Raw genomic sequence first — 72,089 nt, 5'->3', positions numbered from 1 at the left:
GTTATAACTGCACCTGAAATACAAAGTTAACATCATCATAAACATCTTATGGTCATCAAAGCAATGGGCAGGGCTGCGACCCAATTTAGCCCTGTCTGCGCACAAATTTTAGCCAACTTGTTTTTCAAATTTAGGTTCATCCTCTCTACCTTTCCTTGAGATTGAGGATGAAAGACCGTCCCGAACTTATGTTGCACTCCCAACATCCTCTCTACCTCTTGCAAATCTTTATTCTTGAAGTGAGTACCATTGTCTGATCTAATTCTCTTGGGAAACCCATGCCTTGGAATGTAATGATTGATTAAGCACTTAATCACGCTTTTCGCGTCTTCACATTTGGTCGCCCATGCTTCGGGCCATCCAGTCAAAACATCCACACACACCAACAAATACCTCACCCCACCTGGGCCTGTATCAATCATGTCAGTATAATCAATCACGACCTCTTCTCCTGGCCTTTCTGGCATGAGAAACTTACCAGCTTCAGGTTTTACTGCTGGCTTTGGGTTGTGTGCCCCACAAATTAGGCACGTTCTGGCCTTTTCCAGTATCATCCTTCTCAAATCAGGATGCCACCATCGGCACAAATTTCTCTCCATCTGTTTCACTCCCACGTGACCAAGCCCGTGAGCCTCATTCACCTTTTGTTCCGCCATTTTGGCCGTTAAAGCGGGACGCCCATCTGGCCCCCTCCACAAACCGCCATCTTGCCAGGCTCCTTTGTTTTCCCACACCCCCTTTTCCTCTGGGGATGTCTCCTCCTGAGCCTGTCTAACTTCTTCCATGCTGTTAGTGCTAACCTCCTCTTCTGGGGTTACCTGCACCAGTTGTCTCTGTCCTTTGTAGCCCGCTGCTTCCTTTGCGGCTTCGTCAGCTTTCTGATTTCCTCTTGCCACCATACTGTCTGCTTGTGAGTGGCCTTTGCATTTTATAATACTTACCTCGTCTGGGTCCTCCAGGGCCTTTTTGTGACAGATGGGTGCATTAGTGGCCGTTCTGAACCCGGCTCTCTTCCACTGAGCCAGTTCCACATGAGCTGCTCCAAACGCATATGCTGAGTCAGTGTAGATGTTCACTCTCATGTTTTTAGCCAACCTCAGGGCTCGAGTTAGGGCTATCACTTCAGCTCTCTGGGCCGACTGTTGTCCCTCGATTTTTCCTGCTTCTTTCACCTGAAACTCAGTTCCTACTCTACAGACTACAGCATAGCCGGCTTTCAATCCTTCTTCATCTCTGTGGCAGCATCCATCTGTGAACCAATCCTCAGCTCCAAGTATGGGCTCTGCCTTTAGGTCTTCCCTGATTTTTCCTTCAACCTGGGCTTTCTTAATACAGTCATGTGGTTCTCCTGACCCCATTAGGTCTGCCATATTTATTCCTTCATGTGTGAATATCAGATTTGGCGCCTCTAAAATTTTGCTGAACCTTTGTTGCGTCAGTGGAGTCATTGTGAATGCCTGTGAGTTCACATAGGCCACTACACTGTGTGTAGTAAGCACTTTCAGTGGGTGTTCCCTCACTATATGTGCTGTTTTCTGAATTATCTTTGCTACTCCTGCTGCGTGTTGTGTGCATGTGGGATGCCTTGCTTCTGTTGAATTTAATCTTATGCTAACATACATAAGTACATCCCTACCTCCCCCTTTTTTCTGAAACAACACACCATTCACAACTCCCTTTGTTTCTGAAACATCAAGATAAAATGCCTCATCATAGTTAGGTGTGGCCAGATCTGTGGCTCTTGACAAATCCTGTTTTAGTGAAATAAACGCTGTCTCTGTGTCCGGCGTCCAAGGCAATTCAGCCTTCAGATTTCGAACACCAACTTTCTTGATCAGGTCCCTTAAAGGGGCCGTTTTACCCGCATAGTTCGGAATGAACTGCCTGCTGTAACCTGTCAAGCCAAGAAAGGAAAGCAACTCCTTCACAGTTCTTGGTTTTGGATGTGTCAGAATTTGGTCTCTGTGTGTGTTCATTAACCCCACTGATCTGTGTGCGATCACCCGGCCCAGGAATGTTACCTCTGGCCGGACCAACTGCAGTTTTTCTTTGCTCACTTTGAAGCCACACTCCGCCAATCTGTTCAACACCACGAGCAATGCTACCGTACAGGCCGCTGCTGACGGGGCTGCAATAAGAAGATCATCAACATACTCTATTAATGTACAGCCCCCTGGCAGTTGACATGGGGACAATGTCTCTTTCAACACCTGATTAAAAATTCCTGGTGAGAGTGCAAAGCCTTGTGGTAGGCGTGTGTACCTAAATTTGCGGCCTCTGTATGTGAATGAGAAAATGTCTCTGAGTGACTCGTGCAGTGGGAGACAAAAGAATGCATTCGCTAGGTCAATACATGTGAACCACTTTTGGTCTTCAGTTTTGTGCTTCTATTATGGTCTGTTAAATGGTATGTCAGACTTCAGCTGGAACAGGACAGGCGAACAGTTAGCTAGACCTACATCTGTGGGCCCTGCGGACCACAAAGTACCAGGCAATTTTGAGAGCTCAGCTACTGCATCAGGATGATCCATTCTTTCCCTGCCATGTATTCTGGAGATTTCTTTATGTTCTAAGATCACTGCATCGTTGGACAAACAAGTTATGCGATATATTTTACATTTTGGTGCATACCAAACGTTTGGAATTTGGGTGCTTTGCCAGCATGCGTTGTCCAGCGCCCGCTTGACCATTGGTCCCAGATCTCTTGGCCCATGACCCTCGTGGACCGCCAATGTAATGTGAGGGGCTGAATCCTCTCCCACATTGTACCAAGGCAGTTGTTCATCAGTAAATTTCACAGCCGCGGCCACACCTTCTGGTCCAACATAAATGTTATGTGTTTGCACATTCCACGTCTGTCCCTCAAGATCAGACTGGAACTGTTCCCGATAGATATCATTATCTTCCCTATCATAAAAGAGTGTAACGTGGAAAGGATCTCGCGGGGGGGAATAGACGGCCAGGCTCATTATCCAGGGTTTCCACAGCTGATAATGTCTCAGAATGCCTTCTTCCACTAGCCTCCCCCAGTAGATTTCGGCAGTGGGTTGTTCAGAGTTCTGGACTAAATATTGAGTCTTTGAAGGTGATCCCAGTTTCACAAGCAGGTCCCTGCCCATGAGATTTTCCAGGCACCTGTCAGGACACCACATATTGGTGCTTCAAAGTCTGTTTTCCCAGCTGTGTCAATGCTGGATCATCATCATTGACAGCATAGGTTCTGCCGTCCCCACGCTGTTCAGTTTCTCCGGGCTCCATCAGTATTGCTCCCCCTCCCAGCCCCAGTCGGCTACTGGGTACTGGGGGGCTGGTGCTGCATTCGGGTTTGGAGCTTGATGTGCTCCCCTGTAAGCAACTCTTTGTCTTGGGCCTCCTCGTGCCTGGGGTTGATAGCCTCGCCTCTGATAATTTCGCTGCGATTCAGGGCATTCTCGGGACCAGTGTCCTTCTGCTCCACAGCTGTAACAGCCAGTCCAAGACACATTATTAGGATTCCCTGGATTCCGAGCCCTTTGTCCTCCCCTCACGGATCCACCACGCCCTCTCTGCGGTCCACCGGTCCCCCAATTCCCTACGGGTTGACGCTGCCTTGGTGCATTGGCGGGCCAACGATCATCAGGGTAGAGACCCGGATCCTGATCTGACCAGTCAGGCACAGGATCGGGCTGAGGCCTTGCCACCATTATAGTCTTATTTAGTTCTTTCGGTTCTTTTTCTTCGCATTATATTTTTCGCGAGCCTCACCCAGCTGCAGCCTAAGCAGCTGCGCCTGTACTTCATCTAACTCTTTCTTTTGTTTGTTCGTCAAATCCTGTTCCTGCTGAAGTCTGTGGGTCACATGTCTCTCCCACTGCACCGAGTCTGCAACGGCAAAATCTGGGTTCTTTTCCAAGTCAACTGCAACCTGGTTGGGCAGCCCTGCCAGCACTGCCGAACGAAACCACGCTCTACTTTCACCCTCCTTCCCCGGATGTATTCCTGTTCCTAACAACCATTGTTCCTTTGCTTTAGCTAAACACTCTCTGGGTGTGTTTTTGGGATCCCAAATAATTTTTGGAATGGCTCCAAAGTTAGGAGTTGGGTCCTTCTCCCGAACTGCATCTGCTAAGTCACTCTGCACCTCATGATATTTCAGGTCATTTGCATATCTGGTTGTTTGAGCTATCTGCTCTACATCTGCTAACCCACCACCCAGCATACAACGTCCGGCCAAAGCGCGAAAGTCGCCCAGCGCTAATTCTTCTCCTTCCCAATGTTCTCCCTTGGTTATTGGTGGAAATTGTTTAACCAATGCTTCCAAATCTCTCACCTTATAGGCGCGATAAACTGGTTCGTTCTTTGGACCTGCTATTAGAGGCAGACTTAAACCAGGGTCAGGAGCTCCTTGTTCAAAACTCACTCTTCTACTCTTCCTCAACTTTCCTTTCCCCTTTGAGCTCTTAAATATGGGCTGTCTCTGTGCTTGGTCTCTCTTCACACTTCTTTTCCTCAAAATTAGGCTTGTACTTGGTTGGGGTTCAGCTCCTCCATCTTCGTCCTCCTCATCGTCTTCTTCTTCTGATGACGTCGCACGGTCTTCATTCTCCTCTTCTGGCCCTCCCTGCATTACTCTCTGCTTTATAACCTCCAATGCTGTTAATGCCTCTATTAACGCACGTGGGGGCTCATGCATTTGTCCATACACTTCTCCTTCAGTTTTTAACACCAAGCTCAGAGGCATATTCTCACCCAGCCCTTTCTGTTGGGATGTAATAAGTTTGCTTACCTCAACCTCCATCGCTTGGCACTCTTTCTCTGCTGATTTTAATGCTCCAGGTGAAGCCAAACGAATAGCTTTCTTAAGCTGTTCAAGCTGATCCTTCAGAGGTTTGCATCCCCTTTTCCCACTAGGTGTCGCACCCGAGCTGTCAGCCATTCTCTGAAACACAGACTTACCTCTTCCAATGGCGTTGGTCGACTCCACCTTCTTGGTCTAGGTCACCCAGACACGCTTAACTTTCGGTTTCAGTCTTCGTCTCGCTGTTCTCGCAACCACTAGCTCCTCTTCCCCTGCTCGGTGATACACAAAGTTTAACCCAGCACTTTAGACGCTGTCCTCGCGTTCTCAAGCGTTGACACTCAATCAAAATTATTCGCCCTCAAAGTGTTAATATATGACACCAGCAACCCTTATGCGCAACGCGCTCACCTCCGTATACTTACCTCTCCAATAGTTCCTCGGATTAGTGTTTTTTCATTTATTTTAAACCCATTAACGGCGCTGCGCGTCCCTTATATACTTTACAACAACACACCCTCAAGCATCCCGTACTAATAAATCTAAAACCACGAAATCACCTTTATGTCATTATGTCAAAGCTTTCTCCATGTTGCACAGCCTGCCACAGGTTTAACAAAAAATCGCTGCCCGAGAAGGCTCCCACATATCAAACGCACACGCACACATACAATTTCAACCACGCACTCTCAAGCACATTTGTCTCCTTTAAATCTACTAATCGCTTGGAGACATCTCCACAGATAATTACATTATTTCCCAAGCAAGCATATCAGAATCAAAACCGTCTAGTACCGACTCTACCATAACCTGAGCAAAGTGGGCGGCCTCTGTGGGCACCCAATTTGGATCATTTTCATGCTCAGTCATCTCCTTTAAGCCTTGAAATAGAAATAGACAACGTTGTATATAGGCATTTAGCTCATGCAGCTCAATCTCGGACCACACTGTCATCTCATAAGGTGAAACACCTTCCTCAGTCACTATGTGACTTTTACAGGTCACCTCTAGTCGACCCTCTTCCTCTGCAATTTGTATGTTACAGGTTGCAAAATAAATCACAGGCATGTTTGCTTATTCTATTTAAACAACGATTTTACAGTATTAAATGGGACTGTTTAGTGCATGGGACACAATATAATCATTTATTGTTAAAGCGACAAATGTCAAACAGGTTCTAACAGGTCCACTTTATTGCGTGCTCATTGAGTTACTCCTATCAAAGCTATTTAACAAGTTCAATTTGCACATACTCATTAATCTGTCACGCTTATTAGTGGCTCATGGTTGCTTAAAGCCTATGTCTGACTTGACCACAGAGTTAGAGAATCATTCAATCCTCTCAGGACGACCACTCCACTTACTCTGCATCCAGTCAGCTCATGAATTAACAACCCTTGCAGACTGTAACCCTTTTATTTTTTGTTTATGCCTTCAAATCCACCTTAAATCTTCTTTACCTAAACGTTGGTTTTAAACACAAACAATTCTTATATTCTATTTTGAAACGCTGTCACCATTCATATATTTACAATGTTATTATTTACTAAGCCAGCATTTTAATTGCAGACATTTATCCACATTTGCAAACAATAGTTATAGAGCTGAATGACACACAAAACCGAAAGCATAGTCCTCTCATGCGCTCTGCATCAGCTGCCTCATTTGCATGCACACACACTCTTCATCTAAGAATAGCAGCAGGCAGTCAGTGCATTGCTGACTCGACCCACAGAGATCTTTTTTATTACAGAGACGTCTTATATTTACAACTGCACAGATTTTAAACCTTTTAACACCTATCGAATTTCGACAAATTTAACATAACCGTTTTTTGCGATCAATTAACCAGTATCAAGACTTTAACTGTTTCTGGCCTCATTTCTAAAATCCCTAACTCAATTTAAAAGCGTCAACCAACCCAAACTTTTTGAAGTTTTAGGTTAAAGTTACACGCCCGAAGTCCACTTCTGCTGGCCAAAAAAGCGCAGATACCGTTTCAAACGGTAAGGAGACTCTAACTCCTAGCTTAATTCCGGGATGCCCTGTACCCCACAGCTAAACCACACTGAACTAACCCTCTTCGCCGAGAGGTCAATGTCGCGCGTCCACGACAAGGAGGGAGCGTAACCTCCGGGCTCTGCGCTTCCTAGCAGACTCGAACTGCCGTTCTAGAATAATTTATAATACTTTGAAACAACAATCAACACCCGAAACAAGTGTATAACTGAAGCAGGTGCAACCTAGTGGTCAAATGGAGACTCCAACTCACAAAATGACCGCTCAGGTCCACTCTTATGACCAAATTTGGACTCTAACCAACACAATAACCAATTCCCTACCAAACTACTTGAGACTCTAACTCAATTTCTTTGGGACTTCAACCCAGTATTTAAACTTTTCTTATCAGACTCTTAACTACTTTCATTTCTTCTTAGCAGAACTCTAACTGCTTCAACTCATGAGATTTTCATCAAAATCAAAACAGACATGCACCAGTAACTTCAGTGAGTAGACTTAAATTTTATCATGTCCAATTTGGCACACTTTGGAAATAATTCAACAGGTAGTGCCTTACCTTTTGGATAAGCCGGCTTATGCCCACTCACTTAGACCACTGGAATTCATGTCTGCCCGTCAGACCACCCAAGACCCCGGATTTCTCCGTCCAAACCTCCAACTCTCCCTCCTCAATAACCGGACGAAGCCCCCAAATGTTAAGATTCAATATTGAGGAAGGGTACAAGAGGTGATCGAAGAATAACCACACCGATCCGGCCGGGTGAAGTCAAACGATGATTTTAATGAATACACGCGTGGGAAGACAACTCTGTACGCAGACAGGAAGTAGTCTTCGACTTAATCAAAGCATGAACAGATATTTTATAGCATCAGGGTTTGTTTACTGACGCCCTTCATGCGTCACAGATACATTTTATACATAGATCAGATCAACATCATCATGACTTTTCACCTAGAAAATCATCTTCTATTTTCATGGCTAGCCCTTCCTGTCTACCTTTCAGTTCTTGTCTTGTTCCTCTTTCTTGCCGAGACACCAAGAAACGGTTCCTCTTTTACCAAGACAATTTTGCAGTTACAGCCAAACATAACTAACCTCTCCTCTAAATAAATCTAATTTAAAGTGTGTGTGTGTGTGTGTGTGTTGACCTCACATGCTCTTTGTGTCACCTCTTCACCTACTGTCTGTGTCTCGTCCTCAAATGCTCTTTCTCAATTCACCTGTTGCACTTCTGACCTTTTACCAGACCAGAAGCTCACTGAGACTATGTGTATGTCTTCTACTAAATAAATGTTTTAATCAAGAACCTCTACTAAAACCTTAATATAAAATGATCTGATATATAAGTGTTTTGTAAGCATGTATTGCAATTCCTTCTATGGCTCCAAGTCACTTGCACAATAGATTGTCCGAACATCGCGCCGAACAAAGCTTCCGACCCCCAATTAATTGACCGAGCTCCAACTCTTTAATAAGCACAGATATGCATTGTGTATAAAATAGTCATAGCTGCTTAAGGCCTTCTTAAAGCTATCTGTTACATTGTTAAAGCCTCGTCTTAGCCTGCGGCTCAAAATAACTTCCTGCTTCTTTCTGCATACAACTTCCTGTCAGCCTGCAACTCAGTCTTTCTGAAAGAGACACTGTTTAAACCTTGGAATGCAATATCCATGCTGCAGATTATATTATTAATGCAATGACAATTATTTAACAATAGCAGTAAAATAATTTCCCTCCTCGACAATATATATATATATGTATATATATGTATGTATATATATATATATGTATATATATGTATGTATATATATGTATGTATATATATGTATATATATATGTATATATATATGTATATATATGTATGTATATATGTATATGTATATATATGTATGTGTATATATATATGTATATATATGTATGTATATATATATGTATGTATATATATATGTATGTATATATATATGTATGTATATATATATATGTATGTATATATATATATGTATATACATATATGTATATATATATATACATATATATATATGTATATATACATATATATGTATATGTATGTATATGTATATGTATATATATATGTATATGTATATATATGTATATATATACATACAATGGCATACTATACTATTCATTTATTCTTATTCAAATGCAAATATCTTCTGATCAAAATATTTTGGCTCCTTCTCCAGGCAGTCAAATTTCATTTTAGCATGAGATCACCATATTTGAGTATAGTATATAGCTCTTCTTTATACAGCCTTACATCCAGTATATAAAACCAGGAGAATGACCCAAACAAAAAACAAACTCAAAGTCTCAAATGTGAATCAACCAGAAAACTTTTACAAGACCAAGTTTGTAGCTAAAGTAGCAGAGTGAGGTTTTTTTTCATAATTAGTGCATACTAGTTCCAAAAACGAGTACTCTATAATAAAACACAGGCAAAAAAACAACAAAAAAAGCCAATCAAGAGTCCAGTAAACAGTCATAAAGGCACACAGCTCATTCAAATACAAGAATCTAAGAAATGTGATCTGATTTAACCTCATTTAAGTTTGAACACTATCCACTTTAAGGCTGTCTTTTTAGAAAGTGCTCCAATGCCTCCATCACAGCCGAGGTCTTTTTTTTAAATAAATATTTTCCCTCAAATGCCTGAGAATGTAACATGGATCTTTTTGTGTACAACAGGAACAGTGAATGTGCTGTAGACGTCCCCAGAAAGATGTCATTGAAGGGGCCAAGCTTTTTTGCACTGTATGGGTAGAGCTCCAAAACTTTGCTCTTAACACCTTGTATGAATTCATTCAGTCTCAGCACAGCACAGCACAGCACAGCTACCATGACAAGATTATAATTCTAACTTTGACCAACTTATTTGAAAATCACCTTCATGTATGTCACTTTTATTATTGGTGACTGATGTTTTCTTCCACAATAACATTTTTTACTTGGGTTATAGGATTAGCTTTCTGAGTAAACAGAAAACAGAGCTGAACAATGTTGACATCATGTGCTCTCCAGCATTATACAGTAACTCACTTTGCTGTTACCTTTCTTACCCGATGTCTACTCTTTCCAACTGTACCTGATCTGCAGCTGAGTTTGATTCTTTCAAATTAGCCAACCTATAGCTCAATACAGTATGCAACAATCACACTTACCAAACTTACTGCACTGAGATTTTGTATGCATTCACTGGGTTATGATCATGTTTTATTACAAAACATGTTGTCCATCCTCAACAATGAAAGCACTGAAAAAATGATTACATATTATCATAGGTCTGTGAATGAAAGATCAAAATAACAGTGATGGTGATTGCTATCTGCAACAAAACCAAATTATACATGTATATATCTACAATCTGTCACAAAAACACCAAGCACAGTTTTTTCAGTGACTTTGTTGGGGCTTGAAGCTCCGTCATTCACAGCAGCTCTGTATTGCCTCTTATGTAGCTAGCAGCGGATATTTTATAAGCCAAGATTTAAATGATGACTGAATATTTATTGCTGCAAGCTGTTTCCTTAATTATTATCAAATTGCATCATTTTTTTAATGTAAATAATAAAAGTAAGTATTATAGCAGTGGTGTGAACCTGGACTGTGGAAACAAGGTAGAAAGTTCAGACACAACGTCGCCTGCTTCCATGATACACAGAGAAGAACATCTAGCAAGGTTAAAGTTCCAGCAATATTTGCAGTATGGAAAAACAACTTTACACATATAATCGGCCAATTAAAATTTCAGATGAAAAAATAAATATTTTAAAAGTGAATCATTGAAATGACCTTCTGAAAGTAAACAAAGTGTTTATTTGCATTGCATTCGCTAATTTAAAGTTAATATTTAAATGTTTTAGTATTTGGGCTCTCAAGGTGCTCAGTGACCTGCAGTTTTAAAATTCTGAGTTCAGTAACATCTACTGGAAACTCTGAGGTGCTTCTTTAGAAATCTCTGTTTGGGCAAATGGCATTCTCTGTTCATTGTATGAACTTGTGGAATTCTTTGCCTTCGGAAATCAAGCTGGAGCCGGATTGAGATTGTTTTAAATTTAAACTGAAACAGCTTTTAAAGATTAACCAGTCATGGAGCCATGAATAATTTGCCGTTTTGTTATAATCTTATATCATACTGTAGTCTGTACCCTGTGGTATGTGTTATTCATTTTCTTGTGTTTTAAAGGCCCAACTAGAGACGGGGATTGCAAACTAGCTTAGGCTATAAATGCTGTTGTGTGTTGCCTGGCTCCTTCTTTTAATGTAAGTAACCAGTGGCATGTGGTGACTTTTATAGAAAGGCGAGCAGAGAGCCCCAGTCCACCCTTTATTCCACTGTACAACACGACAGACGGGACCAGATTAAATCATACAGTTTTCTGTTGCCCGTCTTTTACCCTATTCAGTTTCCTGCTGCACTTTACCTTTCTGCCAACTCTCTGCTCTCATGTGTAGGTTTAAGTATTGTAAATTATTATTACTTGTATAGTTGAACAAATATCTACTATATTACCAAAAAGTATTTAATATTAGCTGACAATGAGCAGTGGTGGAGGAATTTTAGAACTTTTACTTTAGAAAAAGAAGGAATAAAACACTAGGAGAACACGTCATTATACATTAAATTGTATTACAGGGAAATTGTATATAAATTATTAAAAGCACCAATAATTATTCTGCAGAAAAAATGTTTCTTGTCATTTATCTATATACCAATATTTATGAAGATGGCTGAGCTCATTTTCAAATCTCATCTACAATATTGTATCATATTTTCTTTTCTTTTTTTTTTTGCCTGTCCAGTTTGGTTCTTTTGCCATCAGAATTGTTGTCTAAAGGCAACAAAAGATGCCCAACGGATTTACTTTACCAAATGGACCATCCCAGCCTTGCCGTATTGGTCTATTTGATTCACCTTTGCTTTTATTGTTTATTTTATTTTCATTTGCTGAACACGGGACAGACTTGACTGGGAAAAAGAAAAAGAGCAGGGAAGCGGGACGGTGATATAGGGCAAAAACCAACAAAACAAACAGACATAAAATACATATATCAATCACCTGGATCACCTGTTGAGAAAGAAAAAAGAGAAAACAAGCAAAGAAAAAGAGAGCAATATAATAAACAACATCATCGCGATGATCTATATGAATATAACGGTAAATACTAAATATTAAATATTATTGTGCAGCACGTGAGAGCAAAAGCGTACAGTGTGCTTTGAGGTAGCAGCCAAAAGGGTGTAGTTTGTTTGTGTGAGCACCCGTGTGTACACCTGTGAGCGTGCTTGTATTTAAAAGGTTCCTTCATGTAATGATCTGCTAGAGGGTGTGGGGAGCCACAGCCCCGTCCTCCTGGGCATAAGGCAGGTATGGAGGAGATTAAGGCTCCAGACATCCAGAGGCCCCAAGAGCAAAGGAGACCAAGGAAGACCAACGGAGGGGCAACCGTGCCACTATCCTGGAAAGAGCTGAGGAGAGCCCCAGATGAGGGGTCGCCCAGCAACCGCGGAGCAGAAGCCGGTGGGGGGGGGGGGTGTTGCAGTGACGTGCCCGTGAGCTCCGCCAGCAGCCAGCTGTGCCAGAGTGACCGAGCCCCAGGCCAAGAGGCCGAGGGCACCCCACCCCCGAAGTGGCCCGAGCAAGCCCCAGGCTCCAGGCCCCGACAAGCAGCCACCAGGAGTGAGCTGGTGGCTGTATCATATTTTCTAAAAGTTTATGTTTGTAGTGGCTGTCCTCTGGGAAAAAAAAACTGTTAATGACCTCAGAAAAAAAAGCTTGCATCTCTGTTAAAACGTATTAATATATATATAAAAAAGCAGAGCTGTAATAAAAGGCTTGACCAAAACAGAGCTTGTATAAAAAGTCAGTGTTTAGAAAGACCAGAAAGACCACCTTTATTCTTCAACACGGCCAGAACTCTTTTAGGCATGATTTCTTGCCATTTCTATAAGGAGTCTTCAGGAATAGTTCTCCTTGAAGGATATTTATAGCTTTTCTCTGGATCTTGGCTGCCTTTATTCGTCAAGATGATCCCACACTGTTTCAATAATGATGAGGTCCAGGCTATAGGGAGGCCAATCCATGACTGATAGGGTTCCACTGTGTGTTTTTCCAAGGTATGCTATGTGTTTGGTGTCATTGTAATGCTGAAACATCAAAGCCGTTGCCAATCAGATGCTTTCCAGATGGTTTTGCATGATTTTCTGTCCGGTTCTTGTTTGGCAAACCCCAGCCTGTTTGCACTGGTTCCCTTCCTTAAGAATACCTTCTTGACATCCACCCATACACTGAGATGATTTCTGGTGAGGCTCCAGGAAACAGTAGTGGCTCAACTGATGAGCCAGGTGCATCTCTTGAAGGGACATCCAAAGCACTGCTTTGAATGGTTGGCTGCCTTTTGTTCTGCTTTCTGTCAAGATGATGTTGAGGTCCAGGCTCTAGGGAGACCAGCCAAGGATAGTGTTCCATTGTATGCTTTCTATCCAGGTATGCTTCTGTTTTTGGGATCATGTGGACTGATCCAATGTGACAACTGCAAAAAATGGAACAGTGGAAAAAAGCCATGCTGAAAAATAACTTTTTGCAGATGGGACTGGACTGAAAATGACTTAAAAAAAAACAAAAAAAACAGGAGACTTCCAAAGAAAAACTGGGAAACATCTTCAGAACACCTGGAAAACTATTACGCAAGTTCAAAATTACAAGCAAGTTCAAATATTAAGAAATGAAGTGTGGTTCAAGACTTTTGCACAGTATTGTACATCATCTTACCTTCTTTTGTACAACTAAACGCTTGCTGTTGTGAGAAGTGTCAATAATGTTGTGTCAATAATAATCAACATATGTAGGTTTTGTTCGGTAGAGTCAATGAAAAATACAATTAAGTTTAAACAGCTTTAATATAGTCCAGATCCCTCACGGTGTGATATCAGACTGTCAAATGTCTTGTAAAGGGTGCAAATATTACACCACAAATCCTCCACCAATTAGTCTCTGATGAGCAACAAAACAAGTTTCCAAAGTTTTGCATGGCATTACTTATTAATTTTACTTTCAAAGGACAATTCCCAAGACTCATCACAATGAGTGTGGAAGCTCATTAATGGACTGGAATAGAAAAGTCTCATATGAACATACTTGCCAGAAACATAGTCTGTAAATCCTAATATATTAAAGTTTGCATAATCTTTTAACACATTTACTGTCAGATTTGATTTCAGCATACATGCTGGGGTGTTAATAGCTTGGCTCCATGTAAGAGTTGGAAGTTATTTCAGCCTGTGTCACTCTCCTTAGTGTTTTGAGTGTGATTTGATATTGATTATGGCCGTGTTCATTCATACTGTATACATGCTTTACAGTAGTTTTACGGTGTCCTGTTCCTACTCTGTTGCTTTCAGTGGTTTATCACTGAAATAAATGTGGAATTATATATTCATGAATTCATTCATTTTCATGCAGATTGAAGTCTAATTTCACATTTTAAACATCTCATAGCATTAGCTACGAGATAAACAATACATTTAAGTACTGTTTAGTTTCCAAAGGAATTGTATTAAAAAAAAAAAACAAATAGGAAAAAAAGCGGGGGGAAAATGACACACACACAAAAAGCAGACTACTAAAAATAGTCCAAATACTGAAAGTCTGAAACAGATGAATTTGTATTTGTAATACAAAGATTAGCAGAAAAGATGGAAACAGAGTGTAAATAATTTAGTATTTCATCTATGGTTCATGTAAATGGGAGAAATCATAGTAAGGAAGGGATAAGGCTGGAAATCAATAGGGCCGTGATCTTTCAGCCCCCAGGCGACTCCACTTTACAGTCATGATTCTCCAGTGAATATCACTGCATGGCCTCAGAAATGCACATTATCTAATTGCAGGCAAATAAAGTTTGTCACTGAATCTGTAAAATCCAACTAAAACATGCAAGTAGAAACCAGGCAAAGAGAAACGTGTGTAAGTGTAAATATATATATGTAAATAATCAAGATCCAGAAATACTGTCACTTCTGCTGGGCCAGAAATTATATGAGATGCACTTGAGAGAAAAAGGAAATCATCTTGTGCTCAGATCAATCAGGAACCCCAGAGTCCAGGCTACAGAGAGGAGAGATCATCCAGCTTATCAGCACACAGTTCAAAAGTCAGCAGCTGTGACTTGTAGAGTGAACATGGCATTGGTAACATTTATGAAGGACCCTATTAATGATAAATGGAATATACAGGTTATGGAGCAACATATGGTGGCATCCAGTCAATGTGTTTCTCAGGGAAGGCTTTGTTTATTTCAGTGAGACAATGTCAAACTAAACCGTACAGAGTGGTTCCTGTAAGTTTTTGTTCATTTGTTGGGCTTTTTTTTTTTTACACACCATCCCAGTGTTAATAAAAACAGTGTTATATTACTGATAATCCACTCCAAAGCTCCTAAATGAATGAGTGTAATTCTGGCATCCAAAAAAACTTTTAATGCCAGTATATGTTGGACTCCTTATGTGTTTCCTTTGGCTCAGGAATGAATATTTTTGTTATGAAGTTTGACAATTATTTTTAAAATTCTGTAATATTTTAGTTCAAAGTGAAGTTGTTGCTATTTTTGCCATGGTGGCACTATTGCTCTCAGTGTGGCAATATGAGTCTGTTAGTTTGTTCAGCTAAGACTTGAGTAGCCTTCCTTCACTGAATATTACACAAACTAAAATAGTATTGTGATACTCAAAATCTCATCTAGATTTTCAGCTTCATACTTTATAATTATGTTCTTATTGCCAAATTACACATGAATGATTTGAGCTCTCTTCAGCCAAAGCCTAGGACATACAGGTGCCATGCTTTTTTGTTTTAATGTCTCTCAAAATCCTTTCAGATAACTTTTCAATCAACTTGTTGTCTGCCAATTTAGAGTCCTCAAAGACCCACCAGTGGGCATCGTGGCACTGTATGATGGGCCTGGCACTGGTTTCAAAAGATGAGCTGAATCTATGACCTGTGCAGGAGAGCAGAGGACAGAGACAGTTGACGGAGTGAAATCCTTCACGTTGCTGTAATGGGTATAATTACACAAAGAAAAGGGCTGTTAGGTTAAATTACCCGTGATATTCACCATGGATAATGGCAGAAATTCAGAAGGTTAAATGACACCAGGAGCTGAATGACTTTTGACATTAAGGTACTATTGAAAAGGAAATTATAAAAGAGCCTTTATGGGCAAATCCAATACCCTACACGTTGGACGGTAGCAATTGGTTTGAAAAGACTTTAAAAAGGCTTTTTTTTGTGAACACCTGTGTCTTTAGAAGCCATTGTGAGATAATGATTTAGTCTAAAAAGCATTGGCTGGATAGATTGTTTCCAACAGTGGAAGCTATTTGAAGCTCTCTTTGAGTTGCAGTGATGTCTGGAAATTGTCCTGCTGAGTACCGCACCTACTCACACAAGTAACCACTGCAGGAAAGGAAACACTGAATAGACTCAAGCAATTAGCTGTTTCGCTCTTATTGTCTCTTACCTCCAGTTTTCCAGCTACCATCCAAATAGGATTGTATGTGAAATTTTCTTCACTTGGAACTATATTCTCTTTGGCCCAAAACGTGTCCATTGCAGACAGCAAACTGCCCAATTAGTGGATGAGAAGGTAAAGGGGGCTGGGATGGACTGCTAGACAACTACCTCAAGTCACCCCACGGCAGCCACCCACACAACTAAACAAGAGCGTGTATTGTTTATCAAATGACTACAGAGGAAAAAGTGGAGCCAGACACTGTAGATGTCATGCATTTTTTCCACATTGCCCAAGCTGTTGTGTGTCTTCAAACTTTCACTTTGTTTATAATGTACAAACTTTGCTAGACATCTGACTGCCAGTCACCCATATGCTGATGGGCTGAACACGGATGTTAAACACTTGAACACATGTTAAACACCTGATATTTATTGGATACTCTTAGCATACTGTGAACTATAATTTATGTGAGAATGAGGGGCAGAAAAAAAAGGAAACAGAAAAATATGCTGGCATACACACATCTATATGAATTACACATTTGCTTACATGTTAGATAAGCTGCTTCTGACATTCTCTTTGGTCAGGAATGACTTTATATTAGGAATGCAACATCTATTACACCTATTAATGCAATGCCCCATTCTTGAAGACGAGTCTCGACACATTGACATCAGCTCCAGTCCACCCCTTGTGAAATCTTCCCAAGCTCTTGAATCAACAAATTCTCTTAAGGCTGTGGACAGTGCTGGTGAGTAATGGAATATATTTACCGGCATTACGCATTTAAAATGCAAAATATGAGTTGTTGTGGTAGCTACCTGTCACTTCAGTATCTTCGATGTACTATTGCTGTGTGCTTTATTACTATTACTGAAGGCTACTCGCCACCAAGCTAACATCTTATCTTTTGTTAACATCTGATGTTAACATAAGTCTTTGCTCCCCTACAATAAATATATTGTCCATTCAGAGAGATTTGGGCAAGAAGGTGGTAGGGAAGCAGACTCAGCAGACATTTTGGGATTCCAGAGGTGAGCAATTTATTTACAGTGGACTCTATACGTGAAACTTAACAAAACTTCCGCCAAAGTAACTTAAATAAAAAAAACTCAAAAGTACATAGATTTGATAACACAGCTCACCTCTCCTTTCTCATCTGAGTCTGGCAGAGACTCACTATATATAGGGCCATCAGTTTCCCTTCAATTAGCCCAGCCAGTACCACTCACTTGAGCTGAGTGATCTAAAACTCTACATAGTTGACTAAAAATATCCTCTCACTTCTGATTAGCACATTTACACAACTAAACGGCTCTATTTACGAATAAAACAAACAAAAGGGAGCATTTCTATGGTTAAAGAAATCCCTCCTCTCGGTTCAACCTGCTGATGTGACATCAGTGTGACATCAGCAGGTTGCACTTTAAAATGAGGAAATGCTAGGCGGGCCTTTCCTCACACCTGACCTATATGAAGACTGAAAAGAAAGAACAAAGTATGAACAAATTATTTAATCTGTAACATAATAAAATATAAAGAAACATGTAAATGAGTATTTGCCTTAATTTGCAGAATGTTTGTTTTGCCGGAAACAGAATGCTTACACAAACAAACCCGGGATAGTTATTGCAGCAATGTTACTTTGAAAAATAGCAAATCATAGCAAAGAAATACAGAGACAGAATAATGTGCATGATGTGCAAAAAAAAAAAGGTCAACACATCTGGGACAAGTGGAGAGCATTACAACTGCTCATCCACTTTGTCACAAACATCCAATTGGTAGAGAAAAACAAGCAAGAATTTACAGGATGTGATTGCTGCATTCATGTAGTTTTAAAAAACTTTACAATATATTAAGTAATCCAAAGTATTCAGATCACATTGAGTACATTTAACGGAAGAGATTAGAAACTACATTTTGGGGCATGTATTCTGTAATCTGTAGTGGAATACGTTTTAAAAGTAACCTTCCCAACACTGCCTGTGGTCTTTCTCTTTTGCTTGTGCACCATTTCCTGCCACACTTTTTCTTTCTAGTAAACTTTCCATCATATTCCTTTTCGACTCAGCACCATGAAAACAGACAGCTTTTTCAGCAGAGCCGTTCTGCAGACTACCCTCCTCGTTGAAGGTGTCCATGATCGTCTCCTGGACAGCTGTCAAGTCTGGAGTCTCGCCCATGTTTGAATAGTAATTTACTGAAATGGAATTTCTAGTAATTTGTGATATTGCATTTCTCATGAGCCATAATCATGAAAGTTCAAACAAGCAAAAAAAATTTAATATTTCACTTCATATGTAATGAATATAAAATGTATGAAAGTTTTCTTTGTTGAATTAAATTCTGAATAGAAATAAACCATAAAAGAAAAACTTGATAACAGCAGAATAAAATAAATAACATTCAATATTAAAAAATACTTCAGGTAACATGGCCCTGCACAACAAGCATATAATTTTTTCACAAATGAGATGATTTTGTAATATTCAACCCAACCAACAAAACTGTCTTAGTTACCTTTTTTTGTTTGTTTAATGAGTAGTAAGTGTGCACATGTCACAGGACTGCTTATAGGAATGAATCTATGCCATGTAAGTGACATAGCATCAGAGATGGGCAGTAACACGTTACTTGTAACGCGTTACTGTAATCTGATTACTTTTTTCAAGTAACGAGTAAAGTAAGGGATTACTATTGCAAAAACGGTAATTCGATTACCGTTACTTTCCCTTTACTGCGTTACTAAAACCGTGATTTTTTGCGAGAATGTCTCACGACAGTGACGTAAGCGAGTGCGCTGTTAGTGACAACAGCTGTGTGCAGATCAACAATGGATCACATATCGATTGTGGGAGAGAGTATGAGCGTGCAGCGTTTAAAGCGTGGAAGTACTGACCTTACTTTGAGTTTGATTCCATAAAAAGTGACAAAAACATTAGCGTCCATTGTGCGTGGGAAGAAAACTTCTTTTTACAGCGAAAAAAAACCCCTAAACTTCCAAGCAAGCACCGAGTGCGCAACGACGTAATGGGAAACTCACAGAGAAACTCGAGGATTCTTCAACTGACCGCGGCACACCTGCACCAGGGTAAACCTCCGCCTACCGCAGTCCTGCTTTACAGGTGAAAATAGAGCAACAGGACCGCTGAGTCTTTGACTTTATTTATTTTCTGCTGTGTTTTACTTGCATCTATTTGAAAGAGTGAGTGTAAACACAAAAAATATTTTATTTTATGTGCTGGAATGTGTAGAAAATAGGTTTAAATGTTAAACTAATTTATTCAAGTCAGAGAATGTTGCATATAATTTAATGTTTGCTTGACGCATAAAGTTAAAAGATTAAAACTGATAAAACAAGTTAAAAAAAGAGACTTTTCCATTTCATTACATTTTGTATGATGGATTATGTAGAAAAAGTAGAATTGGGCTGAAAGATCTATCGCTTTATTACTACCTCTTCAGGTTGTAAATCGTGTTTTTAAAAAGTAACTAAGTAACTAAGTAATTAATTACTTTTGAAAATAAGTAATCAGTAAAGTAACGGGATTACTTTTTTGGGGAAGTAATCAGTAATTAGTTACTGATTGCTTTTTTCAAGTAACTTGACCAACACTGCATAGCATTTTCTTCAGCTTAAAGAGCACTTTAGCCTATTTAAACTCATTATTTTGGTTTTCCAGCGTACGAACACTGTTATAAACAGCCTATTTTCCTGCTGCAACAGAGAGCAGTTTCCAGCAAAAAAAGGTAATAAAGCCACTGAGCCCTCCCTACTTAATGCAACAACAGATAAACAGCTCACAGCTGAACACAGTCACCAAGTTAAGAAGCCAAAGAGCCATGTTATATTATTTTTGTCCATTCTTGGTGGAGGACAAAACACGCCTATAAGTAAATATTGACTGACTACAACTTGGATGCCCTGATACTGCCTGATCAGAAGGTGACTGCTTCCAAAAAATATAACTATAACAGCTTCACGGGATAAACAAAAATATGACGTGCTCTGTTCCCCCCACATCGCCAATAAAAACAAAAATGTAAGCTTTAAGAAGAAATAGTTCATCACTGGTTTTGAGGAGAAAGAAGATGCAAGCTCCAGTCTTGGTCACTGCATCCTGACCGCTGATCAGCTGAATAAGACAACAAGATTGATGATATTGTGCAACATGGCAGGTCAGTCTTTCATGCCCTGGTCATTTAAATCACTGACACGTTTAACATAGCCAACGTCTAGTGATTAATTATGCTCTCAAACTCCATTATAATAGAAAAAAAATCATATCATGAAGTTTAAGTTATTCATGTTATTGAGCAGTGATAAACAAAATAAACAAAATGTATCAAACCGCCAGTATCTGTTTTTATATAAGGCTTGATCTTATCACTAAAGGAATGCGGGAGACTGACACTTTGATAAATACAGTTTCTCAGTCGGAAAATTTACTTCACAAAATGTCAAACTTTTTGTTCGAGTCAACTCTTAACACATCCATCATAGAGCAGGAGGCGGGGCACTCCCTGGACAGGTCGGCGTTCTATTGCTGAAGAGAGACAGATCACATTCACTCTCACATTCACACATAAGGCCAATTTAGACTCACCAGTAATCTAACATGGATTTGGACTGCATGTTCTTCATGAGTGCTTCTTGGACATCCACTCAGGAACAGGAGCGCTTGTTTAATAAATCAGATTAAAAGAGTGTGTCTTCCTCTCTTGCACCGTACCATGGTGTGAGTCTTGCTAAAGAGGGTCTGGGATTACAAACAGACTGGTCGGACTCCAAAGTAGAAGAGTCCAGTGAGCTCAGAGATCCTGTGGGAGACCCCGACCCTTCATATGCATAAGTTTGAAGGTAGTCGAAAGGAGGAGCATAAGGATCTTGATCAGCTTCTGCCAGCCTGTCCAGAATAAACTGCCTGAAGACCTCGTCCTCCGGGCCAATGAGGTGCGACTCTCGGAGGGACATTCGTATGCTGGCCCTGACGTCTTCCCTTCGCATCCTCCTCTCCCTTCTCCTGGGGCGGGGACGCATTGGGACAGTAGGTTGGCAGAAGTCCAGCTCCATTCCTCCAACTCCTGATTCTCCATAATAAAACACCTTCTGCGACACAGTCTCAGGCAGCTCCAGCTCCTTCACCTCCACCTCACGTCCCTCCTGCTGTTTTCTCCTGTGTCTCCTCACCATCACCATTACGACTGACAGCACTGCAGACACAACACAGCAGGAGATCATTACAGTTAAACACCAGGGCATGAGCTTTGTTGTGAAAAAAAAAAAAAATCTACAGTGCCCGATGGAGCATGCGTGCTGCGCACAAGCACACCGAAAAGTAATAGCTGCCAGATTTGTTTTTGTAGATGCAAGAAATCGAAATGATGGCAAATTAGGCAATACATTCTTTTTAGTTTTTTTTTTGTTTGTTTGGTTGTTTATTTTACTTCAGCTCACATACAAAGAAAGTGTTCCTTTATTTGCTCCATGTGGCACAGAATACTAAAACTCTTGTTATTTTGTTTCTGCCGGGTTTTCATCAGCTATTGTTCTCATCCAACAGAATGTTAGCATAGCAGGTTTTGTCATTAATCTTTCATGTGATGGGCACAGGGAGGACACAAAGCAGCCGAGGTCATAATAAAGCTCTTCACTATGCAAACCCATCAGTGTCCCAGGATGGCATTGCTACTGATGTATTGCAACCAATACGCACATTACCTGACATCATTGCTCTGCAAGCTTTCAGCATTTTAAAAGTGTGTGTTAAAGGCACGCTGGTGAGTCTTAAAAGGCAGATTCAAATGAAAGTGCAAATTTGTTAATGAAAAATCTTGCTATTTAACACACATTCGCATACTTGCCAAAGTGGTGTGAGCTGGAACTGCTTTAGCTCAACAGACCTGCTGGAAAACAGTGACTTATTTTAACGACAGTTTCAGTGAAGCTGACGTTATAAAACTCCAACATCTCGGGAGTTTGATTTACTGGTTTCCTTTTCCATAAGTAATATTGAATGAAAGAGCAATTACCAGTGAAATCCTCTCTGAATGTACTTTACAAATTTTACTAATTAACTCTTCCAGTGTATTTTTTTATTAAAGCAGTTTTTTTTTTTATTGGATATTCTTGTTTGATTCGACATCTTTTATTCCAGTCAGACTTTGTGGTGACGTCGTATCAAAACTGACGTCTTGCTTAAAAGTGGAAATTATAATTGGAAATACTTTAAAATGCTTCTACACTTTCTCCAAAACCCAGACAAAAAGGAGCTACAGTTAGGCAACAGTGTTGTAAAAAGTACCTTACTTTTTTCCTTTTTTCTTTGCATATTTGAAATACTTATGTCTCCATTAATTAAACAAATTTTAACATTAGACAAAAATAACCCACATAAATACAAAATTGTTAATGAACATGAGACATTTTTTTTTATTAGTAGTATCCAAACCTACTTGACCCTGTGTCAAAAAAGATTCGTGATAACTGGGAATGAGTCTTTCACATTGCTGCACAGGAATTTTGGTCCACATTGGTACATTTTAGGAAATTAACACCATGTTTAATGCCATGCCAAAAAAATCTCAAATCAGTTTTAATTCTGGTCTTTAACTAGACCACTCCAAAACCTTCATTTTGTGTTTTTGTGTTTTTTAAGCCACTCAGAGATAGATGTGGAGGTATGTATTGGATCATTGTGCTGCTGCATAACCCGAGGGTGCTGGAGCTTCAGGGCAGAAACTGATGGCATTATCCTGGAAGATTTTCTGGTACAGAGCAGAATTCATTGTTCCACCAATTATAGCAAGTTGTCCAAGTCGTGGAAATGTCCCAAAATTTCAACTTTTGTCTCGTCAGTCCACAGAATATTTTTCCAAAAGTCTTGGGGATCATCAAGATGGTTTTTTTTGGCAAATATAAGAGGAGACTTTGTGTTCTTTTTGGTCAGTATTGGCTTTTACCTTAGAACTCTCACATGATACCATTATTATTCAGCTTTTTTGTTGTTGTTGAATCATGAACACTTACCTAACTGAGACAAGTGAGGCCTTCAATTCTTTAGATGTTTTTCTGGATTCTTTTCTGACCTCCTGGATGTTCATGCACTCTTGGTGTAATTTTGGTAGGCCAGCCACTCGTGGGAAGGTTAAACGCTGTGCCAAGATTTCTCTATTATTTGGATAATGGCTCTCATTATAGTTAAGAGTTCCATAGTCTTTGAAATGTCATTGTAAACCTTTCCAGACTGGTAGATGTCAATGAATTTGTTTCTCAGTGGTTTAATTTGATCATGGCATGATGTGTTGCTTTTTTGCAACATTTAGGCTACTTTACTTTTTCAACAGGTTCTGTTTAAGGGATTTCTTGATTCAACAGATCTGACAGCAATCAGCTGTGGTTGCGGCTACTGACATTGTGCTCTGCTTTCCAAAAATATGGTTAATCCTAGTTACTTCATGATTTAACAAGGAGGCAATTACTTTTTCAGGTTTGGATAGGATTTTCTAAACAAATTAAATTATCACTTTAAAACTGGATTTGGAGTTTGCTCGGGTTATCTTTTTCTAGTACTACAAAATTTGTTTGATCATTTGAAATATCCACTATTCAAAACTTAAACAGGATATGCAATGTGACAACATTATGCTTGCTTACCTGTGAGTGTGACCAGGCAGAACAGAATCCCTAACAAGGTTTGTAGGCTCACCCCCATGGAGAGAGCAAGGGCTTCCACCCCTCCTGTGGGACAATGACCTGCAGGCTGACAGCTGCACACACTAATGGTCAGAGTGCTAGTACCGGAGAGGGCTGGAGAGCCACTGTCTGCCACCACCACAGGCAAAAGGTACTGGGTTCGATCCTTACGGGTGAAAGTACTCCGGCGTGCCACGATTCCAGCTGTGTTGTCTAAAAGGTATGCCAAATGTTAGAGATGCCCTTTTCAGCATTCTTTAAAAAAACATGAGAAATCCCAATGTGAATGCTGATGTGTCTAGACAATACAAGGAGAAAAACCTGTGAAGTGACAAACTTAATGCAATTTAAAATAAAAACCAGGCTCTCTAAAAAGCCCTGCGCCTTGTCAAATCAATTTCTGGTCAATGTATAAAAGTAAATTTGGAAAATGAATTTAACTTCTGAGTGTGCCTGTAAGACTTCATGAAGGCACTGAACAAAAAACTTCTTTGGAGTCAAATAAGCCTTGTGGCATATGGAAATGTGTTTTAATAAACTTGTTTCTTGATTCATTATTCATTTCCTGGTTGCTGACTGGACTGCTGTGCTTGAGTGGCTAACCACCCATACGCTGCACCTGCATATATTTCATTCTAACTTACTCAACACATTCAAACATGCTCTGTACTTTAACAATGATGTCTCTTCAATTTTCTGCCCATTTTCATTATAAACCCTAAAAAAGGGTTGAGTGCACTCTAAGCCAAACACCTCAATTTGCTCACTCAAAAGGCAGTCAGCCACACAAAAAGTAGAACCTACAGAAGGATTTTCCTCCCAGAATATTCCAGGATGCATTTATTTATTTTTTCTTTAATCAAAAAAATATCGCTGTTATTTTGTCCTTAGCCTAAAATCATTGCAGGTTATGACTTAGCTGTTGTTCATTGCTTTTCTGGCAGGAACCATATGGGATACCGTGGCTTCTTCTGGTTTTGAGTTCATTTTTGCTCCACAGCCTAAAGCATCTGATGGAAAATGTCAGTGATTTGCAGGATGACATTTTTTGGAGCAAGAAGTATAATTATACAGATTTAGTTTATGCTGAGGGTCTCACTGCAATAGCCCTGAGTCAGTCAGCAGCTGGTTCGTTGCACTTGGAGGGAAAACAAGTCACACTGTGACCGATTACATTGTTAGACTGACATCACATTAATCTCTGTATTATTATTTTTCTAGTTTCTAGACTTTCTTTTAATCATTCACTGCACATGTTTTGAGGTGAATTTGGGGAAAATATGCCTGTTTTCTGAAAAAGAGCTAAGTGGGACTATAAGCAACACTCTCACTCACATATATGCCTATACAGAAAATATAAAGCTTTAGCCTCCACAGAGAAGCTTAGAAAATTGTGAGAAACAGGTGCAGCAGTGACTCTGATTCTTTCTCAAGCTTCTAAAACTCACAATTAGTCGTCGTCTTTCCAAAATGAATAATGGCATTACCTCATAGTAACATTCTGGCATGGATTGAATGAATTCAATAATACAGAGTAATAACTGCGCTTTAGAAGCTAACTGGCCAACTTTGTGAGTATGAAACAACACAGACGCTCTAAATGATTCCCTTGTTGTGAGTCGTTATGCCACTCTAAGAGCCTGTTTGATGTAACTCAATAGTTACTGAATGAGCATGGTATCTAGTAATTCTAAAGCAGACACATTTGTATGCATTTGTATATTATTGATTTGACTATAACCTTGATTATCTCTGATTGTGAAGTTTGGATTAATGCGCTTCTCGGGGACCATAGAAAAGTAGAAATGATGTCCTTCGACAGGGTCGTCTGGATCAACAGCGCTGAGCAGCTGAATGAGCTGAGAGAACAAAAAACAGAAAAAACAAAGCTGCAAGAAGTGATGAAAGTAAGTAAGGAGGAATTGTATCCATCTTTTCATATATACATACAGATGTAGAGTGCTTAACAAATTTATCAGACCACCTATCATGGAAAAAAGAAAACATGGGCATTTTATAAATCTGTCAAAAATTTCATTGTTATTAATACGTGAAAAAAAAAGTTACCAAAAAAACCTGACTTCATATATTTATACCCAAATTTGAGCTACTGCACTGAAATTAATGAAGCATAACACTCAACCATTGTAACAAATTTCTGCTCAGGAATGCAATTAAATAACTGTAATTTGGCAACTTTATCAAAAATATTGTGGTTTGCTATTTTTATCTGCTTTATTTTGGAAAACAGTAAATGTGAAAATACGGGCATAACAAAAATAATGAATTTTTTAATATTTATTAAATAATTAGCATTAAAATTATCAATTTGATTAAAGAGCTTGCCCGTACTGGTGGAAACAAAAAAAATCATTTTGGTAATTGCCAGTCCTGGTAATTTTCGGCAGCTGTGGCATAAATGAACCTCATTAGATAATCTGTATCATCGTGCCATTTTAGGAAAGCCTGTTTTATTGTTGCTGAATGGAAACATCCTCTTTATACGGTGGCCCTGAGAGGCCAAACGGACTGCAACTTAAGAAAACACCAGCAATAAGAAAAACGCTGCAAAAGCACACAAAGCACAACAGAATTAGGAAACACGACAACAGAAATAGGAAAAAATAGATTTCCAAAAGCACAAGCAAGTGTTTCTGGGGAGACAATAACCCAACGGACCAGTTGCAGGAACCAAAATATGCTAAGAATTGCGCTGGGAGACACTTAAAAGAAGTGGAGGATCTATCGCTTTTGTGAGGAAAGAAAAGATGAGAGGTAAGTGTGTTAGCCTAACTATTAGCCTAAAAATCCATCATCAGTATTATATGAATCATGATAAAACTGGTGTTTTCTTAAGTTGCAGTCCATTTGGCCTCTCAGGGCCACCGTATCTTTATTGTGATTTGGAATGTATAGCTTCAGAACTACATTACAGCATTATAGGGAAAAGATGTAGGAATGCAATTAATATAACAATTCTTTACCCAAGTTGAATTAATTCTAGTTCTCAACTTACATGGTGTGGTGACCTAATAAATTTGTTGAGCACACACACACACACACACACACACACACACACACACACACATACAGTGGGGCAAAAAAGTATTTAGTCAGCCACCGATTGTGCAAGTTCCCCCACTTAAAATGATGACAGAGGTCAGTAATTTGCACCAGAGGTACACTTCAACTGTGAGAGACAGAATGTGAAAAAAAAATCCATGAGTCCACATGGTAGGATTTGTAAAGAATTTATTCGTAAATCAGGGTGGAAAATAAGTATTTGGTCACCTCAAACAAGGAAAATCTCTGGCTCTCACAGACCTGTAACGTCTTCTGTAAGAAACTTTTCTGTCCCCCACTCGTTACCTGTATGAATGGCACCTGTTTGAACTCATCATCTGTATAAAAGACACCTGTCCACAGCCTCAAACAGTCAGACTCCAAACTCCGCCATGGCCAAGACCAAAGAGCTTTCGAAGGACACCAGGAAAAGTATTGTAGACCTGCACCAGACTGGGAAGAGTGAATCTACAATAGGCAAGCAGCTTGGTGTGAAAAAATCAACTGTGGGAGCAATCATCAGAAAATGGAAGACATACAAGACCACTGATAATCTCCCTCGATCTGGGGCTCCACGCAAGATCTCATCCCGTGGGGTCAAAATGATCATGAGAACGGTGAGCAAAGATCCCAGAACCACACGGGGGGACCTGGTGAATGACCTGCAGAGAGCTGGGACCAAAGTAACAAAGGTCACCATCAGTAACACACTACAACGGCAGGGAATCAAATCCCGCAGTGCCAGACGTGTTCCGCTGCTGAAGCCAGTGCATGTCCAGGCCCGTCTGAAGTTTGCCAGAGAGCACATGGATGATACAGCAGAGGATTGGGAGAATGTCATGTGGTCAGATGAAACCAAAGTAGAACTTTTTGGTATAAACTCAACTCGTCGTGTTTGGAGGAAGAAGAATACTGAGTTGCATCCCAAGAACACCATACCTACTGTGAAGCATGGGGGTGGAAACATCATGCTATGGGGCTGTTTTTCTGCCAAGGGGACAGGACGACTGATCCGTGTTAAGGACAGAATGAATGGGGCCATGTATCGTGAGATTTTGAGCCAAAACCTCCTTCCATCAGTGAGAACTTTGAAGATGAAACGAGGCTGGGTCTTCCAACATGACAATGATCCAAAACACACCGCCCGGGCAACAAAGGAGTGGCTCCGTAAGAAGCATTTGAAAGTCCTGGAGTGGCCTAGCCAGTCTCCAGACCTCAACCCCATAGAAAATCTGTGGCGGGAGTTGAAAGTCCGTGTTGCTCGGCGACAGCCCCAAAACATCACTGCTCTCGAGAAGATCTGCATGGAGGAATGGGCCAAAATACCAGCTACTGTGTGTGCAAACCTGGTAAAGACCTATAGTAAACGTTTGACCTCTGTTATTGCCAACAAAGGTTATGTTACAAAGTATTGAGTTGTATTTTTGTTATTGACCAAATACTTATTTTCCACCCTGATTTACGAATAAATTCTTTACAAATCCTACCATGTGGATTCATGGATTTTTTTTTTCACATTCTGTCTCTCACAGTTGAAGTGTACCTCTGGTGCAAATTACTGACCTCTGTCATCATTTTAGGTGGGGGAAGTTGCACAATCGGTGGCTGACTAAATACTTTTTTGCCCCACTGTATATATATATATATATATATATATAAGTTGAGAATCACAGTTCTGTTCTTTGTATTTTGCTTCCAAGGAGCCAGACTTATTTGTCAATTATTGAAGTTGGCTTTAGCAATAGTTCACAAGGCCTTCTTTCAGTAATTGTCTTTGGACATTGGCTGCTTTTTCACTCATTTACAATTCAATTTTAATTTATACAGCGCCAAATCACAACAACAGTTGCATCAAGGTACTTTATATTTTAAGGTAGACCCTAATTTCAATCCAGTTTTAACAGTCTTAACATTTACCTATGAATCATTCAAAAACCACAATATTGAAGGGATGAACCAATGTAGCTCTCATTTCTTTAATGAATCTAGGAAAAATGCCAAAGATAACACAGGTTGACATACATAGTATGTTTTGCACCAAAAATGTTGAGTTATCTGGATAATCGGACGGCATAAAAGTGGCAAGTCAAGAAAAACTATCTACAGAAAACCTTTCCCAATACTACTTAAAAAAAATAACAAGAAAGCTTGCCTCAGAAAGTTCAGTCTGTGTTGTGTCAATACAGCTATTTCCCATTTTCAAGTCTGGCTCTTTGGAACCAAAATGTAAAGAAGATCAATAGATAGATAGAAATACTATAGGACACAATATGACAACTTTTACAGTTCACATTCATGTATATTCAGCTTTCCACTCTGCAGTGTAGTAAATCGTGAACATCAGTGCATCATAATATACATACTTCTCCTGCCTGCGTCCCCTCACAGATATATGGCTGGTAATCTCTTGCAAGCCTTGGCACATTGTCGTTTATGTCCAGTACTTTGATGAACACCACCACAGAGGAGGATAAATGGTTCTGCGCTGCAGTAGTGAAGATAGACATTTGCTGGAGTCCACTGGGTCCATGTATCATAAATGCTTTGTAAAAGCTCTGTCAAAATAACACTTAAGACTGAGAAATGTTTCTGTCTTCTAGCTTTAGGAATGTGGGGGAAAAAACGGGCACCAGCATCACACTGCTTTCACCAAAACAAAATAAACGATTCAACAGTAAACAGTTATACCTATTATGGAAATTTAAGGCTCCAGTCTACACTAGCTGTTCCCAACATTTTTTTCTGAGGTGCACCCACTGGTCTGTGAGATGGAAACTGAACGACTAGTAGGTAGAAACGAAAATATATCAAATTTGACTTTTTCCTGCAAGCTTTTTTTTTTTTTTACAACTTGTAATATCTCTACTCTTCAAAAGTTGTAGACTTTTGAGAGTGGAGATGTAATTGTTTTTCTTTCTTTTTTTCTTTTCTGCAAAAGAATGACAAAAATATGACATTATCTTTTACCACGAAGACAGCATGAAGATAGAATTTTAACACAAGACCAGCTGGATAAAATCAGTTACAAACAGGTTGCGGCGCCTAAAAATAATTTTGATTGCTTTGGTTGCCAGCATATTGCCGTTGTTGTGCATAACTTGCATGTCATTTACTTTGCTGTAGTGAAGCTTGAAAAAGTGTGAAGCAAAATGAAAATGCAGAACATTTACTTTTAAAGTTAATGTTGTGGCATCACCACTGCAATCAACACATTTCAAAATGTACTTTTTCAGGCTAACAGTCTTCACTTCCAATTTGCATCACTCATTTCTTGGTTTCACGACCACTTGGTGAGTAGTTTAACTACAGGTCACCGTGGCAATCCGCTATCTACCAAAGCCCTCAAAAGGAGGTTTTCAGCACACCACTGTATACCTCTTTGCGACCAGTTTCACGACAGCAACCTGTTGTCAACCAGTTGCAGAATACATACTTTTCTTCAGGCAGTAGTGGTCAGCAGATGGTGACGGACTCGTCTCTAAGCCTGTATGAATAGGACTTTACCAAATGATTTTACAGCGACCTCCAGCAACCACTCACAACTGGTCAGGGAATACACATTTGTCCTTACCCAACTGGTTTGCTGCCAGATGACAGTCTCTAGGCCTGTGTGACTGAGGCTAAATGACACACTCCATGAAGAAGTGGAATAACACACTCCATGAATATATCTCTCAGTCCTGACACTCTGGTGTCTAAGGAGTGACGGAGAGTCGATGAGTGAGTGGGTGAAGGAGAAGCTAAGATACTGTTGGGTTGTGATTTAACAAGAAACCTCTGTCCATCACATGACCTGCTGGCGATTAGTACATGGTAGCAGAAAACGAATGACTGAGTAAATGAATAAGGACACATTTTTAAAGTCAATGGAATTAAAAGTCAAGCTATTTATTTGTTGCTTTTAATTCCATATTTTAAACAACAATCCACTGTCCAGTGTTTGAAAACCCTGTTTGTGAATCTCTGCTATAGTAGATTTCTCATCAGCAAATTGCTGGAACATATTTTGCACACGTTTGGGAATAATTGTGCCATAAGTCAACCATTAACATTACCATACGCTCTTATAAAAAACATGAAACTCTCCTTACTTGTTTCCTTAGCTTCAACTGTCACATTGTGCCAGGCTGCAGTCTCTCTGTCCAAAGACTTAGCGACAGTTATCGTTCCATTGTTTGGGTCTATTTTAAAAGCTTTTGTGGTATCGCTCCTTTTGTCAACAGAGTATCTGGAAGAAAAATCATGGAGACATACCATTTAGAAGGAAAGGTTGTTTTCTGGGCAAACAAAACATTGCGATACCACAGGGAGATTAATTAGGCAAACTGCTCAATTTTTTAATCAGTTGACAGATATCCAACAAAGCAAGTACACACACGAGCTAGTCTGACACAGCGACAACAACACTGTGAAAACAAAGCACCTCATGCAGATGGCATTGTATTTTCACAGTTATTTAAAATGAATATTATTTTTAATCTGACCAAAGACATTTTCTGTTTTGACATAAGTGTATAAATAGAAGGTAAAAGCAGGTAGACATGGAAATTTGTAACCATGGAAAAAGAGACAAGCTTTTATGGCAATTAAATAATAGCTGCCTTGCATGATATTATGTTTTGTGGCATGTTTGCTGGTAATGGGTGACAAGTTGTTCTACAATTTTTTGTCAAAATAATCGTCAGGCAGCATGAATGTAACTATCACAAGCAAACCAGGCCATTTTTATTGTATACCACTTTCTCATCATCATTGGACTCTTAATAAAAAGTGATTAGAACAACCTGGTAAATTAGGATATCAGAGTAATGCAATCTTTCTGTGAGCTACTTTGCTGATAACAGCATGGGGAATTTGACCACAGCAACTTTAATCATATTTACTAGAACTGCGGAAACCACTAAAATGTCAGCCTGAATTTATTAATCAATGAGACACTGTCACCAAAGGGACAGTAATAGACGCTAGGCTGAAGATGATATGCAGCACCTGCCATTCTTAAGCTCTGCTGAGATGGACTACAGGCACCAGTAGTGCGGCTGTCTCCTTTGCAACGTGCCCCACTTGCAAATGACTGCAAATCTCAATTCCATATGCCACCTCGTATGGTGCTTTATTACATTCCCACGTCCTAGCAACGTTGCTTTGTGATAATACCACGGCAATAGATAGAAAAGCCTGTGAGGTTAAAAAAAAAAAACTGTCATGATTTATTCAGCAGGGCTCATTTCCTACTAAAGTAATATGAGATAAATATGACCATGTACAGGGTATCCAGAGATCAAGGGTAAAAATGGATGCACCGAACCGGTAACACTATTTGAAATGAAATGATTTTTCACCCTGTGGAGGAAGCTGTCTAAAGATGCTCAGCCCATGCCAGCTTGGGTATCTACCTTATCATTATCGTACTGGTAGTCGGATGGCATATGCCATTCTTCCTGGTTTAGACAGTTCACATTACCTGATGGGATTGTTGACAGTGTCAGTGTCTCTAGCACTAACGCTGCCAACCACAGTTCCCACAGCTGCATTTTCAGGAAGTTTCCACTCGTAGACTGGCGAGAGGAAAACAGGTGGCTCATCCTCATCTTTCACAATGACTTTCACTGTCGTCCTATCAGTGAAGTCGTCCAAACTCAGAAAACGAGTGTCCACGTGGTCATTGACCGCCTCAGCGGTCATGTCGAAACGTCTCTTAACTTCAAAGTCCAAAGGCTGCGAAGGAAAGAAATACTCAACTTTTTATAGCTTGTATTAGAACAGAGGTTGTTACAAGAAGAATAAAAAAAACATAATTTATCACAATTAAATCAAACAGATACAACTTTTGAAAAACAAAGAAAGTTGTATGTAAAACAGATAATTTTTTCTGAGGAGAGCAGGACATGACTGCGACTGGATGTTGGACTTGTTTAGTTAGTGTCAATATGCTACCAGCTGTGAGTATGCACTTAAATAATGCTGCAGTTTTGATTAACATGCTGCTAGTAATAAGAAAACAGCATGCAAACCATTACCACTTTCCCAGGATGATTCAGAAACAGAGTCAATAATGTTTGTTATTTTATTTCATGATCACGGCATCTAAATTGAAATCTCCTGTTCTATAATTGAGAGAGGTATTGCATATAAGTGTGAAAAAGTAAAGTGAATAAGGTGAAATCATAAGTTCACCAACACCCAGACAGCAGTCTTCATTCTATATAAGTGTATTAACGGTATTCAGGAACTGATTTTTGTTATTAATTTGAACTAATTCGGTCAATAACTTTTCAATGTTCTCTGAATTAACCAATAGATTAATTGGCCTTGTGGTTGTGGTTTTGCAACAAGATGTGATTATTTCACTGAAAAATAAATAAATAAATAAACACACACACAGACAATATCACACAGGTTTGGACCACCCTTTGGCTTGGTTCTGTTGAAGCAGTTGCTGATCATTTGCACAGCATGCTTTGGCTGTCAATCACAGTCTGTCAATAGACACAGGAGTCTGACAGTTTGCAAAGGAGTGAAACATGACATTTAGCTTAACTATGAGCACTGACTGAAAACAGATTATAAGAAAAGTTAGGCTCGTGTATGTTTAGTGCAAATGCTTGGTTATACTGACACATGCCATTCATATATATGTACGTGTGTGTTGTTTGCTGTCCCTTCACATTTTCCTGCAACTGACTATAGTGATCCTTTTTGTTTTCGTGAGATATGAATACTTTAATGCAATTTCTGGTTCTTAATATTAATATGTAACACCAATCAATTTTGATTGTTATTAGAGCCACCTTAAGAAACAAAAATAGTCAAAAGACGTTTTTTATTATTCATATTGAGAATGAAGTTGAAATTTTGAGGATAAAGTTGAAACACTCTTTTGAGAATAAAGCGGAAATGTCGAGAATAAGGTCAACTCCCTTCATCCATCTCAATATGCATTCTTGTGTGTACTTGGGTTCTTCTGGACTTGAGAAATGTCATCAGCTGCAGCCCGATTGTCTGATACAGCATCATCCCTTCTGTACTGCACAAAGGTGTAACTATCAAAATCCTTCCATCTCACCATTTTTACCTATTTCACAATGCACAAATGAAGCCAAGTCTTCCAGGCTTGTTTACTCATCTACTAAGTCATCTACACAAGGCCTTTTGTAGAAGGTCCAGCAGCTGTACACTAATGACATTAGTGCCATTAGCTTAAATTTAAAACTTTATTCTCAATATTTCAATGTTTTATGTTATTGTGTTTTAACACAAAGTACTTTCAAGTACTGCTGTACCCAAATGCCCAACCCAGAGAAGGACTTGTGGCTAGACAAACACACACACACACACACACAAATCTTGGGTTAGTTGTTTGGTTTAGCCTCTCCAAAACAACAGCCATTTCTTCTTTTTTTGTAGAAAGCATATCTGAATAGAAGCTCAGGGTTTCCTGTGCCATGCAAAGATCATTGAGTATAGCTGGTAGTTTTGAGATTGTTGTTCAACAAATGCAATCTACCCTTTACTCTCCACTTGAACTGTTTAACTGTATGTAACCAAAGCTTGCTTAAAAGTGACTGGTAAATTTAGATTATTTGCAGACTTCAAACAGAAACCAGAATGTTTCAAGTACCAACCTGCTCTGCCGATTTTACATTTTCATACGCAGCTATAGATTTATAGAATGCACACACACACACACACACACACACACACACACACACACACACACGCACAGATATTCACAGAGAATCTAAATATTCGAGGTAGATATTGTAAAGGGATTCACCTTGGCCAGTAGAATCACTCCCTCTTGTGTTACTGGGTCTGTTTTAATGATAAAAGTGCTTTCTTCCAGTTCACCCTCCAGACTGTAGGTCATTTTGGCATTGATGCCAGTGTCTCCATCCTCTGCCATGATTCTGCCTACTGTGGTGCCGATGGCTGCGTTTTCGGGGACAGCAAAGGTGTAAAGGTCTGAAGAAACAAGAATATTTTCTATGAATCATTTTGATGCCATTGGGCTCAGAAGATGAACCTTGGAACAGGATATTAAAAGGAATACAAAATTTAGTTGATACCAAACTGGTACTTGTGCTGTCTGCAATGACACTTTGAAAAGTTGCTAAATTTGGAGCAAAAAACAACAAATGAAAAAGTTTCTCCACCCGAACACAGTATACAGAACTTGACAGTAACTTGTTAATAGCTAGTCAAGAGAGGCTGCTTGTCTATAAAGTGATAAGAAGGAAGAACATTGTGGTGGAGGGTCAATTTGTGTGAGTCAAAGATAAGTTGTGGCAACACATAATCCCAGCCTAACTGTAATAAGAAGATGAGAAAATGTGATTGTGTCTTTGAGCAACTCCATTTGGATGGCTGCCACAACTGGGTGGAACTCGACACTCGACAGGAAACCAGCTGCTTGTGAAGAAAAAAAAACTGTGCCGATAATAATTTGCAATTACGTGACAAAACACAGGACATGGTTCAAAGCAAAGTGTGGCCATACAATATTTAAAAGGCCTTTTGACTGAACATAAAATCCATGGGACACATTCAATGAATGTGAATGTGACATTAATAGTTAAAGGTATCATTCTTGCTGTCTCAGTCCTACAGAATTGATTTCTTCCCACGGCATTCATTTAGTGGGGTTTATCACTGGGAAAGCTAGGTTTGCTTCCAAAGGTCATGACAAATGTCCTCTCGTGTGTGAATGATTAAATTCATCCAGTGTATGGAACATGTACACAAGCGCAAAATGAGCAAAACATCCCAATCGCCTTTGCTGTCTCCTTCACTCTCTCTCATTCGTCTCTCAAGCCTGCCATCTTTTAATTTTGGCTCCTGGCTGAATAACAGACAGCTGAATGCAGCACAAACCACCCACCCGAGCCGGAGAAGTGTGATCAAATAAATAGCTCATAGGTATAATATTAAACATGTCCTCACAGACTGCAGTGCTTTGTACTCTTTCATTGATTCCCTCACTGTGTATGGCCCAATGTTTGCATCACTGTGAGTCATATCTGTGACTCACGCTGCTGGAATGTGGGTCCATTGTCATTGACATCAGTCAAGCTGACCGTAACTGTAGTGGAAGAGGAATAACCGCCGCTGAGACCCAGCATATCCTTCACCTGCACCACCACCTGGTACTGCTCTCTGGCTTCACGGTCCATATTTTGCCAAGATGTTACAATAATCCCTGCAGGTAGATAAGACAGGGAGAGAGGAGGAGGGGGCCAAGAGGAGTCTTTGGTTCATTAAGACAGCATTAAATATATCTGTGGGTGATTTTTTTTGCTTTGTTTTGTTTTTTTTACAATCAACTGTAAGTAAACAAACTTTGCCTGAAGTTGCACTTGAGCGCGCTGTGCAAAATGTGCAGTAAAACTGCATCACAATAAATGTCCAGTCTTCAAATTTAATCAGCACAAAAAGGAATATTAAGAGGGCTTTCAGATGACTTAATGCTTCCTCTGTCTGGGCAAACTGGAAGATGAGGGCAACAGTAAACAGTAAACAATTTAAATCAAACAAATTAGATTGACCCGACAAATTTATAGGCCATTTGTGGATTTGAATTTATCTCAATATCATGTTCACTGAATCTTGTGTTGAAATGACGTAAACATTTTCATATTCTCCATTTTTACTATGAAAAGATCAAACATGCTCTGTGAAGTTGGATGGAGTTAAACAAAAATATATATATATATACATATATATATATATCAAGTCAAGTATTTATTTATTGTCATTGTCAAAGAACAATGAAATTGCGTTTGGGGCTTCCGTACAACCCGTAAAGAAAAAAAAAAAAAAAAATACCCCTTAAAACCCAAGTGTAAATATTTAACCCAGTGTGACTTCAGTGCAATGAGACAATCCTTAGCAACAACATGAGAACAATATTCAATTGAACTAACAATTTGCTTTCTAAAAAGTCATATTTGGACTTTTGCATAGTGCAGTAATTTGCATTAAAATATTTTATTCCATGCCGGTGATGCCCTCCCCCAACTTATTACAGTTAAGGTCAATAACATGTGTGGGAAGTGCTGTAACTGACCTCGGATTTACACAAGAAAATAGCGAGGATGCATGTGGGCATTAGTAAAATCCATTGTCTGTCACAGGATGAACTTGTCTAGCTGGCCTCAAAAGTAGCTAAATCTGTCAATAGCTCTTTTAGGCTCCAGTCATTCTAGGGAAAAAGTGGTTGTATATGATGAAAATTAGTGCGACTGTGAATGTGACGTATGATCTTCTTGCCTTTTAAATGGTTGCTTCGAAGACAGAGACCAGCTCTAAGACCACTTAGAGTTAACTGCCATCTTCAAACTGGTGTTAGCAAGTCAAGATGGTGATAAAACATGCCGAAATGGCACTGAGACAGAATCCGTCTGCTATCAGTTTTTGACTGAATCAAGTCTGTGAATCAAGTCTGAATCATGTAAGTGCCAACTTGATGCAAGTTGGCACTTACATGCAGTCTGTTTGAGAAAATACCCCGATTAACTGTGATAAATCTCAAATCTGTTGCTATCTATATCAGACGGGAAGTGCTGTACCAAAGTCAGGGGAGGACGTGCCACAAGGAGACTGCATAGAATCCACACATCTACACATCAGGCACATTCTCTCAAATCTAAAAGGGTCAGTTTTTTAATTTATACATTTCTAAACAAATGGAGGCAGCTAGTTGATTTTAATAATTACCCACATTCTCCCAAGAACAGCACAAATTTGTGGTTCAAAGCTAAGGGAGAAGGTAATAGCTGCATTTTCTAAGACAAAGAACTAAGTAAAAAGCAAGAGGACCACTTTGACCCATCTCTCCTTGCTAATTAGTCGCTGAGTCCAATAACTATTTTGACAACTATCACATATATAAAACACGCTTGTCAGAGTTAAATTTAGCTTAGTTTACAGTAAATAGGCTACTACAAACTAAAGTAACTCACGCTTGTGTGTTTTATTATTTGATGGAGCAGATGAGTTCTGCTCATCGGGGGAGACTGATTGCAACCTGCTGGCAGTCTATCAGTGTTTATAAATTGGATGGTGATTTATTGCAAACCATTGACAATCTCTTTGAGAGTATTTAGAGTTGTTCTTGATCTGAGTTGGACTAAGAGAGCTCGCCTCCCACCAGGCGCCTGTTGCAACCATTGCCTTGTGAACGAAAGTGGTTACTGCAACTACTAGCAATTGGTCCCAGACGGCAAAACAAATGCAGCACAATTACTGCCAATCATCAGTTTCCTGGTTGCACAGTTTGCTGTCCAATTTTACTCGACTGTGACTGAAGCCTTAGAGATACATTTACCAAGTAAGTTTATGTAATCTTATAATTAAAAAGAAATGTTAAACTTGCCAAAAGTGAAGATCGGACATTTTCCTGATTAAACACAATGGCTAGTTTAAACTAAAACACTTTATATCTGTCAGCATCATGTACCGGTCTTTGGCTCCACAGAGAAGTAAGGTTCCCCCTGCAGGATGGAGTAGATGAGCTTGGCGTTGTTTCCAAACATGGGATCATCAGCATCTGTGGCTGTCACCTGTGCCACTGTGGTCCCTGTGGGGGGGGGGGGATCAGATCACACAAGCTCAGGCAGCAGTTCCAGTCGATGGGGAAATAAAGTGATTATAGTATAGTCCCGCAGGGTCTGTCTGACTGGCTCCAGGGGGGAGTAGTGGAAATGGAAGAGGGTGGATAGTTGAGGTAGGGTTAGAGGAGGGATGTTGACTAAGGCAAAAGGGTTGATAAGGTGGGGGCGGCAAAGCAGCCTTGGCCTTTCACCACTCAGTAAGGCGGTGCAGGTGTGCGTGACAGCCTCTCCAGCCCTATTGTGACATCTCACTCTCCACGTGCCGCTTGTTTTCTCTCCTTCGTTCTCATTCACCTTTATCTGTCCATCTTTCACACTTACTCGCATTTTCTCCATTGACCATATCCTTGTCCTTGCTTTGCTTTTTACAGTATATTTTGCTCCCTCAGCCATCTTCCCTATCTAGTTCTTTCTTCCCACAGAGCACTCTGTCTTTCACACAGTCAGGGATTTACCGCAGCATTTCTTATTTTACAATGCCCTCACTCCAACCTCTCACTTTCTCTTTCTGAGTCAAATGCATTATGATTTATTACGAGCTAGATATTATGCTGCTAAAGCAGATTACATATAAATTGAAATGGTAATGTCTGTGGTATGAAAGGGCAGTGGTTATAATAACATTATTTAAGAAATTTATCCATAAAGGCATTGGAGCTATCATACAGAATCCAATATTTTTAACTTCCTGAATAGGGACAGTTGACAGACATTCATATAACCTTTTGTTCATTGTCTTCAGTCAATATTTCATTTAAGAAAATTTATTTCAGTAGCATGTCAGTTTTTATCAATACGACAGAAAAAAGTTTATTTGCAAATAAATTACTCCTTTTTGTGACTTATATTTTAAATACAAAAGATGGATCCTTACAGATCTAGGCATCATGTCCTATTAATACCAGAAATTGTACAAAATAATTTGGAGGGAGCAGTGAAGAAGAGTGATTGACATAAAAGGTAAAAATGCTTTGAGCTGTCAGTAAGAGCAAGACCTGTATAGTATAAGTATGAAATAATTATTTCCCCATTTTAAGAAAGAAATTTAGAAAATTTCTACTATAATACTGATTATTAATCTAAACTCAAGTGAAAAATGCTAATGACTTCTTGCTCTTGTTGATATTCTTAAAAGGAAGGCTGATTAGTGGGTTAAAGATTTACAACTCATTGTGACAGAACAGCCTCCTAAGTATTTCTCTCCTAAGTTCAACAGGCAGCGATTGCAATAACGTGGCTCTGTAAGTATTAAGAGTCCTTAATACTTACGGAAAGGTTTTGAACTACAGCCCATTCATTCTTGACTGTTTCTAGGAAGTGCCATCTAGCAAAGTGGAAGCTTAGAAATTCTCTTATAAGAGTCAATAAAAAGTACATGTATGTTGAATATTGCTATTACCGCTAATATTACTAATACTTATTTACACATTAAGTAGTAAAAGCTGAGATTTAGATTTAGAGACTCTCTACTGCTGATGGTAATTTTGGTCCTAAACTATTGAATTTAAAAAAAGGCTAGACCTGGACAAAGACGTGTTTAAATTGTAATGCCAACATGCCAGTACGAGCATGCTAATGCCACAAGATTAGCTTGCTAACACTAGATCAGAATGTGAAAAGTGTTCTAACAAGCACACCATTAACAAAGCATAACCAAGGCTGTTAGAAATGACCTTTTAAAATGTAGTTAGTGTCTGTGTTTTCAACATTTCATAAAGGGACTTTTTCACTTTTTTTCACACATACCAATTGGACACATCTCAGGAATGCTGGACACATATGGCTCATTCTGGAACTGGGGGACATTGTCATTAATGTCCTGCACTGTGATGATGAACTCTGACTGGGGCTCCTCTGGTTCGTTGGACCATCTATTGATGGCCTGGGCTTGGAGCACATAGAACGCCTTTTCCTCACGGTCAAGCTTCTTCAGTGTCCGGATTTCCCCAGTATACTCGTTTATTTCAAACACATCTCCAGCACCTTCCCCTGATAATATGTACTTGATGGAAGACTCACCTTGATCAGAATCAGATTTGAGCTACAAAAAGAAAAGGAAGGTATATTAATGTTTTTTGTTTTGTTTTTTTTAAATTTTGCATATTTTCTCGAGGTAACTAGAAAGCATGCATTTTCAAAGGGAAGTACCATATCAAGGACATGGCAGACATTCAATGTGAAGCCGTACCTGGCCAATAACACGAGGAGTAGGATCTTCCTCGGGGACAAACAGCTGTTTCCAGATCCAGCCTCTCTTCAGGCGACGGTGCAAATGAGTGGACCCCTGAGCCAATTGTTGGGCTTCCAGACCCTGAGTACCTCTCATATCACTCAGCACCCCACCAGGAATCATAAAAAACACCATCGCCACAGCCAAAACACTCGGCATGCTCATTTTTACAGTCCATCCGTACATTTCCTCTGCACTTCACGTGGATAGTGGACAGAGGATAGTAGTTTCACTGGTCCATGTTACAAATTCTTCATTCACCAGCACCATAATTCATGATCCTGGCAGTGCTGCATCCCATCTTGTTATGATGTGGTTTGTATGCATGACCATGTCTCTAAAATAAAAGTTAACAATTTAATTAATGTCTGCACTAAGAACTTCTCAGTGGGGCACAGAGACTGAAAAACTGTCAGTGGTAAAATATTATCTTTATGATTTAAAAGGTACATTTTAAAAATTGGAATATTAAAAGAGAACTAATCAAAATATATTTACTTTTGACCCTGAAAATATTTGCATACTCTAGTTAATAAAAAGGCCAGTCTTTTGTCAGCGGTATGTAAATATGATTGAGAGGATCTCTATTTGATTAATAAATGATAATCTAATCTATAGCATTAACTAAGCCATAACTGATGATTAGTAAATTAGACGATTGGATTCTAAACATGCACAAAAACAACTTGAAGGTACTTGGATATAGAATTTGTGCTATATTAAAAGTAGTGGCTAAATTCTGTGTCCTATTGTCCTATTTGGGGGCTTTCACATACCAGTTTCTTTTTTCTTTAAATAATTTTTTTACTTTCACGAAAAACTGCAATTAAAAATTAATTTGTCAGGTTTTTGTTAGGCTGCATAACCAAGAGTTAATTAGGTTACATTTAGGAAAAGATTGAAGTTTAGAGATAAATATATACACCATCGATATGTCGTAACCAGAAACCCTTCTGAAAATCTATGCCAAAACTTGCCTTAACCCAGTGTGAAACTTCCTATAAATATAACTCATCATGTCAACACAGTCTCCATGTCAACTGTGATTGACTGTGATCAGCCTCCTTGTTTCCTCCTATGCTATTTTCTCTTCTGTCACTATTACGCAAATTGATAAAAAGAGGATGTATCAACTTGAAGAGAGAGAAATTGTAGATCAGTGGAGGCACCTCACACAGAACTTTAAATAATGGCAACCGCAGCAGGCTACATTGTAGGTTCTACATAAATTTGATGTAAAATTACAAAGCATACAGTACCCTGGATATTTAGATGGCTATCTGGAAGGGGTCCTTTACAAGCATCCAAACGTAATTATTTGGGAGACACAGCTGTAGCTATTGCCTACATCCACCGCATCATGTATAAATACCAAAGAACATCTTGTGTTTGATTTTGAGATGCCAGAGTTTTGCCAAGCAGCAATATTTGATGCCCCAGGCATGAGAAGAGGTTGCATATAAAAATGCAAACATAACCAAATCACTTGTTGACACTTGTTAACAAGCTCATCTTGAAGATTAACTATTAACAATGTTGAAATATTTAAAAGTGCTGTTAAAATACAGTTCTGCATTTAGGAAGTTGATTCTTATAAAAAATATTGTCAACTTCTGTTCTGTTTGATATCTATGAGTGCACAACAACAAAGCAGATATCTAACAATTCTGAGATAGAAAATCAAAGGATTTTCATAATCCTGCAGTCCTGCAAAAGCATCTGAAAACAGTCCTTTGTTTTGAATCCAGACAAGGGCCTGTATTGTGTTATAGTGATGGTGGTGCTGAAAGGGGCTAGGGCGGGGGTGGGGCAGAACATCATTCCTTAAGCATGACACTGCACTCTGCAGCTGACTAATGAAGACTTCTAATTAGATCAATGTCTGCCCAGACATGGAAAACAGAGACACACATGCCTCTGACAAACTATGAGTCAAATCGATGCACCAATTATAATGTGGACCAAGATCAGGGTCAAGAGTGTAAGGACAATGAAAGTCAGGCAAGACAGCAAATTAGTTAGGACCACACAGATACATTATCTTGCACTGACAGCATTGCTCAAGTTAGAAGACTTTAATTTGGACAAATTCATCAATCCTCTTTATAGGAATTAAATGTGCTGTTGTTTTTCTTTTCCACTAGAGACAATAAATATCTATCTTTTATGCTGCACAGGGAAACCACTATAGTTGATAATAGTCTATCAACAATTTCCCCAGTTTTATTTTCTGCCTTATTATTTTAGATGTATTAAAGACTCGAAATTCTTTCACTTCACTTTTCATTTTTGACTTCTGTCCTACATGGTGAAGCAACACAAATTATTTATCTTCTCATTAAACCTTAACCTAACTTTATACTGCTCTCCGGTCAAGCAGCAAACCATACATCAGCACTCAGTGGGATCAGTTCTCATTAAGGGATAGAATTCACAATAGCCATAATTCTAAACTCTCTTAATAGGATTTTTTGACACTGCAATATAACCACATAACATATACAGTCCCACTATGTGAATGCTTTAATACAGACTGCTGCACAGGAGCAGTGCATGGTTTGTTAGCATCGCTGGTTCCCGTGGAAATATGCACTATACCCCAGGAAGTTGTTGTAGCAGTTAGAGTAGCTCCAGTATTAATGCTTTAACAGCTCATAGTGTTCATGTTTAATCTTGTAAAAGTAAATTGGCTGTCAAGACCTATTTGTAATGAGCTGGTAAAATCAATTACTGATGCCTTTTATTTCTTAAATTCAATTTCGATACAGAACGTGAAAAAGAGTATGTGTTTATGCTTATGTATGTCCTTACAGGCCGTATTCATATCTCCGAGCATCGTGGAGTGACATTCCAATTAGTGGCCAGTGAATCGTGAGCCGTTATGGTCTTTCATAGGGCTGCCAAGCATGCGCCCAAACTGAACGCCTTGTGCCAAAACTAGAGAAGAGCCCTCAATGATGTTTGTCTGAGCAACTATTCAGCTGCCAACATGCCAAGGAGTCTGCCTCAAAATCTTCCCGAGGATATCAGTGTGGCCAAAATAGTGCACAGGTCAACAGATGTTTTTTTAATGCCAATTTAACAAGATGGGCCTTTCTACAAATAACTGATGAAATTCTGGGAAAATAATATGGCCAAAAAATAGCTCGAGGCCTGTAAATAGCAAGCATTAAGGAGCAAGTGAAACATACAGTGGGGCAAAAAAGTATTTAGTCAGCCACCGATTGTGCAAGTTCCCCCACTTAAAATGATGACAGACGTCAGTAATTTGCACCAGAGGTACACTTCAACTGTGAGAGACAGAATGTGAAAAAAAAATCCATGAATCCACATGGTAGGATTTGTAAAGAATTTATTCGTAAATCAGGGTGGAAAATAAGTATTTGGTCAATAACAAAAATACAACTCAATACTTTGTAACATAACCTTTGTTGGCAATAACAGAGGTCAAACGTTTACTATAGGTCTTTACCAGGTTTGCACACACAGTAGCTGGTATTTTGGCCCATTCCTCCATGCAGATCTTCTCGAGAGCAGTGATGTTTTGGGGCTGTCGCCGAGCAACACGGACTTTCAACTCCCGCCACAGATTTTCTATGGGGTTGAGGTCTGGAGACTGGCTAGGCCACTCCAGGACTTTCAAATGCTTCTTACGGAGCCACTCCTTTGTTGCCCGGGCGGTGTGTTTTGGATCATTGTCATGTTGGAAGACCCAGCCTCGTTTCATCTTCAAAGTTCTCACTGATGGAAGGAGGTTTTGGCTCAAAATCTCACGATACATGGCCCCATTCATTCTGTCCTTAACACGGATCAGTCGTCCTGTCCCCTTGGCAGAAAAACAGCCCCATAGCATGATGTTTCCACCCCCATGCTTCACAGTAGGTATGGTGTTCTTGGGATGCAACTCAGTATTCTTCTTCCTCCAAACACGACGAGTTGAGTTTATACCAAAAAGTTCTACTTTGGTTTCATCTGACCACATGACATTCTCCCAATCCTCTGCTGTATCATCCATGTGCTCTCTGGCAAACTTCAGACAGGCCTGGACATGCACTGGCTTCAGCAGCGGAACACGTCTGGCACTGCGGGATTTGATTCCCTGCCGTTGTAGTGTGTTACTGATGGTGACCTTTGTTACTTTGGTCCCAGCTCTCTGCAGGTCATTCACCAGGTCCCCCCGTGTGGTTCTGGGATCTTTGCTCACCGTTCTCATGATCATTTTGACCCCACGGGATGAGATCTTGCGTGGAGCCCCAGATCGAGGGAGATTATCAGTGGTCTTGTATGTCTTCCATTTTCTGATGATTGCTCCCATAGTTGATTTTTTCACACCAAGCTGCTTGCCTATTGTAGATTCACTCTTCCCAGTCTGGTGCAGGTCTACAATACTTTTCCTGGTGTCCTTCGAAAGCTCTTTGATCTTGGCCATGGCGGAGTTTGGAGTCTGACTGTTTGAGGCTGTGGACAGGTGTCTTTTATACAGATGATGAGTTCAAACAGGTGCCATTCATACAGGTAACGAGTGGGGGACAGAAAAGCTTCTTACAGAAGACGTTACAGGTCTGTGAGAGCCAGAGGTTTTCCTTGTTTGAGGTGACCAAATACTTATTTTCCACCCTAATTTACGAATAAATTCTTTACAAATCCTACCATGTGAATTCATGGATTTTTTTTTCACATTCTGTCTCTCACAGTTGAAGTGTACCTCTGGTGCAAATTACTGACCTCTGTCATCATTTTAAGTGGAGGAACTTGCACAATCGGTGGCTGACTAAATACTTTTTTGCCCCACTGTATGTCCATGGGTGACAACTATCTTAATAGTACTTGATAATAACGGTGAACCTGCCAAAGTCTACATAAAAGACTTTTAGATTATGATTTGATTATGATTTCATAGTTATTAATTTTTACAGGTATGCATATGGTCTGAAAAAAGCAGTGAAACAAGAAAACAGAAAGAAAGATCACTGGACTCCACGGTTCCTTTCAGAAGAAATTCTCATTCTGCATGACATGCTGTACATGCAGAGTGCCCTGTGGTTGACAGCCATTCATTACCTCTAATAGGCCTTCTTCCCATTTCTAGCAGACCTCCTGTAGCCTGTATGTACAGAACGCTACTCTACCACATGACAGAATGACAATGAGCTGCAGTCTCACAATGTTAAGCACTAGATGCGCTGAGACCGTCACATCATTTTCCTATATGGTGATGTGTTCTAGCTAATAAAATGACGCTCTTTTGTAGGAATGGTTCCGGGATGCTATTAAATTGTGTCTAATGTGCCAACACAAATGTTGCAACACAGCAATAAAGAAAAAGCAGCTTTCACTTGACATTGTGGATGACATGTCAGTATCAATATACAATGCTCATTCTAACTGCTAAATAATACTAGCTTCATGAGATAATTAATTATTGTGGTTTTCAAGCATAAACCGTCAATCATCTTCTTACGTGGTGCCGTGTATGATAACTGAGAAAAGGAAGCACTGAAATACACTTTGAATACAACTGTTTGAAATCTTTAAGAAAAAACATCTGTTAAGCCTCACTTCTTTAAGATCAAGCTTCTAAGACAAAATGTCCTTAATTGGTCATTTGGGAGCCTACCATGGGACTTGGTTGTTTACTGTTCAGCTCCATAAAACAGTAACACTGACATGTAGCACTTGTTTTCTAATCGGGGTGTCAAACAAGTCCAGAGAATGAACTAGAACAACCAGGGAATGTCAAGCCATCATGTACTTGTTAGTAAGTAATTTGTTTGATTTTATTATGTGCACAAGTGGAAATCATTGCTGCTTAGCAAAATGTCACGAATTTCCATTGACGGTAATCAGCAACAGCACTACATCCTGTTATTTCTCTCCTTTCTTTTCCATCAACAGTAATTAAGTGATACTACTAGAGTTATTGCAAAATAAAATAAAAGGAATCAGTGAATTTCTATTTCATTATAATAAAAAGTTTGATACAAAAGTATTACATCAAGCTTGAAGATATCAGATATTTTTTAAGAAAATATTTTGAGTGAAAATAACTTAAACGGCAGACTCATATGGAATAAATAAGTCAGTATGCTTTTGAATTAATCACTTTTGACATTAAAAATTAATGCAAACATTGAGGAATATATTTACAAGTTGATACATGAATTGATACGACTTGCTTTGTGTTTATTTACTTTTATATTATTTAATTTACTGTGCCATTTTCATGTTATTTTCATGTTATGAATCAGTTTATCCATTTTTAATTTATTATTGTGTTTTTGGATTTCTTACACATGCCCCTGTGCACTGGTACATTGACCATCCTGCTGTATTTTCTCTAATGCATATTAAACTGCTCTCTCTAATGATTTATCCCTACTGCTGATCGGCTATAGAAGGCTTAACTGCCCACATGTAAAGCCAGAAAAGGAACATGGTCGTCTGTTCTTCCTGTCTGCCTCCCTCACATCCATCAGATGTTATTCTTCAGGTGCTTTTTGCAATTTTATTCATTAATTATTAGATTTCCTTTAGACAACAATTTTTACTATAACTATTAACATTACTCTTGATAGATAAATTAGAACAATATTAGTAACTCCTGACTCTTAGAAATTAGAGCTGGGAGTTACCAACAGTTTTGTTTTCAGTTATTAATTTTGGATTAGATTAGTTTATTTATTAGTTATAATTACTATTATTAGTTTAGGGAAGAATCTTGAATCTAATAACTCAATTGTGGGGTTGTTGGAAAGTTTTCTTCTCTTGTTTTTTATCAGGAGTCTCATCTACTTAATTTGTATTTGTTCTTTATGAGTATTTATGTTCACTTTATAAAAAATGTCTTGATTTGCAGCACTGTTGTTGCATTTCATAGGTTAGATTCAGGGAGCAGAATGTATTTGGGGGTGCATCCAGGATCTGGACCTGGCTGCCTCTCACACCAAAAATAAAAACCATAACCCAAGAATAGCTTTTATTTGTGTACTATTGAAACTGATCAGCAAAATTCCATTATGAAGACAGCGTTCTGTCGTCATAATGGAATTTTCTTGATCAGTTGTTCTGTTATACAAGAGGCAGATGTCTGATTTCATAACACACTTTGAATGACAAGCCCTCTTTGCATCATGCAGCACAAAAACATAAAGAAATGTGGTGGGGGTGCATACAGAACGTTAAACTAATACAGGAAAAATTCAGTTTAAAATAATTAAATTAACAGATGAAATGGAAAATTTTGGAATGGAAAACTGGAAAATAAGTTTATAGCGATCAAATGCTAAAAAAAAATAATAAAAAAAATAGCATTTTATATAAGTTTATAAAGTGTATTTTTATTCTAACTTTAATTTCTGGGCATTTGAAGGCATATATTTATATAAAATGTCATATATATGGAGTCATTTATTTCATTCTGTACTGGTTTGTAATTTTAGCAATCATGGTCCTCCATAGCCTACAACTAATCATCAGTTTAGTGTACTGAGTGGCCCAGCATTTAGTCCTTGTTTATTCACACATGTCCATTCACATAAACAGCTAACATAACATAAACTTTATTTTCTCTTGGTTGTTTAATTGTATCGTGAGAATGTTTTTGGTATATTCAGGTATTTGTATATCTGCGTTTATTGTCCTTAAATAAGTGACCCAAAACACTGAACACACATCATTATAGGTAATAATAATCTATTTAATTGTTACTTTTTCATTAACTCAATATTTGAAAATGTAGAATATACACAGGAGTCAATTGCTCAATAGAATAAAAAAGTATATTTCATAGGAAGCTATTTTTCCATCAAAAGCCATCTATAAAGAGCAAAAACTTTACAGATGTCTTGCTGTGACTAATACACAGAACCCACGGGCTCATTTAGAATTCATGGAGTGAAGCTGTGCCCTGCTTTTATGTTTCAAGCTAAGTTATTCTTTGTGTTCTTTTTTCTTATTCTAGAGAATATATAAACTTGCATCGAATTATCTTCTTACAAAAGATAATCACTTTAGCAACCAAGACCACACCTACCTGTTTGTGTAATTCTTCTGTCACCCAAGCCACTTGTCACCAGCTGCCATCAAGAAAGATCATTGCTGAGTGTAAGAAAACACAATCTGCTTAACTAAATACCCTGGTACTGGAAAGCAATTCAGTCACCACAATAGCAGAAGCAAATGCTCATAGTCCTCACAATGCGTAATCCCCTCCACTGACGACCTCCCCTTATCTTCTTCTTCTTTGCCCCTTTTCTGCTCTTCTCAAACTTCCTGAAGAAGAACAAACACAGGGTCTATTGTTAGGGACTCACATCTGAACACTGCAGAACACTCGGGGCCTTCATCACCATGCAAATAGTCACAGCCCAGACTTGCAAAAGGATTTCTATCTTTTTTTCTCCCTATTTCTGTGAACAATCCTGCGCTTATTAGAGTTGAGCTAGAACATTGACAGGACAGTAATTCATCCACTGTAAGGTCACTATTTTTGCAAGCGATAGGACGCCAGCAGTCTGTTTTTTGACATTCAAGATGAGGGAGCATGCTGTTCCCGCATGCTATGGTCACATTTTAAATATGTTTAAAAAATGATTTTACAAGCGTTTTCCAAAGAAAATCATTTTAGATTGTACTCCACATTCTCTGAGTTCTTAAAGGGTTAATTAGGGGTATATGCTGGAAAATAAAGGATAAAGGATCATCTGCTTTTCAGATGATCAGAAATGACACTTACAAGAGAGTTTTTGTTTTTGTATGTACAAATGTCCTTTTATTTTATTTTCTGCCACCACATAATTTGGAAACATCTGTCCTTCATTTCATTTTCTTCCACTTCCTTTTTTTATTTCACTGAAAGACTTTAACAGTATGTTTGCTTTATTTGTTCTACTTAAATAAAAAGTGTGGCTCCTTCTTCCAGAGTTGGACTTTACTGAAGCTGAAGAAATTCAGACTTTTACATACAGTATACATAACCTGCTGCTTAAGTTTTTACCTTTTACGTGCACTGGCCACTTTATTAGGTACCTCTTCCTGAGAAATGAGAGTATCACATAATAGCATATTGCACATTCATGATGTGAGTCGCCCCTTTCCCCACATCCCAAAGGTGCATTATGGTCATTGTTCTAATGTAAATTTCTTGTCATGTTGAAGAACCTAGTTTGAGTAGTCTACCAAGAAAATATCCTCCACACCTTTACATCACCGGCACCTGAGCTGTGGATACAAGGCAGGATGGATCCATGCTTTCATATTTTTTACACCAGATTCAGACCTACCATCTGCATGTCACAAATTGAGACTCACCAGCCCAGGCAACATTTTTTTCCAACATTTGTACAATTTTTGAAATTGTAAAATTGTAGCTTGGGTTTGCTGTTGACAGTTGCTTAGCTGACAGGAATGGTACCTGTGTGTGATCTTCTGCTGCTGTAGCCCATCTGCTTCAAGGCTGGACGTGTTGTGCATTCAGAGATGCTCTTTGCATACCTTTGTTGTAAGTAAGTGGTTATCTGAGTTACTTGTGCTTTCCTTGGCACCAGTAACAGCTTGAAGCAGTGTGGCCATTCTCATATGGCCCCTGATGACCTTAACAAGATATTTTCCCCCAGTGAACTGCTGCTTCCTGGATATTTTCCCCTTTCTTTGTAAACTATAGAGAGTTATGTGGGAAAATCCCAATAGATCAGCAGTTTCTTTGATTCAGAACAGCCAGCCAACATGGCACGTTCAAAGTAATTTAAATTACCTTTCCTAGACATGCTCGTGCCTGTTTTGAATTTGTCTCGATTATTGCTACATGGTATGCAATGCTGTCATGTAATTGGTTGATTAGATATTTGCAGATATTTAATCTCTTCTGCTATTTGCACATTCTTTACTGTAAATTCCTAAGTTAATTTGTAAATTTTTGTAGTAAATTGTAAATATTGTAGAACTTTTCTTCTGTCATTTAATGGTCGGGCATTGTACAGCTACAAGCATTTCACCCCCATGTCATACTGTGTATGGTTGTGTGTGTGTGACAAATAAAATTTGAATTTGAATTTGATAACAAGCAGCTAAGGAGTGCAATTAATGGAATATCCAGTAAGTATATGGAATTTATTTTGCAGCAAGTTACTGATAGTGCCATCTAGCCGGCCTCTTGAGACAGATTATAACACCATCATGATAATCGTAACAGTAGCAGTAGGATCACTGTAAAGTATGCTTGAAGACAAACATTAATGGTGGTGACTCCAATTACCACAACTTAAAAGTTTGTAATTCTCGAGTCTATTTATGTAACAAACCAATTACCTTTTGGATAAAATGCATGGTTCCTGTAAACACAAACCGCAGAGGGATAATTACAAAGTTAAACAATGCAAATAGATTCCATCATTAGTAAGATCTAAGAAGGCCAAGCTAGGATTGCTGGGTTTAAATGTCTCCAAAGTGACCACACCAGCCTTCCCTCAGAGCTTTGTGACAGGGTGGAATTTGTTATTTCAGGAGTTGAGATTAGTTCTCCCTGTGAACTCCACTCCCATTCTGATTCCATATCAAACAGAGAAATGTCAGGACCTGCACTGTGACATTTAAAACCCCCATTGCAGACCTTGTCTAATTGAGCCTCCCTCATTATAATGATGGAGTGTGGTGCGACCACTGAAAAGAACATCAGAGATGAAAGCTACGGTTTAGTGCCAGCAAGAAATATTTACATTCCTGCTCTCGTCCTCTCTCTGAACACAGCAGTGAATCCGACTATCTCTCAGTCTCTTGTGACATTTCAGCACTGTCAAATAATGGGCACAGGGTAATGGTCAGCATATTCGCAACAAGATAAAGGTGAGTCTGGTCAAATCAGCATTCAACAGAATGTGATGCTATATAAATAATGTAACACCTAATTGTGATACACTGCTTGTTTATATAGTATCCTGCATTATTCATTATCAATGAAGACATCATTTTCTTTGCAAGAGGTACAAAATGGGAATAATGTGGCTTTGACATTAAACCAATGTGTTTCGCCATTATTTAAAGACTGTGATAAGTGACTGACAATCTTTTGGGAAAAAATACTGTAAAAATTAATCAACCGCAAAAAAGTTCACAAGTTCAGTTCACAAGAGATTGAGTTCTAAACTGTCCTTCACAGCTTGCATTTGCCTTGTTGCACTGTGTTTCTGTAATTGGAGGGAAAATAAAACATCATTGGCATTCAGTTCAGTCCACTGTGGTGAATTTGATGAGGATGTCACATTAAAAATGCATGTTCCTCATACGTTCTTTGGCCTTTGTCTTTAGCCATGGGAAAACTTATGACAAATAAGGACAGAGCTGACGCTGCCTGAGGTGGATCTCCGTGTTCGACAGGAAACATCAGCATCCTCTCCCACTCCCTACCTTCTCCGCATGAGACTACGTATTTGTCAAGTGCCAGAGCTGATGGAGGAAACGAAATTGGGTCACAAAAGAAAGGTTGCAAAGACTTGTAAACACTGCTCAAGGATATAAATGCAAGCAACAACAAGACTGCTTATCTGATGATAAGTAATGATTGTGCAAAAAGACGTGGTTATTTCCTTAGCTAAAGTTTAACTAATCCAGACTTAATCTGTATCTTAATGTATCTAGATTTCTTCCTAGCTTGCAGTATGTTATTTCGTATATCATTATTTGAACCAAAAACACAATCAGTTAATGAGTAGCTGGCAGCCAACTTTTGACTAGCTTCTGGTGGATGAGTTAGTTAAGTTTTCTAGATCCTTCATGAATGTGGCACAAGTGAGAAATAACTCAGCACTCGTGGGCAGCAAGGGAAAACCTCTGGAGTCTCATGTATTTTATTTCAATTATCACTTAAAGTCTTACCATTCATAAAATATATATAGCTTTAGGTGGAAAGTCGCACAGTAGCACAAATTTGCTCAATGAGTGAGAATTAACTCTGTAACTTCTGTCGGTGCTGTGCTTTTTTGGAAATCGAATTTCGCAGAGGAACCCACCCGAGGGATTAATAAAGTTCTATCTAATCTAATCTAATCTAATCTAATTAAGGTAGTTGCACAAGAGTGCTCTGTGCTGTTGGATACTCATGTTATCTTTATTTGTAAGCTGCGGTCACTTGATACGTCAGAGATAAAAAGTAGTATAGTGGTTAGGATTGTTGTTTCACAGCAAGAAAGGACTTACTGTAAGGGATCCATCAGCTGAATGGGGCCTTTCCATATGGAGTTTCCAAGTGCTTACACAGATTCTCTATGGGTACTCTGGATTGATGGATGGATGGATGGATGGATTAACAGATACATTTATTGTAGACAATCCATATTGAATATTGCTGACTTTAAGTGGAATGCACTCATAAAGGTAACATAGTCTAATACAAATATTACACAAAATTTAATCCATCCATCTATTTGCTTCTGCTTCTCCTTTTCAGGGTCGCGGGGGTTGATCCCAGCTGTCTCAGAGCAAAAGGCACAGGGTACACCCCTGACAGGTCGCCAGCCCGTCTCAGGGCAAAATTTCATAAAAGTGTTAAACAAATGGTGACAGTGCTTTAACACAAGGTTCTAGTCCATCTGATCCCCCCCCCCAGTTAGCTGTGCATTCGTCTTAGCACTTATGAATTGTTGATATTATTGTGTTTTTATATTTCGATTTTGAAAAAAAATGACTTATGTTTTCAATGCACATTTTTAGAAAATTATATATCCTTCACTCTGTACTTAATTCACTACAAATATTAGGCTGAAACTAATTTGTATGTATCATGTTGATGCTACGCTGACTCGTTGCACCATCTTGTGGTTTAAAGTGATATTACACAGGAATACAGTCCAATCCAATTTCAGCTTCAGCTGATATCTCTGTAACACAATACATAGATGTTTCTTTACAGTCTGTCCCTATTATTATGTTTTTTCTTTTTTGTTGTTGTTTTTAACATTAACTAAAAACATATTTAAAAGCATTTCTATGGCTCGGATGAATATGTTAATCTAAATGCTGTTATTCTAAAACGAAAAAGTCAGTTTTTGTTTTGTTTGTTTCAGTTTTTTTTGTTTGTTTTTTAGGAAAGATATATTCTGCTAATTATAATGATGACAGGTTAATATGATTTGCCTCTTAGAGGCTGAGTGGCATTGTATACACTCTAAATGTGTCCTAAACTTAATGGTTTCAGAAGAATAACTCAAAAATCTGCAGTACTTGAAGTGATAAAGGGCTTTTAAATAAAAACGTCCAATTATTCTATGTATTCTAAATAGTTACATATCTTTAAAATCAAAATGTGTTATTCTAGGAATTTCTCTGCATGCTGTTAAGTACCTTAGATAACAAATGTAATGTCTCCTACAGCAGCCACTGTGGAAAGAAAGTCATATTAATTCTTTTCAATTAAATGTCAACAAAGTTTCCTCCTCTGAACTGACAGCATTGCTCAGAGGATCCATTCAAGGAATGAGTCGACTTCTCTCTCTCTTCTCAGGGGAAATATAGTTTTGAGTTAACGTGTGGTATCCATCATGCTGATGAAATGCATAATTAATTCTCATCATTCCCGTAATCCTTCACCAGCCTTGACCGCAAAGATGAAAATTATAAGCCGAGCCTATGTTAGCAGGACGGGTGGCGCCTATTGTGGTTTTCTCACCGAGAAATTAAGATAATAAATTAGCAAGGTTACAAAGTATTTATACAAAAAAAGTTGAAAACGATCGATCCAGTGCACCATACTGTCATGCCCTTAGGGATGTGGTTCCCCTGGAAGAATGCACAATCCCTCTGGCCTGGGTTCATTTGAGACGCAGATTGTGTCTGATTGATCAATGAGAACCACTGCTGAGCCATCAATCTAACAGGAGTAGAATAGAAAAAGGGAACATTAACATGTATAAGCTGCTGTGTCCCGGCAATGTCCTCTACCTTGAGTTGGTGGGAAAAGCAGCCACCTCTGGGGACATGAACAAAAGTGGTAAGTCTAAGACCTGCGGGAACGCGTTATATAAGGACAACAGTGACTATGTCAACATCTCAGCTCCTTTGAGATCTCATCTCTGTCAGAGCAGTGGCTCCCTATCTTTGTATCGCACACAGAATGTGTCTATTATGAAGCCGCTGATGCTCCAGCACAGCTTTTCTGCTCGGGGTAGATACTTAATCTCTGAACTGTGAAAAAACTTGAATATCACCTTCAAGTGCCCTCCAGGTAATCATCACTGTAACCTGTTAATGAAAGCATAAAATTGCTGGCACCTTTCTGGCCATTTCTGGGCTGCAGTATTTAAGGCAAACAGGTGATTAATGAGTGATTTGTGTTGGTATTGCTGGTAGACAGCTGTTCCATGGGCGGAGCTGTTAAGAACTGTTTGTCAAGGTCTTTCTATAGAGTGCATTGCTTATGAGATCCATTACCGGGAAAATGACTAACATGCTGTGCTAGAGGATTTGACAGTTGGTACATTTCTAAAAGAAACCCCTGTGCATATATGCATGTTACAAGCACAGAATAACTGCACATCCAGATGGAACAGCTTCCTTATGGTTAAATACTATAGCAGCCATTCAGCATGTTTAGCAAAATGCTTTTCAAACATAGTCCATAGATGTTTAATCTCTAACTCTCTGGCGCTAATCATCAGTCCAGTTAATTATTAAAAGTTGATTGCAGAGTAATAGCAATATGAAGCTAAAATTATGATAAAAACACAAGCTTAATCTTACATTTAAATTAGTTCACAAAATCTCTGACAGTGCTTATTTTAGCAGATACATCCTAATAAATAAATTCAATTACAAAGCAATTTGAACTCAACTTTTTTTCTACCCGTCAAAGCCTCCGAGTCTCACTGCAGTATCAGATCTTCTTTGTGGATGTTTGATCGGGCGGTCAAGTTTTAGCAAATGCAATTTCGAAGCCATTGCCAATGTTCTCACGACAATGTAGGTTTATTTTTCTAATTTAGTTGCTTTGGTAAATAAAGATACACATGCACAACAGGAGGTCTTGGCTCACATAATCACTGACTATACCTGAAACCTTGAAAAGCAGTACATTATAGCTCAACCGCATATGAAACTGGGAAGTAACCGCTGTCATGGACCTCATCTTTCACAATTTGGCTGTTAGTATAAATGAACGAGACCTGTCAGTCAAAGTGGCCATGCCCCTACCACCAGTATCCAGATGGAGGAGTTATAAATTAATTCACCAAGCTCTAAAGTTGAAAGAGGAAACTATCCACAGAGTCCAAAAACAGGCTGTATGCATGTTTTTAATGCTGTAAAGTTGAGCATTTTAACATCAGAGTCTCTGGGGATTGATCCACATTTGGAGACAGCCTCAAGTGGCCATTATGGAAGTGGTATTTTTGGCACATCCACATGGCCTTAATTTCTCAGCTCTGGTTGCTGCTCGTGACTAAGTCAGCAGACTATGAAGCTATGAGTTCCCAGACTGGCCATTACATGAACCCAGTGGCTGTGGCTCAGGTGGTAGAGAGGGCAGTCCATTAATTGAAGGGCTCATGGTTCAGTCTTCAGATGAACCATGTGCTGAAGTTTCCTTGGGCAAAACATTGAACCCCAAGTTGCTCCTGATAGCAGGCATGGCAGGCACTGGTGTGTGTGTGAGTTAATGAGAAACTCATTATAAATTGCTTTGTGGAGGCAGTATAGAGGTGCACATTATTTACCTAAAGGTTTATTTGCATGCTCTAGATTAACATTTGTGTTTCTTACATTTAATAATTACAATTTTGACTACAGGTACATTGTTTTATTATATCTGTAACCGAAGAATATTAGAGATATAGATACAGAAAAGATAGAGAAGCCACTTATTATAGCCACAAGCAGCTCATCTGAGAATCTTGAAAATCCTTGCCAAAGGGCATTATGACTCAGGTTAACAAGTGATGAGAACAGCATGCCTTGTTAGCCTTTGCCACCTTGATTTTTGCTCCTTATCTCGGAGCTTCGGTAGGTGACATTCCAGTTGATTCTCTGATTCTTTACAGTTCTCACAACCTCCTAAAAAGTATCATTTTAACAAACTGTGCAAGAAGTTAATGTATAGATATGTTTATACAGTGGAAAACACACTGGCTGCTCTATGGTAAATGAGATGAGTTTGCAAATAACTGCAAATTCTGACATGATTTTCATAAGCTGCAAAAAATATCTAGAAGGTGAACAAATGTCAGTTTGGGACAGACAGTATAAGCTTAAATATTGACATTCAGATTGGAGCCAAATCCATCTTCATAGTAGCGAGTCACAGTAATACTCAGCTCATGGCATTATTCATTCAGTCCTGCAGTCATGCATTGGCGCAGCACCTAATCTCTGCCCCTAAGGCACTTCAGCAGTAATGCACCTGTTAAAAAATCCCCATCCGTGTCATTCTGAATTGTAAAAAGATTAGCTAATATTTTATAATAGTTTGGGAGATTTATTGGACATTTGTGTGTTTCTCTCTAGCTGGAAGTCTGCTCTCACTCAGTTGCTTCTATCCTTCCTTGTTTTTTTAAGGAGTTGGTGAAGCTGGAAATTATTAAATTATCCACATTTTATTCTCTGAAAAAAGTTGACATTTTACAGACATTAATGACAAATTATTACATTTTAATTGACGAAAGACTAATTGCAGAATGCTGGGAACACTAACAGTGCAGAAAGGTAATTTTTCTTTCTCTCATTTAAAGTTTTTCATCTATTTTAGACATTCACCTATTTTCGGGATGCTCCGTTCACCTCAAACATCAGAAGATAATTTATTCTTGCTTTTGCAGAGACAAACAGAAGTATCTAGTTTAAAGTTAGGCCTTAACTCACCCATGCTTAAGCCTGACATGCATAGATATAGATGTTTCTAATGTTAAAGCATTATATCAAATAAATAATATAAGGACAAATCCAGGGAGTATGACATTTTTCCATTGCAATGTGTAAGATTGTAAAAAATGTGGTTGTGACATTAAGTAGGCAGCAAATAACACTATTAGTGAAACATTTGTATCCATTTCTCTTTTTAGAGCCCAACTAATCAATTTCCATCACAAACCCAGTTTCCCGCAGGCGTTTGTTTCTTTTACATTTTTTAGAGCTGTTACTTCAAAAACATAGAAATAATTCATTCCAAGCTGAAGTGAATCAAACTCAATTCTGGGCAGAATGTCAGTGTGTATGATGTACAGTGTCCCTGCTGAGAAAATGGAAATTAAATTGAATCACTGCTGTTACAACTGTACACCTCTCATACCTACAAATCAGCTGCTGAGCATCACACCCAAATGTGGTCACGTGTTTCACTAAAAATAATACTGAACACGTACAATAGGGCCATAATAATAAAAGCAAATAAAACAAAAAAGCATTGCTAACATTAATACAACGTAACTATTTAATTGTTGAAATTACTTCTACCTCAGAACATATTTAAATAATTCAATCTGTCTAAGTAACCTCACTTTCTAATGAGTTTATGTTCTCATTCACTAATTTTCGCTGGTTAATGTTGTAAAGTGGGAGCCTATTTGGAGGAAAACAAAGTACAAAGCAGTGCTACAAACTGTGATTAATGAGTCCTCACCTGTCTAGAGATGCAGTAGTGCATATCTGTGCCTCTAGTATCTGTTAATAAATGTGTTTAGGTGATGGTTGGTGATACTGGCTGGTTATGCTTGGCTGGTAATCAGACTGTCACCTTACTGGCTTATGTATGCATAAATTGTACTGCAGAGACTTAAGTTTACAGCAATTATCCTGTCAAATTATTATATTAGAGACTTGTGTGAAGAGTTGAAAATAAGTAATAGTTGTAAATTAAATGTGAAGCACATTAGTTACATGCTGTATTTGAAGCATTCTAAACTGCATCATTCGTATAAAATAAGATTTAATTGCAAGAAAGAGTGATACATTTTTTTTCTTTTTTCTATTTTCACAAGAGCTTTCAGTGTAAAGGTATGTCACTGCTATGTTTCTGAATAAATACAAAAAAATAGGGATGATTTCGGATGTTGCTATAGCAAATAAGGGGTTTCTTGCACCATACCCAGGTCATGACTGTCATATTTAAACACTTCTAAGTAGGTAATGTCACAGTCTCATCACCAGCCAAAAGGGACAAAACTGCCAGTGTTAAATGTATTGGTCTCTTTAGAATATCATCCAGTAGTGGCAGCACACCATCTTACACCAACTTACAAGACAAAAAAATAAAAGTAAAACTGATAAACTGATTAGGAGCAAAGCGCTAACAGTTAATATTTTTTATAAGCTTCCAGATGTTTGCTTTCTGAATCCTCCTGCATGGACCTCTCAGTCGGTGAGTCATGGTAAGAATAAATAAATAAATAAATGCTGCATAATTAATTGCTGGGCTAAGCTAATGAGATGTCAGAAGAAGCCTGGAGCTAGCACAATTAGCATCAATGAGTGGAACAATGATGAGCAGTGCCATTAGAGCTCTATTGTAGAGCTAAATTAAAACTGTTTTAGCATTCGAACTGAAATACATGTAAAAAGTTAAAAAACTGGTTGTTTTTGAGTAACTGATATAGCTATTCCACTGATTTATACTGGAACAACTGGAGCCTTTTAATTGGTATTGATAGAGGATTACCGAAGATAATGCAGAGTCATAGTAAGTATGAATATGCCATGCATATGCTATTTTTTAAATACTATTTAAAATAACTTGGCCTACGTTCTGTGTTACTCAATGTAATAAAATTGAGAATTTCTGGAATTCTAGAAAGAAAAAGATTAAGAATTTTCCTTGGCTATGCCACAGGTGAGTTTTTTTCTTTCTTTTTTTGGTCGGGGTTCATTGAAGTGTTGCGACAATCTAGACTTAGGTCCTGGAAGTCATAGACTGACTTCAACGGTCATTCCTATAGAGTTTTTTCTGAGCTCATAATTAAACCATGTCCAGTGTTCAGTGTCTATATCCTTGATTATTAAAGTCCACACATTGAATATAACAATTAAGTGATCATATAACTGGGATTTCAGTGTTTGGGAAGATGTAAACTTTTGCAAATAAATGTGCTTTGATATGTGCTTTGATTTCAACTATATGAATGAAGATATGAAACCCAGCATCAGATAGGTTCTTCATTGTAGCAGGAGTGTTTAAGAAAACCTGACAGTGAGCAGGTTAGGTTCAGAAAGACTGTTAACCGGGTAACAGAGCTCAAGTTAGCTCTCTTTTTGGAACAGAACACCCAGAATTTTGACTACACCTTGCAAATGTTTGTGCAGTGATATTAGTCAGCTTTAAATAAAATAAAAGGGTTATACTAAATTAGCATAAAAATGACAAAGAACCACTTTATTTATCCATCCATCCATTTTCTTAAACTCGTTTTCAATTCAGGGTCACAAGGGTACTGGAGCCTATCCCTGCTGTCACAGGATGAAATACAGGGTACACCCTGCACAGGCAGTCTATCACAGGGTCCATTTTAATGTTAATTTGTCCAATTATATATTTGAGCTCTTGACAACATGGAATTATGTTTAAAAATAGCTTTAATTTTTCAATATTTAATGTAGTGTTTTTGTCCCTTGAATTAAAGCTGAGAGTCTGTACTTCTTATTTGTCATAGTTGTAATTTTTAAATGCAGTGCAATCATTTTTTCTTATCATATCAGTTAACCTACATCACATTTACAAACTTTATTGAGAGAGATCCTTGAATTGCACATTGATCTCACTCTTTGTCACCCTGACTTGCATCTCTGTCACAAGCACTTTGCAACTTTGTTTCGAGTGAATTTTTCCTTGGCCATGACAATGTTGCCAAACCTTACACTGAATGTCAGTCTGGACAATTGATACGATAAACCCAATTGAAACTTTCAATCTCCCTCCTGCTGATAAGAACAGAGAGAGTCTGTGATTAGTAAGAAGTGGAGGGGGGGTGTAGCTGGCTTCCTTTTGTTCATAGTAGGAATTTTCCACTCAGCAGCAGCAGGAGAACATTGCAGCCAGCTGTGCTGTCAATTGCAGTATATGCTCAAATCCCAAAGACTGTTTGCAGACATCCTTATACTCCCAACCAGCTTTTTCTGTCTTCCCTCATGTGTATGGATACAGGCACGCACACAACTGTGGGGGCAGAAAAGCACATGGCGTGCTAGTGTGTTGATGTCTATTAGCAGCAAGACTCTAACCTACAAACTACGTATTGCAAGAATAACTAAAAAGAACTTTATGCAAAGATCAATGTGTGCTTTTTAACAGAAGAGTGAAGCAGAAGCCACAGCCAGGCTCCACCATCAGCCATCAGCCAGCAGGCCACAGCCAGGCTCCACCATCAGCCAGTAGGCCACAGCCAGGCTCCACCATCAGCCAGCAGGCCACATCCAGCAGACCCAGCCAGGCTCCACCATCAGCCAGCAGGCCACAGCCAGGCTCCACCATCAGCCAGCAGGCCTAGCCAGGCGCCATCATCAGAAATTCCGCTTCCGGGTCCCTCGTGGTGGCCGCCTCGTGCTCTCGCTTCAGTATGCCACCCAAGAAAGGCCCAACACCAGAGGAGGTTGAGGACATTAAAAACTCCCTCGGAGCGCTGTGCGGAGACGTGGCCGCAGTCAGGGCACAGCAGGAGCTGCTTCTGGGGCTTCTGGAGGAGGTAAAACAGCTACGCCTCCAAAATGCCGAGAAGGACAGACGGATCATGGATCTCGAGCGGCGGGTGGATGAGCTGGAGCAGTACACCCGTACGAACGACGTGGTCATCAGCGGTATTAAAATCAAGCCGCGCTCGTGTACGAGCGCGCGGTGGCCGGGAACGTCGGGGAGCCCAGCGACGAGGAGACCCGCTCGGTAGAGCAACAGGTGGCGTCCTTCCTCCAAAGCAAGGGGATAGAGATGGACCTGGAGCACATAGAAGCATGTCACTCACTGCCCAGGAGGAGTGACAGACTGCCGGCCATCATTATAAGATTTGTCAATCGGAAGAACAAGGTCGCACTGCTGAAACAAGGACGCAAACTGAAAGGCACGGACGTTTTCATTAATGAGCATCTGACACGAAAAAACGCAGACATCGCGAGGAAGGCAAGGCAACTGAAGAAGAACGGTAAAATACAACATCAGAATCAGAATCAGAATCAGAATCAGAATGGGTTTATTGCCAGATGTTGAGGTTTACAACATTAGGAAATTGCTGCGGTGCTTCAGTGCAGACAATAAGAATTAAAGTGCTATGTAGAAAGAAAGATATGTGCATGAGATATACATGAGATATATACATGAGAATAAGAATTATGAGTGCTACGTAGAAAGATATATACATGAGTGCAGGTGGTGATCAGTGCCAAACATGAAATGATGCAGTGACACAGCGTAGGGTCATGTGTTAGTGGCGGGGACAATCATGTGGTTATTGTTCATGTGTCCAACAGCAGAGGGGAAGAAACTGTTCTTATGGCGAGAGGTTCTGGTGCGAATGGACCGGAGCCTCCTGCCTGAGGGGAGCAGGTCAAACAGACTGTGTCCAGGGTGAGAAGGGTCAGCTGAGATCCGGGCTGCACGCCGCAGTGTCCTGGAGGTGTACAGGTCCTGCAGAGATGGGAGTCTGCAGCCAATCACCTTCTCAGCAGAGCGCACAACACGCTGCAGTCTCTGTTTGTCCCTGATAGTGGCTCCAGCGTACCACACGGTGATGGAGGAGGTGAGGATGGACTCGATGATTGCAGTGTAGAATTGCATCATCGTCCGTGTTGGCAGGTTGAATTTCCTCAGCTGCCTCAGGAAGTACATCCTCTGCTGGGCTTTCTTGATGACGGAGGTGATGGTGGGCTCCCACTTCAGGTCCTGGGTGATGGTGGTACCCAGGAAGCGGAATGAGTCCACAGAGGTGATGGGGGTGTCAGACAGGATGATGGGGGGGAGTGGGGCTGTGTGCTTCCTGAAGTCCACAATAATCTCCACTGTCTTCTGGGCATTCAGCACCAGGTTGTTGTGGCTGCACCAGGACACCAGACGTTCAACCTCCCTCCTGTAGGCAGACTCGTCCCCGTCCAAGATGAGCCCAATGACGGTGGTGTCATCTGCGAACTTGATTAGCTTGACAGACTGGTGGGTGGAGGTGCAGCAGTTGGTGTACAGGGAGAAGAGCAGAGGAGAAAGAACACAGCCCTGAGGGGAGCCGGTGCTGATGGTCCGGGAGTCCGAGACATTCTTTCCCAGCCTCACGTGCTGCTTCCTGTCCGTCAGGAAGTCAGTGATCCACCGGCAGATGGGATCAGGCACATTCATCTGGGAAAGCTTGCCTCGGAGATGGTCTGGAAGGATGGTGTTGAAGGCAGAGCTGAAGTCCACAAACAGGATCCTGGCGTAGGTTCCTGGGGAGTCCAGATGCTGCAGGATGAAGTGTAGGGCCATGTTGATGGCGTCGTCTACAGACCTGTTGGCTCTATATGCAAACTGCAGGGGGTCCAGGAGGGGGGCCGTGAGGGTCTTGAGATGGGAGAGAACTAGGCGCTCAAATGACTTCATGACCACAGATGTCAGAGCCACGGGTCTGTAGTCATTTAGTCCAGTGATCCTAGGTTTCTTGGGGACAGGGATTATGGTGGAGGACTTGAAGCAGGCAGGCACATGACATGCCTGCAGTGAGGAGTTGAAGATGCCAGAAAACACTGGGGCCAGCTCATTTGCACAGTGTCTGAGGGTGGCAGGAGACACATACATGGGTAACAAACTGTAAGATTTTCATTAAGCTAAACGGGACACCAGAAGAGGCAAAAGTACTGATAGTGAGGAACATGGAGGATCTGGACAAGTATAACTGACACCAATGTATCAATTACACCAGGAAATGACATGGACACGTTGAAATTAGTTCTTCAACAGAAAGTAATTGATCTAGATTGTGAATATAAGGAGCATAATATAATAGATCCAGAAATAGATTCTGAAAGTAACTTTCTCTCTTCTTTTGTTAAAAATTGTAATTATTTCACTCAGGAACAATATGAAAAAGAAATTAACCTAGACGGGAAGCTCTCATTAATTTACTTTAACAGCAGAAGTATGTACTCTAATTTTGATTTCATTAAGGACTATTTGCAACAATTTTCTCGCCCCTTTAGTGTTATAGCCATCACTGAAACTTGGTTCAATGTCGATAAAGGAATAGATTTTTGTTTGAATGGATATGATTTAAAATACATGAATAGATTAAATAAGGCGGGCGGCGGGGTTGCTATATATGTTCATAACTCTATAAAATATAATGTTGTAACAACTATGTCTATGGCTATTGATGGAATTTTGGAATGTTTGACTATTGAGATTATGAATGAAAAAAAGAGAAATGTTATAATAAGTTGCATATATCGGACACCCAGTTCAAGTATTGACACTTTTAATGAATGGATAGAAAAAACGTTTGCTTCGGTGAACCAAAAATTACTATTTATCTGTGGTGATTTTAACATTGATTTGCTAAATCCAACAAGGTTAAAAGCCATTGATGACTTTACTGACACAATGTACAGCTTATCACTATATCCAACAATAACAAAGCCAAGCAGAATAACTTCACATAGCGCCACTATTATTGACAACATTTTTACTAATGTCATGGATTTCCAAATTAATAGTGGTCTGCTTGTCTGTGATATAACTGACCACTTACCAGTTTTTACTTTGTGTGACTGTGATTTAAAAAAAATAGATACCAAGATCATGATAGCAAAGCGAACAATAAATGAAGAAGCAATTCATGCCTTCAATTTCGATTTAGCACAACAAGATTGGAGTTCGGTGTATGAAGAGTCAGATGTGGACAAGGCTTATGATAATTTTCTAGATATTTTTACTATGTGGTACAATAAACATTGTCCTGTAAACGAACACATGACAAAGAAAAAAAAGATAAAAAGTCCTTGGCTCACAAAAGGAATTATTAATGCTTGCAAAAAGAAAAACAATCTGTATAAACAGTTTATCAAAGTAAAAACAAAAGAAGTGGAACAAAGATATAAAGCATATAGAAATAAATTGACTGATATTATAAGAACGAGCAAACAACTTTATTATAGAAGAAGATTATATGAAAATAAAAACAATATAAAAGGAACTTGGGATGTGTTAAACAACTTAATTAAACAAGGATCTTCTGGAACATCATATCCTGAATATTTTACTGATGCAAATGGTGAAAATCACAACATGAGTAATATTGTCGATGGGTTCAATAAATTCTTCATAAATGTTGGCCCTGAACTAGCAGCGGACATCCCGTGTCATAAAAATGAAAATATCAGTAATATAAAATCAAATCCCTTTTCACTGTTCCTCTCAGCTACAAATGAGCAAGAAGTAATAAATATCACATTAAAATGTAAAAGTAAGTCTTCAATGGATTATCATGACATAAATATGTCTGTAGTTAAACAGGTTATTCTGAATATTGCTAGTCCCTTAACATATATCTGCAATTTATCATTTCAGTCTGGTTGTTTTCCAAAAAAAATGAAAATTGCGAAAGTAATACCACTATATAAAAGTAATGACAAACACAGTTTTACCAATTATAGGCCTATTTCTCTACTGCCTCAATTCTCAAAAATTCTAGAAAAACTTTTTAATTCAAGATTAGAAAAATTCCTTGAAAAACATCAAATAATAAATGTTGGTCAGTATGGTTTCAGAACGCAAAGAACCACTTCAATGGCGATAATTGAGGCAGTAGAAGAAATTACTGATACACTGGATAAAAATAAATATGCAGTTGGTATTTTTGTTGACCTCAAAAAGGCCTTCGACACAATCAATCACTCAATTTTACTGGATAAATTGGAAAGATATGGTATTCGAGGGAAAGCTGGTAACTGGTTAAAAAGTTACCTAACAGGTCGGGAACAATATGTTAGCATTGGGCATTACCATTCAGAGAAACTTGGTATTACATGTGGTGTTCCCCAAGGGTCAGTGTTGGGACCAAAACTTTTCAATGTATACATAAATGATATTTTTGATGTTTCTCAAGTACTTAAACTCATACTGTTCGCAGATGACACCAACATATTTTTCAGTAGCGATGATTATACTGATCTTGTAATGACTGTAAACAGGGAGCTAAAATTAATAAAAAAATGGATGGACATAAATAAATTATCATTAAATATAAATAAAACTAAAGCAATGTTTTTTGGTAATTTAAAATATAATATAGAATTACCAATTATCATTGAAGGTGTACCAATTGATAATGTGAGTGAAAACAAATTTTTGGGAGTTATAATTGATAACAAAATTTCATGGAAACCCCACGTCAGACGCATAAAAACCAAAATTTCCAGAAGCCTCACAGTTTTGAACAAAGTGAAACAATTCCTTGATAAAGATGCACTTCGTACTCTGTACTGTACCCTGGTTCTTCCATATCTTACATATTGTGTGGAAGTGTGGGGAAATACATATAAAAATACAACTAATCCATTAGTCACAGTACAGAAACGAGCACTGCGTATTATTCACAAGGCTGGTTATCTAGATCATACTCACAAATTCTTTCTTCAGGCAAAGTTACTTAAATTCCAGGATCTGGTTAATTACAATACATCCATAATTTTGTATAAAGCTTTTACTAAACTTTTACCGGCAAATTTACAAACTAGATTTGAAATTCGAGAAAAGGTTTATAATGTGAGAGGCTTTGGAGAATTCAAATTACCCAGAACTCGAACAACCCGTAAAGGCTTTTGTGTGTCTGTATGTGGTGTGAAAATCTGGAACAGTCTGAGTTTACAATTGAAACAATGCAAAAATATTCATAGATTTAAATTTCTCTACAAACAGTTGGTCTGGTCACAGTATACTCAATGATGGGTTTTAGTGTGCTCTGTAATGTCTGTCCTCTTACCATTGCTGGTATGGATTCCAAAATAAAAAATAAAAAATAAAGTGTCCGTATGTATGTACATATATGTACTTGTGTGTGTAGATATATATGTATGTATATGTATGTGTGTCTGTTACTTGTAGTTATTACTGCCTGTTACCTGTGGTAATGCAATTTATAATTTATATATTCTGTATTCAGTTATGAAGGCTCTAATTGTTGGTTGCGAGCTGCCGCTTAGATGCTTGTATCTGTTGATGGGTCTGTATGCAATGATGGGCGTAGCTGCGGGAAGTTTATTGGTTTTTTTTTGTTGATGAGTGAGTATAGGGGTGGGATTTAATAAGTTTTCTTCGTCCCACTCCTTTTTCAGGCAAGTTTTGTTTTTTGTTTTGTGTATTTTATGTTCAATATAGGTATTTGTTGTGCCTGAAAATGAATAAATAAATGAAAAAAAAAATGAAAAAATGACCTAACAGCAGAATCTCCATCAGAGTTGTGGGCAAAACAGTATTTCTGCGCACATCTGCAGTTCAGCTCAATGCATTTTCCACAGTGTAAAGCTTTGCGTTTTGTTGCATTTCAGTGAGGTTACAGTTAAGGTTACATTTGCAGTTCAAAATGTTGTTAATGAAGAAGATGCATTGTTGAATAAGGAAACTATTTATTGATCGGTATTATGGATAATTAATTAAATTTGGATATTGTCAGTGTTGCATGTAAGATTTAGAAAGGACACAAATTACCCAAACACTTGTATAACATCTTATGTGACCTTACAGCAGCTTTTCAACAAGAAAAATGCTCGATCTCTCAGCAATGTCAAAGACACAAAGCAACTGATAGAGCGATTATAGTACAAGTAGAGCCAAATCCTTCTTTTTAACTGTTCCTTTCTGTCTTTATTAACAGATCTACATTTAAATTTCTACAAAAGCAAAAAAAAAATACCTGAAAAAGAAACAAATCTAAAAGCATCTGATGCTATACGCTGTACTAATCCAGTAGTATATGGACAATCAAACATTTCTGTCAAACAAACATGTTTAAGACTACTCCCTTAATCACCGCAGCGAAGTGCTCCACATATTTGATTTGGCAGATTTTTACGCCGGATGACCTTCTCCATGCTCCCTGAGGGAGCTTTCACTTATTAGGTGAATGTGTAAACCACTTTACTATGAAAACCTTTTTGATAATGATCAGTAATAAATATTATATGTAACCATTCATGTATACATTTTCTGCCACTTATATAAGCACTGTTTGTGGGGGAAAGAGTCTAAGCAGAGAAGCACTAACCCAACCAATAAACCATAATGGGTGTCCAGTTACAGTATCAAGGGGCCCATCTTCTACAGCCGTATGTGAAAACTTGTGAGTAAGACTGGTCTCACTATTGCTGTGACCAGTTACGGTACAGAGTTTAAAGGACACGTGAGAGTCTCTCATTGACAGAGACAAAGCAACTGCATTAAAAACCTTTTTAAATGAGGGTGTACTTATTTAACATTTGTAATCAAAAGATATTGAGATTTGGTATTTGTTATAATATATATAATATCATGTAAAATGTAATCTCTTTGAATATACTTCTTATCATCTACAGTCACTGATTTATTGTAAGCTATGAACAATACCCTTACATAGACCAATATAACAAATTTGCAGTATAGCAATACTAATATATAAGGCAAATAGTTATTAGTGATTAACTTCAATCAATTCATATATATTAACAATAGTTGTTATAAAGTGTTACCAGCAGAAATGTCATTGCAAGCTGGTGCATTTAGATTTAGCATACAGCTTCAGCATCTATGGGACTTTTTTCAACAGAGCTGCAAAGTACATACTCAAAATATTCAATACAGGTCCAAGGCTGTAGGCAGCAGTAAGCAGTAGGTGTAACAGCACAAAACATCAAAAGACCCTTGCTCTTGGGAGTACATAACCAACCTGTCTCTGTCACCGTGTCCATCAGTGTATCGATCCAAAGACCTTATCAAAGAGTGTATCTGAAGCTAACAGGGTGGTGAGGATTGACTTTGCAAATCTCTACCCCTTCTAACTTTCCTTTTGATCTGAGCTTGCCCTCTTTGGTTTGATTCATAATCAGCTGAGTTGACCTCGTCTGTGGCTCCGTCAATCGGTACAAGTTAAGACTAGAGCGGAGCCAGTATCTCCGAGGTTGTCAAATGACACTTGAAATTTATTTTATCTAGTTCTGTCAGTCTGAAATGCATCTGGCTGAAAAAGAAAATAGCATCCTTAGTAAAGTTTCAAACCATTTAAAATATTAAAGTTGAGTAGACTCATAAGCATATTCATATGTCACACAGCTTGTTGGCATTTATATTTGTGTAATAATTTATTAATGCACCTCGTGCAACTATTGCATCATGGCTCACAAAGAATAAAAGCGTGGGAACATCAGTATCATCACAATCAATTGAATAATTGCAATAGTTGAACTGTCTCCGTTTATTTCATAATGACAAGAGATAGAAGCATAGATTATATCTCATTAACTCACAGTGATTCAAAGATGACACAGAACAGTAACAAATATGGGCAGCTTACACCGAATAGTGGAGTGATAAAAATTCTCAGCCAATAAGCAACACTGATGTACTTGCTACTGTCCAGTAATGAGTGAAAGATAGGTAAGCAACTATAAGTAAGGCTGTATGAATTAACAATTCCTTGGAACATAATTAGGCTACGGAAATCAGACTAACCAGCTCACCAGTTATAGTTGTACCCTGGTTTTATTTAAAAAGAGAATGATATCAGCAAGTATTATTTTCACTGGGATTCCTGTGAAAAAATACATTTTCTGGACAGAAACATAACAGTTGAATTATAAAAATTAAAAAAAAGGGGGTAACTATGCCAGTTATAAATCAGAACAAAAGCTTTAAAGCTTTAAAACTCACAAAAGAAGTATGTGCAATTAAGTATAATTACATAAGTGTCCCCAGCTCCACATTACAATTGGTGAATAAATGTGTTCTTTGTTTGCATGTCAGCATGGTAACACTGCTGAATATGTATCCTGGGAATACAACTGATGTTATGTTATTTGTACGTACATTAGGTGCATCTTTAAGCTCTGTTTTTGGTTGGCCTGCTCAGAGTCATGGCAAGATTCAGACAATCCTTCTACAAATGAAATACACTCGATTAACTGATCATTAGCAAATGTGACCACTCACAGGCATTCTGGTACTTTGTTGGTCTGTAGCATTCAGTTGTGTTCTACTCTGTTCGCAGAAGGGGGCATCCCAGAAAATTCACCTCATTGCAACCCTCAGAGAAATAGCAAATAGAAACAAGAGCTATATGACAGATGCGCAAATTGGAAAAGATTTTAGAGGGTCGGAAGTTGCACATGTGCACAAAACAAAAGAGTTTTGGGCAAACATAACTGAAGTATGAATGTTTAAACACATAGCATAGATACAATATAATGTTCCCATTTGGCAAACACCAAACACAGAATGTCAACACAAACAACTCAAATCAAGTTTCTGGTATGGTGGTGCAGGAGTCATGATTTGGGCTTATTTTGCAGGCATGGTACCTGGGAAGATGTAGTCATTGAGTTGAACATGACCCCCTCTGTATAACTGTATATTTACTCATTGGAGAGCTAAAGCTTGGCACAAACTGGGAAATGTAACTGGACAATAGCTCAAGCACATTAGAAAATCCACAACAGAGTGGCTGAAAAAGAAATGAATCAGGGTGTTGCAAAGACTTTTTCATGTTCACATCTTAATGACTGAAATACTATAGTGGGACATGTACATAAGCAAACCTCCATGAACTGAGGTAACGCTATATAGAAGAGCTACAGTTGTAGCCACAGCTGCCCTGGGGCAGACTGACAGAAGCGAGGGTGCCATATCGCGCCATCGGCCCCTCTGGGCAACACTAGTAGGCAGTAGGGTAAAGTGTCTTGCCCAAGGATACAACGACCAGGACAGAGAGCCTGGGGATCGAACCGGCAACCTTTCGATTACAGATGCGCCCAACCAACCCCCTGAGCCACAGTCGCCCCCAAAAAATAGCTACTGAAACATGGGGTTTCCTTTGTTTTTAAATTGAATTAAAATAGTGACAACACTTTGGGAACTTTGTCTTTAGTTACAGGCATCTAAATCCAAAATTATTAACTAAGGATATATGTAACACAGTACTGATACTGAACATGAATTTGAATAGGTATGGGTTTACATATGGCAAGCTACTCCAGCTAATACTTAAGGTTAACACTCTTAGTTATACTGTTACATTTTAGCATAAGAGAAATTAAATCGCCTTATATTCCCCGAACAAAAATAAATCAACAGGGGAGTCCAAATAAGTTTTTTCCCCAAAACTAAAGGATAATGATGATCCACTGTTAGATTTTGCCCACATACACATGACTCCAGTAGGTGAATGAAATTCAGCACTTTAAGTCAGCGGTCTCGAACCCCCGGGCCTCGGACCGGTACCGGTCCGTGAGTCGTTTGGTACCGGGCCGCGAGAGTTGAGGCTCAGGTGTGAAATGTATAGTTTTCAGGGTTTTTATCGGTTTTCAGCGTTATTTTGTTATCGTTTTTATCGTTTACTCGGTTTTCCTTGATCTTTTCACGTGTGTTATGAATAAATTTTCTTTTTTTGGTACCGGTACTAGTTTTATTTTGTTGTATTTATCCACGACACCTTAAAGGCCGGTCCATGAAAATATTGTCGGCCATAAACCGGTCCGTGGCGCAAAAAAGGTTGGGGACCGCTGCTTTAAGTTGTCTTTTTAGAGAAGCCCTCTTTAGGCCTTGATCTACAACAGTATAATGCCTATTGCATTAAAGAGGTTATTAAGAGCTTTGCAACCAGCACAATTTAAACAGAGATTTAAATTAAATATTCTCCTACTGACTGCTATTTATTTGACAGTTTGAAATGAACAAATATTCAGCTTGCACTTGCAATCAGAAGTACTTAAATGAATCTAATGAATTTAAAACACATGGTCATGTCACTGTACATTTGATGCTACAGTTGACTTGCTCATCAGTCACAAGGCCTTGGAAAGCATTTTAGTACTTGGTCTGATCTCTCTTTCAATTTTGCATTTGTGGACCTGATTAAAAAAATAGACTGATACACTATAAATAAGAATTTAAAGCAGGTATTTAAAAATAGTCTCAATAGTAGATTCATAGAAAATGAAGGGAAGGCAAGCACAATACTTCAGCCCAAGTATTTATTCATAATATGGTAATTTGT

At 38.9% G+C, this 72,089-nt stretch overlaps 2 protein-coding genes and 1 pseudogene across 2 annotated transcripts in view; all 3 read right to left on the bottom strand.

Annotated features, from left to right (window-relative positions):
- Positions 1-1,976, bottom strand: part of LOC147322181 (protein NYNRIN-like) — a 3,877-nt gene extending 1,901 nt beyond the window's left edge. Inside the window, exons 1-2 of the mRNA XM_086306608.1 lie at positions 216-1,976; positions 1-149 (exon numbers count right to left, since the gene is read on the bottom strand). The exon at positions 1-149 is cut by the window's left edge and continues 1,901 nt beyond it. Coding sequence (XP_086162734.1) covers positions 36-149; positions 216-1,976 — 1,875 coding nt within the window. The 3' untranslated portion in view covers positions 1-35. The remainder of the gene's footprint in view (positions 150-215) is intronic.
- A 1,270-nt stretch (positions 1,977-3,246) lies between these two features.
- LOC147322180 (uncharacterized) lies at positions 3,247-5,069 on the bottom strand (annotated as a pseudogene).
- An 11,555-nt stretch (positions 5,070-16,624) lies between these two features.
- cdh19 (cadherin 19, type 2) lies at positions 16,625-49,209 on the bottom strand. Its single transcript, XM_086306607.1, has 13 exons — positions 49,131-49,209; positions 48,968-49,032; positions 40,894-41,272; positions 40,452-40,746; positions 38,552-38,671; positions 36,125-36,292; positions 34,871-35,058; positions 32,558-32,811; positions 31,185-31,321; positions 29,457-29,578; positions 25,772-25,889; positions 23,992-24,243; positions 16,625-21,548 (listed from the first exon to the last, which is right to left on the bottom strand). Exons 3-13 carry the CDS (start codon positions 41,119-41,121, stop codon positions 21,034-21,036), a joined length of 2,397 nt encoding a protein of 798 aa, XP_086162733.1. The 5' UTR covers positions 41,122-41,272; positions 48,968-49,032; positions 49,131-49,209; the 3' UTR covers positions 16,625-21,033.
- Between the last annotated feature and the right edge of the window lie 22,880 nt (positions 49,210-72,089).

This window comes from Aulonocara sp. 'chitande type north' Nkhata Bay, linkage group LG9 (assembly GCF_057382095.1).
Source record: "Aulonocara sp. 'chitande type north' Nkhata Bay isolate Kocher_YH1m ecotype deep benthic linkage group LG9, A_spYH_male_GT1.1, whole genome shotgun sequence".
Classification (NCBI taxonomy): domain Eukaryota; kingdom Metazoa; phylum Chordata; class Actinopteri; order Cichliformes; family Cichlidae; genus Aulonocara; species Aulonocara sp. 'chitande type north' Nkhata Bay.
The sequence above is the reverse complement of the archived record's forward strand: the minus strand, read 5'-3'. Positions and strand labels throughout refer to the sequence as shown.

Bases quoted from the DNA above. Each gene is read 5' to 3' on its own strand.
- cdh19 (XM_086306607.1), bottom strand. From the start codon at position 41,121: ATGTACGGATGGACTGTAAAAATGAGCATGCCGAGTGTTTTGGCTGTG. The intron at 40,747-40,893 runs GTACGGCTTCAC...TTCTTTTTGTAG, and splicing joins CTCCTCGTGTTATTGGCCAG to CTCAAATCTGATTCTGATCA. The intron at 24,244-25,771 runs GTTATAGTCAAA...CATACCTTTTAG, and splicing joins CACAATCAGAGATAATCAAG to ACAACACAGCTGGAATCGTG.